The 72,089-nt window shown below is 39.5% G+C and overlaps 1 protein-coding gene across 1 annotated transcript; it reads right to left on the bottom strand.

Annotated features, from left to right (window-relative positions):
* Window positions 1-10,796: 10,796 nt before the first annotated feature.
* On the bottom strand, window positions 10,797-47,750 carry METRNL (meteorin like, glial cell differentiation regulator). The gene is made up of 4 exons (XM_083354420.1): window positions 47,443-47,750; window positions 39,415-39,803; window positions 15,313-15,372; window positions 10,797-12,128 (listed from the first exon to the last, which is right to left on the bottom strand). The coding sequence occupies exons 1-4, from the start codon at window positions 47,571-47,573 to the stop codon at window positions 11,812-11,814; spliced, it is 897 nt and encodes a 298-aa protein (XP_083210546.1). The 5' UTR covers window positions 47,574-47,750; the 3' UTR covers window positions 10,797-11,811.
* Between the last annotated feature and the right edge of the window lie 24,339 nt (window positions 47,751-72,089).

Below are 72,089 nucleotides of genomic sequence, written 5' to 3' on the forward strand. Positions count from 1 at the left end.
TTTGGGTTTTTTGTTTTTTTTATTTTTACAGGGAGGTGCTTTTCTGTTTTTAAATGTTTTTAACCATTTGTAGACCACTCGGAGTCACTTGGAGTCAAGCAGCATATATACATTTAATAACTTATTGTTGTCATTAATATTATTATTACTACCTGGCATTTTTATGCTTCATTCATTATATACTTTGCATATTTTGCTTTGTATATATTCATTTGCACAGAGTAACTTTGTAAACCAGATTAAAGTTATTTTCTAAAATATGACAGTAGGAACTGCCCACTGTAAATGAACTTTTAGAGGGAAATTAAGTTTTATTTTCTTAATGAAAACCATAACATCTTTTCCAGACCAGAAACTTGATTTTATTATACTTGGAACCTCATCTGAGGCTGCAGTCCTATACTTCAGCCTACAATCATATGACCGTAGCAGTTCAGAATGGTGACAGTAAAGCAACACATTTAGAAGAGAACAGATTGGAGAAGGCTACTAGATATATTATTTCCATACATTGTCCAATTAAATTCTGAGAAGATATACTATACTCAACACTGTGATGTTATTCATTTCTGCTTCATTTACTTTGCTCATGTATTATACAAGGAAGAAAAGATGAAGAAGAGTTGGCTATATCTAACTGAATAGCAAATACTTAATTTATTTATCAAATTTATATAGTTACCCAATTCACAAAAAGTGACTCTGGGAAGTCAACAACCATCCAAGAAAACATTATTTATATAAAACAATCATTACTTAAAACTATTACATAATACTTATTTAAAAAGCATTAACTAAAACTAAAACAGGAAAAAATAATAGGATAAATGTTTAGCATTTTGATGGAAGATTAATATTTGTATTTAACTTATGTGAGAATAAAATTTACATACAAGCATTCCTTTACCACTATCCTTTTCTGCATATGTTCTTACCATGGCAAAGTTAACTTGACTTTTTAAAAAAGCTTTTCTAAATAGATGCAAATATTAGCTCAGCCCAAACTGGTTTGACTTTGAGTCAGCATTCTTTTCATTAACTGGAGAGACCTGTTCCAGAATTGGCTGCCAGCTGCTGGCAGATCCACCTACCCATACACCTCCTCTTGTTTCCACTTTAACTATTGCTGTCAACAGACATGACTGCACAGGAAAGCTGGTTCTTCTGACTTGCCAAAGCATATGAGCATCTCAAATTACTAGCTCTGTTCCACTAGTATAATATCAACTTAATATTCCTCTTTTATATATACCACAAAGAGTTCTGTGGTTGGACAGCTCTTTATTCATTCCTAAATATGATATATTCTGATAAAGTCTTCCTTCTATGAATTTATTAAAGGAACAGAAGCTTCTGTGCCAACTGGAAAAGGACATTATGTACTGTGGTGTCTCTTATAAAACAAAGAGAATCTCAACCACCCCATATGGAAAGTGGTGGGGATGCTCATAATGTCTGACCTTCTCAAGATGTGAATTGATGATGTGGCTGCAGGAAGAATAGATGCCATATTGCAATGAATGACATTCATTTTTTTATATATAATAAGCTTTTTATTGTTTTTCCCCCTCTACATACATATGTTAGTTTTTCAAACAGCGTGTGATCTGGGTTCATAAAACGCTAATACATAATCAAGTCCTACTCTTTGGTTCTCTCTTCTAGCCATTTGTAGAATAGATTCCAGCTTTGGTAGTATTCTGTTTCTTCTTTATCTTTCAGCCTCATAGTTAATCTCTCCATCTCCGTGCATAATGAATGACATTCATGTTGTGGAATTCCACACTTAATAGCAATAGTACTTAGTCTTATACTGCTTCATAGTGGTTTACAGCACTCTCTAAGTGGTTTACAGAGTCAGCATATTGCCCCCAACAATTTGGGTCCTCATTTTACCAACCTTGGAAGGATGGAATTCTGAGTCAACCTTGACCCAGCCATGACTAAACTCCTGACAGTGGACAGAGTTAGCCTAAAATACTGCATTCTAACCACTGTGCTCCCAGGGCTCCTTAAGAATATATTTCAGATGAAGCATTGCAAAAGACCAGTGAATGTCTTATACCTTTCCAGTCACGTAGAAAGAAAAAGGTTCTGTGGAATAACTGTTAAACTATTCTTTTCTTGTAAGGTGATATTTAAGACCACCATCAACCATGTGACTTGTAATCCTGAAATATGTCTAGGTAAAACTTGTGCAGTTTATAGGATAGCACATTGCAATATTCAAATCACAAAAATAATATTCTTAAAATTGTAATAAAACACAGGTAACCTTTAAAAAATCTCGACTCATAATGAATGGTTTGCTACTATTTCGTTCTTACAGAATCAACAACTTTATTACTGGATCATGATTTGGGGAGGGAAGAAATAGTAATTCTTTTTGTCTCTCTCAATCTACCCACCCACCCACCCATCCATCCATCTATATCTATCTACAGTGGATTCAAAAAGTATTCAGACCCCCTTCACTTTTGTCAATTTTTTTATGCTGCAGCCTGATTCTACATTTCTAAACTTCTGTTTTCACATTGTCATTATAGGGTACTGAGTGTAGATTAATGAGAAAAAATGAATTTCAACAACCATGAATCAGGCTGCAGCATAACAAAATTGACAAAAGTGAAGGGGTCTGAATACTTTCTGATTGCACTGTCCCTCCATCCCTCCCTCTGTCTGTCTGTCTGTCTGTCTGTCTGTCTGTCTGTCTATCTATCTATCTATCTATCTATCTATCTATCTATCTATCTATCTATCTATCTATCTATCTATCTATCTATCCTTCTATCCATCTATCTATCATCTAGCCATATCTGTAGATCTGTCTATCTGTCTATCTAAATTATCAACTTTAGAAAATGCCCACAAGTGACACTTGTGATCTCATGTGACATCTGTGCCCCCCGTGTGTGTGTGTGTGTGTGTGTGTTTCTACATTGGATAGATAAATGGGAATAAATCTTACTGTAAATGCCAAAAGAAAGAAAGAGAGAAGTATACCAACTTCAGTTCTAACATTTATGTCTTCACTGAAGAATCTGGAACGGTGTTTGATAAAGTGCAATTTTGTCTTTCCTGTGCTAATTCCTGTGTCATATGCTGGAGTGGGGAACTTATGGCCCTCCAAGTGTAGAGCATCTATAACTTCCAGAGATCTCAGCTAGCATGACTAATGGTCAATAATGTTGGGAAGTATAATTCAGTAACATGCAAGGACCACAAATTTCACACAAATGCCTACATACTGTACACATAAGTCGATTAACTCCTTCTTTTCTATGGTCCTGTCCTGCTCTCCCAGTGGAAGAGTTTGCCGGTAAAATTTCTTTTATGATCTCAACACCATTTATTCACATGGAAAGGGCTTGTTGATTGTTTTCTAACTGCCCAGAGAGCTACATAACTCTGAAGAAAACCAAAACCAAAACTCTCTACCTGAAACAACTCATGCCCCTATTGGGATCCATGTGCTATCCACAGTGTTACACCCAGCTATTCTGTTTCGTCTTTCCTAGCCTTAGAGATCCTTGTCTTTTCAAGTGTACATCACTAGCCAGGTCAGCCATAGGTGTCCTCCTCACCTTCATTCTACTGTGATTCATGCATAACATTTCTCATTTTCCAAAGTGAAATAGGGTGGCTCCTTTAAGTCTTGAAAATCAAAGAGAGAATTTAGTACTCTGATTCACCTATTTGTTCTAGGGCATATTACCTCATTCAATATACTGCCCAATCATTAAAGTTACACTAAGATAGGTGACTGTACTATAATACTTGTTCTATTTGCAGTTCAGAACATTACCAACCAGATTTTTGCAACATGTAAGGCACTCTGACCTTAAGCTAAAACAGTAGAGAGTCTTGCAGCATCTTAAAAGGGCAACCTGTTTCTTATAGGAAAACTTTGAGGAATCATGTCTCATTTTATCAGATCTTCCTATGGTTGTTTTCTGTTTTGAGTTTTAGATCCTTACATCATTTTTCTATTGCAGTCCTTTAAAACAGAGGACAAACAGTGGCTTGAAAAGTGCAGTAATGATGTAGAGAACATACTAGGATCATTCCTGCCCCCTGACAGCAATAAAACATTTTTAAAAATCTGATATATAGGGCAGCCCCATTCATTTAGTTGACATTTATTTCCTCTATAGAATATGATACTCTTACACAAGCATGTGAAGGTTCTATCCTATCTCTATGGATGCTTTTATGTCCTACTTTTTCTGTTGATAAGAAGAAACTCTACTCAACAGAAAATATGTGATTTGAGATGAAAGAGAATGGATGAGCTTTGTAATCAGATGAGGATTCCACCATGGGTTAATATTGCCGTCCTAAGCAGCCCCTTTGTATTCTTCCTGTAAGCTCATCCACACAGGCATATCCACATATACATATATTTACCCATATAGTCATATGAGAATTCATACAGTTTTGCCTTGGATAATTCTGTTGCTAGCTCCTTATAAAATCTTGCTTAAGATTTTATGTCAAGAAGCCATTTTCATTATAATGTCCCTCTGTTGTATATTCTTGAGTTCCAAATTTAATCACTGCACCCACTCTGTGGATCAGCATACCCTAAGATAGTTGGTTGACCCTTACTTTGGTGGTCTTTCGTACAACATTAAAAAAAATGGTCTTAAAGGTGCTTTTTTTCTTCAAAAGGCAACTGGACTGTTTATTCCTTGAGGAAGAAGAAGAAGAAAACATTCTGATTCTCATCCAAAAGCTTCCTCAGTTCCGATGGTGGGGCTTCTTGATGAAGCTTCTTGGATGAGACGTTAAATGTTTTCTTCCTCCTCCTCAAGGAAAAAATAATCCAGTGAAGACAAAAAAACACCTTTGAGACAACTATGAGCTGGATGATTGAGAATCTCTAAAGACATTAAAAACTTGGCTTTCCTCTGGGCCCTGTGGCAGGAAGCCTACTTGGGGGGTGGAGGGTGGGGTGTTAATGCAGATATGTGTGCTGTCCAATGTGCTCAGTTTCTCTTGTCCCCATTGGTATTTTTAACTTGTTATTTTCCATCCAAAGGAAAATATCACGAGGGTCGTCATACAAATTGAATGAATGAATGAATGAATGAATGAATGAATGAACGAACTTAGATGCTGAAGCAATCTGCCACCATCAAATAAATTGGTGTGTGTTAATACCCATGAGAGTCTGAATTTCACACACCAAGAACCGAATGAATATTATTACTTCCTTTCTATGAATTAAAATAGCGTTTCTGAACAAGAAAATTCCCTTATATTGATTTTTGTTAAAAGAAAAAAAAGAACCCACATACGAATCTCATTATAACCAACTCATAATAGTCAGAATGATCAAAAAGAAAAAAAATGATTATATTGTTAGATACTCAACATTGAAAAAAACATTATATATGTTTCCTTGTAAGACTTTAATCCATCTTCTGACCAAGGAAAAACTTTTGCAGCTTCAAAGATGAAATCACATCAAAGTTCCATGAAGGAATTTCTATAGAAACTCTAAAAATGTATCAAGAGAATGTGAGGTGTCATGAGTTAAGAGAAAATTTTATCTCCTACCAATTCAGCTTATAGACTTAGATATCTGGAAGACACCAGGTTCAGAAAGTCTAAGCTAAATGCTTCTATTAAAATAGCATGAATAGTTTTATTTCTAAAATTTATTTGCCTAATTGTAGATATTGGTTTTCATTCAAACAACAACAACTTGGATGGATTGCTTATAACAACACTGCATGTATATGTTTTAAAAATAAAAAATAAATAAAACAGATATGCCTAGCCTCTATCATTCAGCAGTGTCTTATTTCCAACCAATTACCAAAGTGATACGTCATTCCATTAGTTGCTGGAAGAGAAAAGTTTGCCCACCAACTATCAAAAGGAACAGGGATTCTTCTCTCAAACTGATGCTCTTGAGTGGATTGGAAATCTGATTGCCTCATGCTTTTCTAGGACATTGTATTGAACATTTTGTTACAATGAATAGATGAGCTGTTTTTGGATAGAGGCTCATTTGCACAAGTTGTTTACATGAAAACTGATCCTATTACGAAGAGAAAAAATCCTACACTAACAAGCAGGTACAATACCAAAATAATAATAATACAATGGTATGCTCCAAAGTTACCACAGGAAGATGTTATTTGCCACACCCTTATTATTCTAGTTCAGGGTGTACACACCTTTGCCAATCCAGACAACCTACTCTTGAAACTTCTAATCAAAGAGATTAGAAATTAGGCAGTTTCTTCCTTTGAAACATGATTTATGTGGAAGCCATATTTAATATGTTATTATTTGCAAGGATAATTCTTTCAGCCTAGGATTCACCCAGTGAAGTTGTTACCTTGTCTTCCATGGAAATTAAAATAGTCCTACATTTAATATGAAGGATGTTCTTCTAGGATTGATGGGTAACAAAGGCTTCTCTCCAGCTGTATAAAAGTCTCCAACCACCCCAGGAAATGTAAGCACAAATAAAGCTCATCTTGCCTTGTGTCAGAAATGCAGGAACTAGAAAGGGGAAAATTATTAATTTAAATATTAAAAGATTAAACACTTTTAATAAAAACAGATTTATATGGTTTTAGCACAGTGGTGGGCCACATTAATGACAGGGATATTTCCTACCAGCAAGTCATTCTATGTGCATGTCAGTCCCAGGAGGCACTGTAAAAGATGGATAGTTGTTTGAATAGTGCCACATTTGCAGTACATACCCTTGTCCTCTGGGAGAAACCCTTGGTGTGTTTTTTTTCCATGTGGTCTTTAGTTCTAGTCAAACCAGTATGTGTAGTCTGTTTAAACATCTCCAAATTGTCCATTTCTCCTCTGAAACTTCAGGCAACTCCTCAATCAGTTCTATCCAATTATGAAGATGTTTAACTTGAAGTTTCCACCTTTTTAATTGTTCTTTTTGAGGTGTAGTAACAATCTCCTTGGCACAATCTAAAAAGCTCTTTCGTGATTTCAATCTTTTTGTAGGGGGTACTTGGCCAATAATCACTGTAATACCGATCATGTAACACCTTTCCACACCCCATGTTTTGTGCCACACAAAGTATCTGGCTTGTACAGGAAGCCAGCTTGTTGAGGAATAATGCCTGGCTGGGCTATTTTGCCAAGATATAGTTTGTCAAGTGATGAGGGGTGTAGGCATCCATTAACAATCCAGCATGTACCACTAAGCTCCCTATCCACCAGGGTAGGGTGTACAGACCAGCCCCAAACAGGCAGGTGTACTTTCCCACCAAGTAACACAATGCAAGGGTAGCCATCCAAAGACTAATGGTGTGGGAATCGCAAATAGTTCCAGCCCAGTTTCTGAGGAGATTATTACAAGTAGAGATCTTTTACTTTAAGTTGTAACAATGTCTTTTAAAGATTAATCTTCGGTCCATTGTAAGACCAAGGTAATGTGGCTTCTGACAATGTGCCACTCCATCCCAGATAATATTAAGCCTATGACTGGCCTAACTGTTTGGGGGATGAAATGCACAGACATTATTTTTTTTGATGGGTTAGATTTTAGTCCATTCTCATTTAAGAGCCAGAGTAAGCTCGACTTCCACCTGCTGGAAGTTAGTACCCTGAGCAGTAAGTGCCAAATCATTAATGCAGATGAAAGACAATGTATCACAGGGCTTTTCAACTAGTGGTACGTGTACCACCTGTGGTACATTGGCACCTGGCAGGTGGTACAGGACCATCCTAGAAAAGTGGTAGCAGGGAAGGGGAATGAGCTGAACTGGTGGCAGCACTGCAGAAGCCTGAGCGAAGGATAGATGGGGGGGAATAAAAACCAAACACCCCCACCCAATCCCCACTGCCAATCCTCAACAGAATTGCCCACAATGAAAACCTCAGACAGGAGGAAGAGCGCCACCGGGCAGGCAGGCAGGTGTCTTGCTCAGCAGTGGCTTGGAGGGCACTTTTTTCAGTGCCATTGTAAATTCGAATAGTCACTAAACGAACTGTTGTTAAGTCGAGGACTACCTGTACTTCATCACTTTTTTCCCTTTTTTTGTCATCAAGTTTTTGACACCTTGGTGGTACTCGGATGTTGCCATACCCTAAAAGTGGTACAATGGATGAAAAGGTTGAAAAGCCCTGATGTATCAGGACCAATAGGTTCATTATTGGAATATATATTGAATGGTCCCCTGTGGAAGACCAAGTCGCTGGCCTCTCCACCGGTTCTTTCTTCCCTGGAAGGTGATGATTAATAAGGTTAATACATTTAATCAGAACAAGATTGTGTGTGATATTATATAATTTAAAGAGAAGCTCCCTGTGATCAACTGTGTCACAGACCGCAGATAAATCCATGAAAGCAGCTCCTATGATTAGGACTAATTGAAAGCCATTCTCTATGTGTTGGATGCATATAAATATCTGGCCTGTGCAGGAAACCTGCTTGTTGAGGAATAAGAGTTGGTTCGATGATAGGAAACATTCTATTGAAATAGAACTCTCTCATAGATTTTGAAAGGATGGCAAAGGTGGGAATGGACAAAAATTCTTTGGGTCCTTCAGTTCTTTTCCGGGTTTCAGAAATGCAATAACATGGGCTTTCCTCCAAATCTTCAAAATACAGTTTGAGGCCACACATACATTAAAAAGTGGTAACAACCATTGCTTGGCAAAATCTCCCCAAACTTTTATTTGATCAATATGAATATCCTTTAATCCTGCAGCTTTATCTATCATTCATATCATGAATTGCTGTTTCCAGTTCTTTTCTATCAAAAACTGAGGTCGATACACTGGCCTCCTCCTCTTCCATTGCCCTTGGGAGCCTGTCAGGTTAAGCAGACAAGTCAAGCTGCTAAAGGCTGTAAATGAACATTTGTAATTTTTATTTTCCCAACATTTTCCATTGTCAACAGATGTTCAAGCTTACAAAGCTCAGTCATATTAACACTGCTTTAAATTAATTCATTGTAATTGTACCATTCAAATGTAAATTGCTTTTTGAAATCATCAGCTTCAACTTTCTAAGAAGAGGTCTTCAAAATATTTTTAAGAAAAAAACAAAAACCTCTTGGGTCTTAAAATGCTGCCAAATCTTAAAAAGCCATGTCATCTTCAATATTAGCTTTAGTGTGAAAGGAAATACCGACTCATAATGTTTCCTTTCATAGCAAGCAGGTTGGCTTTCCACTTCAATTTACAACTCACCATCCCTTCTTTTCAACTGATCTGACAGCCCTTCCCGAGAAACAGCCTTAGCCACAGGTTAAGTTTGACAACACAACATAAAGACAGGGAGTAGCATCACTGGCCATCCGGTGTGGCCCATCATCAAGATCATGACCATGATATTCCACTTAAAGACTTTTTGTTGTTAAAAAATGGGCTGTGTATTAAATTACTGTTGTCAACTCCTCCCTTATAGAGTCTTTTAATTTTTATGAGTGCACCTGCCAGTATTGTGATAATAAGCATGTAGCAATGCATGTCAGCAATTTTGAAAACTTCCCACACAAAAGAGAACTTGCCATATGGCAAAGCCTAAGATGTAGGGAGGACGAAGAACTTAGAATATAGCTGGAAAGGGAGTGATCAGTGTTAGTTGGTAACTTCAAGAGAAAAGCCAGGCTCCAGCCAATATTTATAGGACAAACATAAGATGCTTCGTGGACATGCTGCGAAGGCATAAATTAACTTCAGAATATGGGGATATAATCAAAAGAATGTTTACTTCAGAAGAAACCTGAAAGGCCTGAAGACTTATTCAGGAAACTGACTTAAATAAGGGTCCAAGAGGGAAATTGTGAGTGCTTGGATGTCAGTCATAAAAGTTTTTATTCCCCTTGGCAGGTCATAGAAGAATAGCATCAATCATTGTGCTATTATTGAGCATTTATTGTTAATTTTATTGCCATTTTCCATTTGCAACTATTGCAGTAGACAAATTTTAATCTGTTGTAAGTGATTTGGAGAGATATAGTTTGGTGTAGGGATCAAGGCAGCAGGTTGGACACTGGGAGAATGAGTTCTAGTTCACTTTAGCACAAAGCAGCTGGGTGACCTTGGACCAGTCACACTCAGCCCTCCAAAGGAGACAAAGGCAAACCACTTCTGACATCTTGCCAAGAAAACTGCGAGGGACTTGTCCAGGCAGTTGCCAGGAGTTAACGCTGAACTTGAAGGCACACAAAGTGAATCTGGAGATCCATTTAGTCAAAAGTGGAGTATACAGTATACATTTATAAAAGGGTCAAATGGAAGTAGCTGGATATTTGGGCCCAATATATATTATTGTATAAGTAAAAATGAAAAAAGTATACAGAAAAACCTTTTGAGTTGTTCTTCTGTAGCAACACCAATTCACATCAATTATTAGATAGGGAAATTGGGTGTATAATGTACAGAGGCTATCCCATGTCTTCAAAGTTCTTGTGGAATACTAAATAATCCACTTCTTTACCATTGTTTTATATGACTGCTGCAATTTTTTAGTCCTTACAATAAGCATCGAAAACCGCAAATATGACAGACTGGGGTGGAGGAATAATAATGAAGATAATAGAACTGGGAATAAATGGAAAATCAATTCCCAATGAAGAACTAGTGTTAACTATACATCAGGCACGAGTGGATTGTACTAAGACATCTCCACTGTATTAAATTTGTATTTCATTCTGCTGTGGATGCTCACATATTTAAATTGTCATTAATTTCTGCACTATACTTTTTATATAAAAGTGAACCTTATTTATAAATAAGAATGTAAATTTTGTAAATGAAGAACAATGACAGAAGAGCACTCTTTAATTGCCCAGATTTGAGCAAAGCTGGTATGGTATAGCGACTATTACATTTCAAAATGCTATCAAACTTTTCAAATGCCTTTTGAGAGAAGGCAAGTCTCCAGTCCCTGGAAGATGGTGCAAGTATTGTACATAAACAAAATCTGCACCTAAAATAGATTTTTTGCCACCCTGGTGCAGATACCAATCAGTTAAATTTAAAAGTGCAGAAGGCAGAAGCAGCATGGGAATCACAACAACATTGGCTCAAATCCAGGAACATTTTATTTCTCTGGAATGGAAACAACTCATTCACTCTGAACATAAACTGCAGGTGGTAATTGTACATTCTCTCTCTTAAAAAAAGAAAAAGAAAAGAAAAGCAAGTGTTTAATTCCATAAATTTCTGTCATAAGAAACCATTTTTTAAAAAATTGTACAACAAGCCTTTTTTTCTGGTTTTTTTTCCTTTTTAAACAAAGCGTCAGTGTTAAAATGGGTTCACCGGCTTCTACCATATTGTCGTCTGTGTATACCATGCAAAATGCTACATCTGCTTAACACATTTTACACATTAGCATTACAAAGATTCAAAGGTTCATTGGTTGATGGATATTTTTAAGACATGGATTGTGACGCATTTCGTTCCTCCCCACCCCAGGGAACTTATAAAAATAATTTAGTTCAAATGGACTAAATATGGGGTGGCATTCTAGCTTTGTACTTCAGTCAATTCCATAAGCAAGCCGTTGGCCGTGAGGAGCAGCTTGTGTGGTTCTTATAGTCGTACGGTCATAAGGTTAGAAAGTACCTCGGGATTTGTAAAGTCCAGCCTCCAAGCAGCAATAAGGAGTCTCTAGACTTCAGTGATCCTCCATACTCAATGCTCATCCAGCCTCCTCTTACAGACCTCTTTAAAGGAGAATATTCTGTTCCTGACATCAGATGGTTCCTCTCTGTTATTAGTTCCATTTAAATCAACACATCTGCAGCAACTAAGAATTAGTTCTGGCTGAGCTCTAAGAGTAACCTACAGCTGAAGAACATCATTTCAGTCTGGGCCAATTTCGCATGGATTTAGTCCTTTGTCCTTGGCTTCTTTATACATCCTTTGGAAGTCTTTGTAACGTGGGGCACAGCCTAACCTGGCCTCCCCAAAGTGCATGCTGCCTGTGAAGAGGAAGTCTCCGTCTCCTGGTTTTACCCCACACTGAAGCAGAGTCTTGATCTGTCCTTGCCACCGACCACTCTCCTCAGCAGAGAGGAAGACCCTTGTTTTCTGCCTGTAGATTCTATTGATGTTTATACTGATAATGGAATCCTGCTGATCCTCCTCATTGATTACACTTTGGATGGTACCTCTGACAACTAGGAAGAAGCACAGGCAAAAAAAAACACAATTAGATATAAAGCTACCTTGATATCCACTTTTATATGAGCATTTATCATTCTCCTTAATATGCATGGGATTTTGGTTAACAAATTATTTTACTCAGTGGCTGTCCTGGAAGAAAAAGAGTGGCGGGACCAGATGTTAACATCCTTCCTGCAAGTGAGACAAATTCTGTTATGTTCTTAAGACTAAATTCTTACACCGTTTGTTGGTTTAATTATACACTGCTGCATTTGAAACCTTGAATTGTATATCTGAGTTTATGCACATATAGCAATATTTTTGAAAGGGCTTTTCCCCGTTTCGGGTACTTAAAACACATCCAAGAAAAGCATTTTTTTAGTTTTATATGAGTACCTCTCCAGTTTCACCTCACTGTTATTAGTGACTCTCCAAACTACAACTTTTTAAAATTAAAAACAAATATGACACATAATCTAGATTAAGAATGCTCTGTTTTAAACCCATTTCTCAAAACTAAACAAAAACTAGTAATGCTGCATTCTGGATATATTTAGTTCTTACCTCTCATAATCTCCAGCCTGGGAAAGATCTATTTTACAGTACTGCACCGAACCACAGTTTAATTGGCTTTATGCATAAATATCAATAGATACTTCAAAGGAAGTTAAAAAGAAAATAATCAGTACTGATTTGTAACCTAATGTCCAAATCACAATTTTTCAGACAACTGCTTCAATACTTTTTGAAATGTAATATTCCTCTAGCAGCCTTCCTCAATATATTTAACTCCAGATGTCCTGGATTACTATTGCCCCAAATCAACCAGATTGAGGACAAATGTGAGACATCGGTTTGGGCAGCAAGGAGCATAATGGCTCAGCAGTTAAAGATGGTGAGCCTGTCATCTGGAAAGCTGAGAGCCCAAGTTTGAGAGGTAAATAGGTAGACCACTTTGGTGGGAAGGTAATAGCATTCTGCGCACCTTGGCATATAGCCATGCTTGCCACATCCACACAGAAATGTGTCGACAACGCTGGCTCCCTCAGCTACGAAATGGAGATGAGCACCAACCCCTAGAGTCGAAAATGACTGGATGGGGGAAATATTTACCTTTAACACTTTGGGAAATGCTCTGCTATGGCTATCCAATAAGACTTAATACTGATATATGGTATACATCAATCCTTCAATGTAAATGCAACTCTGTGCAATGTAAATGATCTCTGTGCAAATCAAGCAGAAAAATATTGGGAAAATCAACTATTTTAGGTATTGTCAATTATTAAATAATCAGAAAATAAATATATCATAAACTCCCCTTCTCCAATCTTTTGCTCACCAGGTGTGTTGGACGAAAGCTGGAAATTGAAGTGTTAGTCCAACAGATTTGAAGGGCGCACAATTGAGAAATGCTATGATCCATGCTTAATCTACTAAAGCTTACTGTAATAATCTTGGGGTTTAGAGCCAAGGCACTTCTTGATTTCAGCTGTGTCTAAAACAATGTCCAATCTATCCATTACAAAAGTTCACAACATAGGGAAAAGAGTACTTTGTTCATTAAACGTTCAATCTATCCACTGAAAAAGTTGACAGAATAGGGAAACAAATATTTTCTTCATTTGCATGAAGTTAAGAGTTCATCTATAAAGCTAGCATGAAGAAAGGAGCACTGTTTAGCTTTTGGGAAATTTCAGAATACAGAAAGAACCATGTGTCAAGGAACCTAAAAACCAAAACAAAGCAAAATACCTGGAGGTATCAAAACACCTGGAAAAGACCAGTTTGCCTATTAGTTAAACAGGATAAGCCTCACTATTAAAATAAAGGCCTGCACCAAAACTCACCCTAGAAATTTAAATCAAATTCTATTAATGGCCAGTAACATTTACATTGAATTCTTTGGCATTCTGCCCTGAAGAAATACATACAGCAAGCCACCACCTGTCTGGGCAACATTTTCCATCAAGACGGAGCAAGAGCAATCCCCACCACAATGTCTGGGAGTTGCATCCTCCTCCCTGTTCAGAATATGCCCCTATTATATCCACAATACTAATAGGCTGTATTTATATCTGTAGCACATATCCAAGACCAGACATGCCCAGCTGTTTCATTACAACATTTACTTTGGATTCCAAGCGTGGGAAAATTGCTTTAATGCTACTTCACTACCATAAAGAGGAAAACAGTTACCCCACTAGTCATACTAAGGAAAACCACTTGTCTCTTTGGGGGAGACATAACAGAAAAAAGCTATACCTTTTGCTGGCACAGATCACTGTGTTTATCTCTATTTATGATCTAAGCATTTCAGGCAGGCAATCTTTGCAAGCAAAATATACTTGGAGAAGAATAAGACATAATTCTGCTGGATCTCTGCTAAGCATACTGATTAAGTCCAACCATACTGTAGCACTTTCTACCCAGAGAGCCTACAGAAGAATTCTATTGGATGTCTATGCATCAAAAGATTTTTTTTTTAATGATTGAATTGAATCAGTTTTGCTTTCAGGTTTTATAAACCCCCCTTTCCCCCCCCCCCAATGGTATTATTAAAAAGTAACCCTTGATGAAGAATTAGTCATATTTTTGGACCAGTGTAAAAGCAAATATTTTCTATTCCTGAAAAAGTCTCATTCACCACAATTTTATTTCATTCTGTACATTTTGAGAAACTCCTTCTTTTCTTATAGGTAAGCAGTCAGCAAGATGAAAGACCCTATTCTAGTATACCCCTGCAGGACTAAGTATAAACTTCATCTTTAAAAGCAACAAGAAACAAGGATTTAGTTTTTATCAAGGGTCTATTTAGAAACATCAAGAGGATAATTCCTATTACTCGCTCCTAAAAACCTTTGAACTTCCATCACTATTACCACAGCCCATCTCTTTCTTTGTCCATGGCAGAAAAGAACTAGCCAAACACAATGATTTAATTGAAGCCCTTCAGAGCTAAAACCCCATAAAGGCTTTTTTCCTCCCTTGTTCCCTTTGTACTTCTTGGATACACTTTGTTTACTCCAAAATGAGCAGAAAAGGGCTCCCTTGTTGGTTACAATCTAGGGCTTTCAGTTTGTTCACTGTTTGGTGAAGTTTCTGTAGGCCAAATCCAGCAGATTATCCCAAGGGAAGAATGGCATTTTACAGAGCAATGGTGAACTCAGCAGCCATCCAGAAATCAAGGAAACTTACCAAAGTCACTGGAGCAGACAGCCAAAAGAACTTCCGTGTCACTGCAAGGTCGGCAGGGAGCTGAGAATGAAACAAAGAAGGGCATTTCAGTATCTCAAGAAAGTAAATGTTGTACCCAGGAACATCTTAAAGGCCAACTTTAATGTACCACTCAATTCAGCCAGCAAATGTGTAGTCTACTTCTTCAGATCAATATTTTCTATGAAAATGTCCATCTCTTAAAAACTAAATAGTCCATATTCTGGATATGACATTAAATATAATGTCATATCCAGAATACGACGTTTTCTCTTACAATAATCTTTTGATATCTGTCTATTTTTCTACACTGAATTGTATCCCCTTGTAGAATAGTTCCCTTAAGTTGACAGAGGTTAACTTTCCAGGATAAACTTTTAAAAGGTAAGCAAAAAATCCTGCAGATTACATGCATTCAGAATTCAAGATCTTTGATTCTAGGATTGCATTCCAGGTATCAGAACTTGAAATAGGAAGGAAAAAAAACTATTCCTGATTATACCAACAAAACTGGTTAGTCCATTTAAAATAAGAACATAAATAAAGATGCAGCTGGTAGCCATGCCTTAAACATAAGATGTAGTTGAGCCTTGAGGAAACTACAGAGAGGAAGTTAAAAAAAAGAGAGAGTCATCTGGAAAGAGACAGCAGCTGGCTTGTGCCCTTACACAGTAGCCTTTATTCATCAGCAGTTGCACCACAAGGCTGTGGGACAAAGCCAGAGGCAGTCTACACCTGCATCCCTGGTTTGTGAAGCCAGGCAGAGGTCTGAAGGTCACACTACATATTAAAGATACCATGTGTAGCTCCATGTTTTTCCCTTGGATTTCCCCCCCTAAAGCTACAAAGTAAAGACTGTAGACCTGATACAGTTCAGCACCGCAGTATATTGGGACAGGGGGGGGGGTTAACCTCTCTTGCTTGGGCCAGTTTCCCTGTGAAAGCTACCCCTTCCCTCAGCACAGTAATTAGTGATTGTAAAGAACCCATTCATCCTTATTTTCTGGCTTAAAAAGACCAGTCAGCATACATTTTATGCATTTCAACACTATGAGCTCTCTTAATTCTTCTCTTGTTGTACTGCTTAAAAACTGCTGGCTTAGAAACCAGGAGACTGTGAGTTCTAGTACTGTTTTAGGCATGGAAGTTGTCCGGGAGACTTTAAGCTAGTCTTTCTTTCTCAACCCAACTTACTGCATAGGGTTGTTACTCTGGGGGAAAATAGGAGGAAGGAATATGAGGTATGTTTGCTGCCTACACACACACACACTGGTGGGATATTATTTATTTATTTAGCATATGATGGGATAAAAATAAATAAATAAACTTTTTCTTCTTTGGGAAATAAACTCTGGCTCTTAATTTATTCTATTCTATTAAATGACCTTGTCGTCATTTTCTTTTGAGAGATTTGGGATGGGGGTAAAAGTACAGTATATTTTGTGAGAGTTTGACATTTTTTTCCTTCTGTCTATCCTATTTGTAATGTGAACATCAGACTTGAATAACCAGACCTACATGTGCACGCTTCAAACTACCTGCTTTATTGTTCTCTGCCTATACTACAGGAATCTCTCCAGACTGGCAGCTTTCATATGACTAGATACGGCTCTAAGAAATTTAAAGGGAGGGGAGAGTCAGACCTAGCCTTCTTGGGTTTCCTTGCTTGAGCCTCCCTCCCATCTGGGATGGTTGCTCTCCAACAGTGAACTGGTTCTATCAGGTCCTTTCCAAAGGGGTTCATTGCTATTAATAACTACTGAGTTTCTCACCTGAAGATGCGTGGACCAACTCCCAGAATTTGGGAGGGCTGTGGAATTCAGGGAGTTGAAGTCCACTTATCTTAAAGTGGAAAAAACTGAATTACAGAAATATTGGAAGTGATCAAAGACTTTACAGGAATGTAATGAAACCACAACGGTAAAGTGAGATTTTTTTATCACAGGCTAGAAACCACAGAAATACACTGGGAAGACCATCCCACTTTTATCATTTAGCTCCTAAATTGATCCACATTATATTTTATGGCATGCAGCAGCCACCATTCTGGGAATATCGTATCATAGTCTGTATTACCAGGCTGCATGAGTTGAGTTGCATAAATATTGGTAAAAATGTCCTTCATCAGAAAGGTTTTAACTGTCTTTGGTGGGAATTCACAGCAAAAACCTCAAATGAAGGATCATGGAAGCACTTGTATCATGTAGAACAGGGCTGTTTAACCAGTGATACGGGTACCACCTGTGGTACATTGGCATCTGGCAGGTAGTACATGACCATCCTAGAAAAATGGTACCGGGGGAGGGGGATGAGCTGAACCGGCACCACACAAGCCTGAGAGAGAGATGTCTGGAGTTGCAGGGCTGTCAGGGCTCAGCGAAAGCGCCAGGATCAGCACTTCTTCGGAGCTGTCTGGGCTCAGCAGAAGCACCAGGATCAGTGCCAGGCTCCAGCTGGAGCTCGGCACTGATCCTGGCACTTCTGAGCCCAGAAGAAGCAGCTGGAATGTTGCAGCATCTCCAGGGTCTTGTGATTTACATTCAGATGCTTGGCAACTGATTCATATTTATGACGGTCACAATGTCCCAGGGTCATGTGAAGTGACCAAATCCTGCTGCAACCACCCACCAGACGGGGGGAATAAAAACCAAACAACCCCCCACCCCTGCTGCAAATCCTCAACAGAAATGCTCACAACAATAAAAACCTCGAACAGGAGGAAGAGCGCCGTCAGGTGGGCAGGCAGAGGTCTTGCTTGGCTGTGGCTTGTGGGACACTTTTTTCAGTGCCATTGTAACTTCGAACAGTCACTAAGTGAACTGTTGTAAGTCAAGGACTACCTGTAATTCATCACTTTTTTTCCTTTTTTTTGGTCATCAAGTTTTTGACACCTTGCTAGGCGACTGGTGGTACTCGGATGCTGCCATATCCTAAAAGTGGTACAATGGGTGAAAAGGTTGAAAAGCCTTGATGTAGAAGACAGCTGGTCTGGTGGGGCCTATTCAAATGTTTAATGGAAATCAGAGTTGAGAACTGATTCATAAATTTATCAGATTTGTTGCCTAACACTAATCTCAGATTGTTAGAAATAAAGATGAGCTTGAAGTCTTTATTTCAGAAAAACAAATGTGATTTAATAGACATGGTAAAGACCTGATGATATAACTTCAATCACTGTAATATAACAAACAAAGATACATTTTACTCAGAAGGAGTAGTTTCAAGGATTTCAGCATGTTTTATATTCAGAATGTCTGCAACTTGAATCACATTGTTTCAACTGTTCCAGGTTCTACAAGTAGTCCTTGAATTAGGATCATTTGTTTAGCAACTATTCGAAATTACAAGGCACTGAAAAAAGTGACTTATGACCAGTCCTTCCATTTATGATCATTGCAGCATCCCATGGTCATGTGATCATGATCTGGGGATAGTTGTGGTATCCCAGGATCATGTGATCATCATCTCAGCTGGCTTCTGACGAGCAAACTCAATGGGGAAGCCACCAGGAAGATTACAAGTTGCGGTCCCATAATGTTTTACTAAATGACCAAAATAATTTATCAATGAATTTTGTATCCCAATTGCCATGGTAAGTTGAGGACCACCTGTAAATAGCCCTGTTTTAAACTCAAAAAACTTTTTGGCCTTGAAAAACAATGGACGGGCTTAATAGCTGTTGTAAGTTTCCAATCTGAGGTGAGATATTTTCAAGCTTGAAACATTTCAGACTCAAATAACTGAACATTTCTAAATAGCAGTAATAGTTAGGGATGAGAAGTTGCACTGTGTATTAAAAGTATCATATCTGCTAAGGAATTCAAATGAATTAACGTGGTGATACTGTCGGAGATATCTGGGTTTAAATAAGCAGAGGAATGAATGTGGGCAATACTATTAGCCTTTAATGTGGCTGATCCAACCAAAGATATATGGATGATGCTTTCCAGAAGCAAAGTGCAATTCTTTTTAAGAGGCATGAGGTAGCAGTGATAGGGATTTAAATTACCATGACATCATTTGGGAGACAAATTCTGCCAAGTGTTCTGGGTATCTGATTGTCTTGCTGACAAATTTTCTCTTTCAGAGGGTCAAGGAAAGCACAGGAGGATTCTGTTATCCTTGATTTGATAGCCAATAGTTATGGCATAGATAATTGAAATAGAGCAGTTAGCTAAATCTAACCATGCTTCTAAGCAAACAGGATCAGACCTGTTTAACATTTGGATGGAGGTCTATAAGGAAATGCCAAGACTATAGATTAGAATGTTGTTATTGGCAGGAGGAAAAAAATAAATTCACAGCCATAAAATTACCAGATTTCACCTAGTCAAAGAGATGGAAGGGGGCGTTGTCTTACCTGAACGCCTTTTCTCAGCATGATGATGGAGAATCCACGAATGGGTTAACTCTGTCTTCCTGCCCAATTAGACTAAGTCAGTCAAACTTGCCACGCCTCTCCTAGGCCGAGAGGGATCTCAAACAGAAGAGCAGAGTACTGATCTGAGGCTGTGTACCACTCCCAGGGATCAATAAGTACTCTATGGCAATGGTGGCTGCTGGCCCAATGTAATGGACAACTGGCACACCTGCAAAGCTCCTGATGGCCTTAAGACTAGTTGAAGCACCTTTGGAGCACAGGCCGAGTCTACTGTGGCGATGGATCACCTCGGTGAAAACAGCCAGCTCACATGTAGAAACCTAGTGACAACAGATCACCTCAGTGATAAACAGCCAGCTCACTGGTCCTAGTCGGTGGCGGCAAGGCCAAGAATGGCACGGTCAGCACACATCTTCTGTTTGAATGGACAATGAGACAGCTAGGTTGAGGTCTAGAGCTACAATTGAAGCCTCCTGTACTTGATCATCCACTTTGAAAGGTTTCGGGCAAGGCAAACAATGATTGTGCTACAGTCAGAAGGGATCTGAACTCAGAAACTTCTGCAATGATTGTGAGAGGAGGAGCTTGAAAAAGACTGTGAACTGACCAGGTCTGCAACACACGGCTCCGGAGCCGCAAGCGGCTCTTTCAGACGTCTCCTGTGGCTCCCAGTTCTCTGCCATGTGCAGTCCAAAAAAAAAGTGGGACTAAAAAAGTTCAACCAATCAATTCAAATATGCAGGGTAGGTGCATATCTTGCCTTGGCTCCACTCTTCAGTCAAACCCTGTTCTGCACATGCGCGCATGTACGTGCATGCGCACACATTTTTTTGCGGCTCCCAGTTTTTCCTTTTCTGAGGGAACCGGTTTCAAGTGGCTCTTTCACTGTTTCAGGTTGCTGACCCCCGGACCAGAGGCTCAGGGACCAACTTCCCTGAGCTGGAAGGCAAGGTAAGCACCTTTGAAGCCTGTCGTGTTTTTTTTTCTCAGAAGCTAGCAAAGAAGGCTGCACAAGTTTTTTCAGAGTAAAAGCAATGTGATTGTGGCACCCAAAATGGCGGCCGCTACTGCTGGTAGTGAAAAAAGAGAAACAAACTGTCCTTCCCCCTTCATTCAGGAGAGAAGGTAGGCAGTTCTGAGAGTCTTCGCATGCCTCTGATGCTATCAGCACACTGAAAAAGGCTGCGGCGGCTTTCTGACGAAGAGCCTCCTCTCGGCCAGCTGCTAGTAAGCCGGAATTCAAAATGGCGGCTGCAACTAGCCTGCCGCAAAAGAACAGCCTGGGGCTTCTGAGAGAAAGATAAGATCCTGAAAGAACTACAGTGAAAGCTATCTAATTGAGAAAACCTTCCCCACGGACATACAACAGTGAAAACAGTTGAGACCTCTGGAAGGCTGGAGCTCAATTAGAGCTACAAGCCAATTAGAGTTACAGCTGGAAGGAGAAAAGCAAAACTCCAATCCTGAAAAGAATGCTAATTGATGAACACACACACACACACACACACACACACACACACACACACACACACACACACACGCTGCTCAATTACTCAGAAGAGATGATTCAGCAAGATTTCTGGGAGCCAAAATCACCACGTCTATTCTGGGCACAGACTAAGTCATGACTGGGAGGTATCCTGGCCCAGGAGAGGCATGGCAAGTTTGACTCACTTACGTCTAAATGGGCAGGAAGACAGAGTTAACCCATTCGTGGATTCTCCATCTATCATGCTGGAGAATAGCAAGAACACAAGGGAAAATGGCTATGTGATGTCAGAGTTCTGGTTTTCAATTAAAATTAAAGCTGAATTTAATCAAATACTATCTTGGACTCGAGTGGAGGAACACCCATCAATTATAAATTCTTAATTTGTATTTCTACACGAAGCATGGTATTAGATTCACTGTCTTAATTAAATAGCATTTTTGTAGTGTGGACAGCATTTTTCCCTATACACATTTTGACATACTTGGGTAATGATTCCCATGACAGAAAACTAGTTGAAAACTTGTATATAGAACATGTTAGTTATTGTACCGATAATTGTTATGGAAGACAAATGCATTATAGGATTATGTGAAAATTAAGATATAAACATGCATAAACATTCACAAGATGAAATCTTGGATGGCTAACTTGTTTTTTTATGCAAGAAAAACAATTATAAAGTACAGTAGAAAAGAAATAGCTGACACATACAACTCAAGACCAGATCTGTTACAACTCTAAGAACTATGTAGCCTGGAAATAGTAGAAACACCCCACGCTAATCTAATCAAGGAAAGAATGAAGCTGCTTTTTATACTCAGTCACTTCTACAGAGAAGGTGGTGCAGATGTTTTTATAATGCCCTATTCAGTTATGGAATTCATTTTCACTCAGAACTCTGCCCTATCTAGCAGCAGGCTAATTAAATCTACTCACTGGAGACCCAAAAATGGAATGGGTGGAGAACTACAACTTCCTTTGTTATCCCAGTAGGGAGGGCATTTACATTCATTATAAAAATGAGAAATTATCAATTTAATTATGCATCTGTGGTCAGTCTCACCAGTGATCATGACAAGATGGCACTTAGGGAAAAAGAAAACTGGAAGACTCTTGCTTTAATGAAATCTTCATAGTTGCATTCAGATTTATGTAGTAATTATTTAAAACTTGAATATATATATATATATATATATATATATATATATATATATATATATATATATTTGTTTTCTGAGGTTTTTGCGGGTGTCTGTATGTGGACCTTTGGTCATTCGGGTTTTATCCCGCGTAGAAATGAAGGTGTAGGCGTGACGTTTCAATGGAATCCCATCCGTCATTATCAGGCTTGTGGCTTCAGCTTCCCTCTGAAGCCACAAGCCTGATGATGACGGATGGGATTCTGTTGAAACGTCGCGCCTACACCTTCATTTCTACGCGGGATAAAACCCGAATGACCAAAGGTCCCCATATATATATATATATATATATATATATATATATATATATATATATATATATAGAGAGAGAGAGAGAGAGAGAGAGAGAGAGAGAGACTTTCAAGTCATAGAGTACAGCAATAATGGTCCATGTGATGTCATTTTAACAGGCATATTGCTAGCTAAAAGACCCTTTTATTTTATGTAGCAGGTCGTTCATATAATTGGAAGAGATTTGTCTGAAATGGTATAGGGTTTCCTGCCTGAGCAGGGGGCTGGACTAAATGACCTCCAAGGTCCCTTCCATCATCATCATCATCATTATTATTATTATTATGAATGCTGTGTCAATTAAACTTATTCTCAGTGTACTTCAGTGCCAATGCTGAATAAAAAAATAAGTCATGCTAAAAACCTTTACTACTTTTTGTGAAAACCTGAGCATGCAGGTGCTGCTGCATGAGAAATTAGAAGAAATATCAACTAGAGATACTCTAAAACAGGAGTGTCAAACTCGCCACATTACGTGGCATGTCGCGATGAATTATGACTTTTTTCCCCTTGCCGGAGCCGGGGTGGGCACGGCTTCCACATGATGCATCCCGCCCGTGGGCTGGCAGTTTGACACACCTGCTCTAAAAGAAACTAAAGTCCAAAGGCATTTGTACTGTCCAAGATCTAGTTGGTTGTTAAGGTTTATACAGTAGTGTCCCTTCTATCAAGGCATTTACATGAGGGAAGAAAACCTTATCAACAGAATGTTCCTACGCCTCCATATTGATTTTCTAGTTAGTGTATCATCTCTTACTACTACAATTTATGAGCAAAAGCTGTCTAATTTCCTCAACATGGGACCATGTGTTAAGAACAACAATAATATTATAGTTCCTGACTCAGGTGATTCAGATGGTTTAGTCAATCTCAGTGCACAGGACTCCAAGCCAAAACAAACCAACCTCACAGATGGTTCAACAATAGCCGAAAGTGCAAGCGAAGAAGAGCAGTTTCGGTGCACTTTCAAATGCCTGGATGTTGAGGAGGTTATGGCATATTGCTGTCATCATACTGACTCACTGTTAAGTCAAGTAGGAGTTTCCCTAATGGGGTATCATGACCTGAATTAAGTGATGACATGCCTTTCCACCTCTTCATCTTTACTACCTAGTATGGAGTATGGAGTGGCAGAAAGGGAGGGGAGAAAGGTGATTTTTATATATATATATTATCACATAAAACTGCATTAGAGGTCCAGTTGCCTCAGTTCCTGCCTTATCGCTTTATACTCTTACTAAGAAAGTCATGGAAATAATCTCCCCTGAAATGGTTAATTGACCAATTTTCCTTCGATTTATTCTCTGCAATTTCCAGGGGACATTAAAAAAAAATGCTTTGTCCTCAGAGTTGTTTTTGTTTGTTTTTAATCAGGAGATTATGATTGTTCAGTTACCTTCCAGCAATGTTACAGCTGCCAATGACAATTCACTCCTCATTACTACTTGTGAAGTATTTTTTGAGCCTTGAAAAACAAGCAAGGAAAAAAAGCAGAATGTGTTTCATAACCTCCAGGAACAAAGCAATTTTTGTTAGAAAATATTTTTGTTACAAATATTTCTTATTTGTAAAAGAAGTGCCTGTCAAACCATAGCAAGGGTTCATTTGACATAACCTATCAATATTGATTTGCCTTGCATCATCATCAGGTTGCACTGAAAATAGCAGGAGCACTTAGACTTATATACCACTTCATAGTGCTTTACAGCTCTAAGTGGTTTACAGAGTCAGCCTATTGCCCCCAGCAATCTGGGTCCTCATTTTACCAACCTCCAAAGGATGGAAGAATGGGTTAACCTTGAGACTGTCAGGATCAAACTCCTGGCAGTAGGCAGAATTAGCCTGCAATATTGTATTCTAATCACTGTGCCAGCTGTACCTCCAGCATTCTGGAAGATCCATCAAGTATGAGACATATTTAGTCCATTCTTGTATTTTAACATTTTCCAAATGCCCTAAGTTACCAAAGTAGCATGTTTTCAAGAGAGCATCACAGTCCCCTAAACTTGACAACACCTATCATCTTCTCTCCATCCTTAGCCACTTAATTTTACCAATGAGGCTGGAGGGTGGAGCAGGGAGAAGTCCCAAAGTTCTTGAGACTGGACTGCTTTTCTCCTAGAACATTCTCATTTTGGTTTTACTATATAAAGCTGTGTCATAGGCACAGAATTAAAGCATCCCCATCCATGCAAGGGAGCGTCCTCAATATGCTTAAGTGGAAAAGTAACATAAATTATATATAATGTCAACATTGAAATTTTGAAATGAGATGCGGTTCTGTCATTCTAACATTCATTTTTAGAATGATTCTGAAGCAGAAATATGGAGTAGATTCTTGTTTACAAGTTTCATTAAAATCAAATTACTTGATATTTCTGTTACGGCATGGGATAATCTGTAGAGTTTTGCAGCAACATTTTGATTCACAATTTAGACAAAAATAATCTACTTGCTGAACTACTGGCAGCTATTTTTGATAGTAGTGGTGAGGCCTTGATTATATTCATTGTAGAAAGAAATCTGTTCCAACACTAGTAGTACTTCCATAATTATATATGGGCTCTGAAAGTCAAATTTTCCACAAGGCTGACAACAATTATGATGAAATCTGACTGGACTGAAAACTTTAGATGGAACTAGGAACAGCTGGGAATTGTTTTCAACTAAGGGGTCTTTTCAAGGGCCAAACAACCACAACAGCAGGAGGAGAAAGAAAAGTTGCTGCAACTCTAATAAGTATCATAGTAATCCTTTTATATTTGCCTTAAAAAAGAAGAGACAGAACTGCTTTTAATATATAAAAAAGAGTGCATAGTTTATTACTATTTATCAACCACTGAAAACAATGCAATTATTGTATTAATATATTGTTTGTAATTCAAGTATTTCCTAAACAGGTTCCATTAAATACCTGTTTTTCAAGCCAATTAAACACAATAAACAAAGAAATAAAGCTGCCCACTAATTAGATGCTACAACTTTTGCAGCTGGTGCTTCCCTGTAAATAAGCACCACTGAACTGCTCGGACTAGTATAATGTATAAGATACCAGTAAACTAGACTTAGTGACAATAGCAGCAAAAGGTTACTATTCCCCTCCTTATATCAGCCTCTGAAACAGTTACTTTACAAAAAAGTAAGCAGTAGGTACCCTGATGTTTTCCATTAGGTTTTAGATTACAGTTCCTATCAATCCAAGCAAGCATGGCTACTGTGAGGTCTCATGAAAGTTATAATTGCTGAAGATCAACAGGTTGCCTACTACTTTTTTGATGGAGGGAGCACTCACGTTTGCATGATTTTTTTTTACTACAGCTGTCTATGTAAACAGGTTCTGCTTAATTACTGGATTCACATTCAAGCATCAGACAAATCCACAAAAGCAGATTCTGTAGTCTAGGTATAAGCTGGGGGGGGGGATGCACTCTTTTGTTTATACTGAATCTCCTACTCATCTGCTTCACTGAATTAATACAAGCAACACGTCTCTATTCATCACATGAGGAATTAGATGTAGCCTTCTTAACTTGTGGTGTTCTGATGCTTGTTTAGATTTTCTCCAAAAAAAACCCAGAAAAATACATTCAAATTTCAAATACTTCAAATTTATCCTAAAGTTCCAGAATGTTCAAATTCAGAAGAAGATATCCCCTCAGAGAAGGGGGCCCCTGAAGAATTCAGTAGCATATAATAATATCAATTTTTCTGGAGAAGTGCATCATATGCCTCAAAGATGATTAGGGGACTAGATAGAGGCTAAAACATATAAGGAACGGTTGCTGGAATTGGGTATGTGTAGTTTAACAAAGAGAAGGGTGAGGGGTAACATGATAGCAGTGTTCCAATATCTCAGGGGCTGCCACAAAGAAGAGGGAGTGTCAAGCTATTCTCCAAAGCACCTGAAAGCAGGACAAGAAGCAATGGATGGAAACTAATCCAGGCAAGAAGCAACCTAGAACTAAGGAGAAACTTCCTGACAGTTAGAACAATTAATCAGTGGAACAACCTGCCTCCAGAAACTGTGAATGTTCCAACATTGGAAGTTTTTAAGAAGAAACTGGACAGCCATTTGTCTGAAATGGTATAGTGTTTCCTGCCTGAGCAGGGGGTTGGACTAGATGACCTCCAAGGTCCCTTCCATCATCATTATTATTATTATCATTATTATTATATGGGATGGAGGGTTTGTTGTCACTGTGTGTTGGGGGGAGAGAGCAGGGGGGGAGGCTCAACTAATCTCAATGTACACATGTTGTACTTTGACAATAAAGGTTTATTATTTATTATCAGTTATTTATTATATCAATTTTCCCTCATTTCTGATGTGACTCATAAATCAACTCTTTAATACTCTTCATCCTCAGCAAAGATTCTTCATCAACATATTCATATTTAATCAGTCCAAACCTGGGTCAGATAGAAATTCTGCGGGAGAACATAAAACAAAAAGTTAAAGGAATGACAATGACCACCACAAGTAACTGAAAATCCAAGCCCTGCACACCTGGAGAAGTTTTCACTATAGTATCCTAACAATTTGGACCTACAGCTGAAAGGAAAGAAGAATATACTGTTGGAAGGATTCTCATGGTCCTTTCCAACTAACAAATATACAAGCTTTCAAAATCTTATGTTTTTGATCAAATTAAGTAAAGGAGCTGTCAGATTCCTTCTGATTAGCCTAGCATGGCTTTCCTCCTACAGAATATATTAACAAAACTTAAAATGTTCTCGGTGGTGGAATCTTTTTTTTTTAAATAGTAATTTATACAATTTATTAACCTCAAATTCACTTTCATTTTTGATAGGTTCAATGATAGGTTCATTGTAATAAAAAGAAAACATTAATGGAAAAATCCTCTTTCTGAATACTCAAATGTATAAAACTGTTCCAAAGGCACACTATGCCTACTGGGATTACAGTGTTTCATTAAAAGCATTTATGGGTTAAACTGTATTTCAGGAAACTCAATTCGGGAATTCCTATGGGTAGTAGCTTGGTGTCTGACAAGAAGAAAAAAACAACAATAAGTGTTACATGAGCCAGCTTCTCCCACTTCCAATTTTATAGAAAAATAATCTAGCTTCTTCAGAAATACAAGCTAACTCCTATTTGCCTTGATATTAGAAACCCAGAAATAAGCACACGCAGGGAAAACAACACAGGAGAATACAGAAACCTAATCCTGATTCATAGTGTGCTACTTAGGCTTGTCTCTTAAAAATGTTGTTCTAGTTTGGGGTTTGTAACCTGACCCCCCTCCATTTTCATGTGCTCCTCTAAATAGCACTAGTAATAGCTCTTAGACTTATATACCACTCCATAGTGCTCTAAAGCCCTCTCTAAGCAGTTTACAGGGTCAGCATATTGCCCCCAACAATCTGGGTCCTTATTTTACCAACCTTGGATGGAAGGCTGAGTCAACCTTGAGCCGATGAGACTTGAACTGCCAAACTGCTGTCAGCCGGCAGTCAGCAGAATTGTCCTGCAGTATTGCATTCTAACCACTGCGCCACCAGGCTCTTAAAGCCCCTTCAACCACAGTTGTGAAACGCTGGTAGTATAAAGGCTGAAGCTGGCAAGTGGAATCCAACCCTTCTCAAGCTAGAAGATGGAACCGTTAAATTTACACTTACTTGAAAAGGGTCGAATTTTAATTCCTAGAGTTTTATGTATAAGTGTACGGGCTTTGATTTCTGTATTGTACAGCAGGTGCTTTTTTTAATTTTTTTTTCACAGAAATAGCTTCTTAGCATTTAACTCACTGAGTTCTATGAGCTTCTCCTGGAAGCAAGTTCCTGAAAAATTTGGAAAACTAAGATGTATTGCCATGCCAAGCATAAGTCTGTCAAGTGGCTTGGCTCATTGCTGTTCTCTGGTAAGAGAACTCTAGATTAAGCTCCAAAATAGGCTTAAAATGGGGGGGAAATGGGGGGGAGAAACATCTCAGAATCACTCCCCTCCGAAACATTAAGTGAGGAACCTTAAAATTCTCTTCCTGTCTATGTCTATAATATGGCATCACCAACTATACATCACTGCCATGCTTATTAAAACCCAAGACCTCCCAAAATCTTTTCCCGTCAACTGTAACATCTGGCCACAAAGAAGGAACATACCCTCCTGCTCCAGCTTGAACGTTAACTGGGATAAACCATGCACATACAGCTCCTTAGAAGACCATAAATGAATATACATTCTTAATAGTGTGGAAAGATTGAAAGATCCTATTGACTTCTGACTTGGTTCATGTAGTTTCTATTAAACTCTTTCTACAAAATCAGTAAATTAGACCCACAGTTCCAGTTACATACAAGCAATATCCAGGGAAGGGATTCCAGTTCTGGGCACAGTTTTAAAAGCAAAATCTTTCACTAAAACCTGGCAAATAAGTGCCAGCTATTTAAATGGTTTTTTCTTATTGTTCTCTGTCATCTACCACGATTCATGTGCTTATTTTTGCGGCATCAAAAGATACTCCAGGCATGAATATAACTGTGAGCCAAACACAACTGCTCTCGTTTGCCCGCTATGACTTGATAAGCTTCCTGCTTCTGCTTCCTATCTGACACTAAAAATACAGGGGGGCTGGGTTACACATTAAAAGACTGCAGTGCAGAGTTGGTGAATCACATACATGCTGCAAACCTGAAGAACTTACTGCCAGATTCTCCTAACTTCAGTCCTTCTTCTAATTGTAGTTGGACACACCATGAGGAGATTACTACAATCTTCTTGGCTCACGAATTATTTTTAATTGGCATATCCTTGATTTCCGAACAGTTTAAAGAAATAGGCTTTTATGAAGCAAGCCTGAATATGTGATTCAAGTGTTTTGCTTTTCCCCACAAGGATTGCAGCAACATTTTTTCCTTGTAAACTGCTTTGTGCTGATTGCTCCAAAAGATAGGGTAGAAATCATCATCTGACTATCATCTGACTATCCAATGGCCCACTGCTAAGGTTATATATCAAAGCAGACATACCGTAATATTTTTCATCTTGTTCAAATATTTCTCTGGCTAAAAGAAGAAAAAGAACAATAATCACACTGGCAAGAGAAAAAGAAAGTGCTAAGGCATTGGTAGTGCCTGGGGCTTTAACCCTCTGTCACTGTGATCAGAACTGTGTCCATGACAAGAATGTTTCACAGGGACCTCCCCAATGGTTAAATAGCTCATATGCAACCAGTGCAATGCTGGTTTGGAACCAATTTATTTGTGAAGTTCAAAGCTAATAATCTTAATTCACTAACCTCTCTCCATCTCCTTAGGGTACTGTGAACCCTTCAAAGCTTGGAAGCCATATCTTATTACTTTCTGATTCAAGCAACCTTCATTTCAGAAACTAGGAATTCCATCTATACTAAATATTCTTTTTGATAGAGCAGAGAGGGAAAGTCTTAAAATGCAAGGAGGAGGAGGAGGAGGGGGGGAAAGGTACAAGAAAGTAGCTCACCACAAGTTTCCTGTCCTTTAGTACATAAAAGTTCTTATCTGGTATTCTGCTCCAGCACAAAAATAACTTTCCATTGCCCTCTGGTATCAGGACAATAACAGCAAGCACTGTATATATTAACCCAGGTTGGAAGCCTGCCAGTAAAATGTCTCGATCTCATATGGAATCCAGATTGGGGTGGAATTGAATTAAATGACTAGAAGCTGGTTAAACTTAAACTTGGGAGAACAAGTTGGTGAAAAAAAGATCAAAGTTTAAGTAAGCCTTAAAGGAAGACTTTTAAAAGAACCAAAGCAATATTTTATGTGTTGTTTTTAAAAGAAGGAATAAATGTGAGTAGGCATGGATTTGGATTCATTTCAGATTTCTGTCACTCAATTGTGCAATTTACTGTAACATTTAAAGCCAAATATTCCAGGGCCACCACTGACTAAAACAGCACAATCAGAGAGAAGAAACTCCTGGAGTTATTTCTTCCAAAATGGAACGAAAACTGATGAGAAAGCAATCTGGTAATTTAAATTCTAGAACTAAGATCAATTAAGTTTACACTGATATCAGTAGAAGCTTACAGAAAGAGCTCCAGTAAGCACTCTAAGTAAGTGTCTGCCTCTGGCAATTCTGCTCAGTACTTTCCTAATAACAGAAACTGTTGTTTGTTTAATCACCATCTTATCTGGATTCCTGGATAAGCTTGCAAAGAGCTTTTCGATGGCTTATATTCCTTTCAGACAACTGAATTAAGTGCACAGAGATCTCTATTAGCATCCAGTACATACAGATTCTGAGGGCAAGACTTGTATATGCCCTTTTCCTCCCCATTCAACTCTATTCTGCAGATAAATGTCTTCAGACTATCATCTTAATTGTAATATAATCCTAGGCCTGTTTACTCGGTTTTAAGCCCCACTGAGATAAGAACTAAGATATTAAATGTAATAAGCTTATAAGTAAAGTTTATACATCAAGCTAATAAATGGGACTTGAGGCTCAACTTGAAGACTATATGCCCATCCCATGTCATGACAGATACATAGCTCCATCATCTTCAGATAACACAATGTGACAGTTTCCTTTCTCAAGTCATAATGTTCCATGACTTTTAGTGACCACAGATATAAGCCTTCAGCAGGGTGATCTGTTCCCAGATCGATTCTTCAGTTGTACCAGGGGTGGAACCCACTGCAACTGTAACTGAATCCATCTGCCTTACCTCTAGTTGAGTGTCTCTGTGATGCTCTTTTACCATAATGATTTTTAAAGGTAGAAGGTATCGATTTGCATATATCAATATCAGTGGTATTTATATATGCATAGACCTCTTTCAATCTATTTATCTCTGTGTCATGCTTCAAATTTGTTGGCATTCCTCAGTTAGAACCTTTACCTCTTGTTTATCTGTTGCTTGTCATATTTTTGTTGATAGTCCACTGATTTCTCTAGCCTTCTAACTTGATAATGACCAGAAGTTGATCTAACTTCTGGTCGGTTGTTTAAAGAAGGAATAAGCTCTTTTCTCAGGTAAAGTAGACATTCAATTATTCTAGGGGGCTTAAATTTGGGGGCTGAAGAAAAATGGTGAAAGAATATGAAAAGATAAAGTCACTTGCTCTAGCTTATTTTAAAGCAAACTAGGCCTCTAGAACCAGCTTTAACAGAGTTTTGTGAGCCAAACATAATGATCTTTTCACAAAAAGCTACATTTTTAGCTTCAAAGTATGTTATACCCAAAAGCAGTAGCAGGAGGGAAGCTCTCCCTTCCCAGTGATGGATCCTTCTATAAAATCAAATATAATCCATAAAAGAAGCCTTTCTTTCTTGTGCTAATCTTCCACATATACTAGCTGGTTCTGCCAGTATTTGGAAAAACGTGATACAGATTATTGGAAACATAACCCCACAGCCTTATTTAAGAAAAAAAAGCCCAGTTAGTTCTAAGCTAGCACTAGCTTTTTGTATAATTCTTGTTCTTTTTTGGATAAAATGGTTTTGTCTCAATACAACCATCCAGTAGAGAAATTTTTAAGAAGATGTAATCCTACGGAATTATGCAGCCAAGTGGTTGATGCTGGGCCTCTGGCACTTGGAATAATAAGACATAGCATTTCTACATTAGTATTTGAGAAAGAAATTGGATACCTTCATTCAGAAAATTACACAAAAAGAAAGAACACTACTTTCATAATCAGGAAGGATACAGATAGCAAAGACAGTACAGGTAGTCCTTGGCTTATGACCACAATTCAGCCCAGCATTTTTGTTGCTAAGCAAGACAGTTGTTAAATGAGCTGTGTCCCATTTCATGACCTTTTTCCCCCCACAGTTTTCAAGTGAATCACTGCAGTTGTTAAGTGAATCATGAGATTATTAAGCGAATCTGGCTTCCCCCAATGACTTTGCCTGTTGGAAGCCAGCTGGGAAGGCTCCCAAGGGTGATCACATGACCCTGGGACATGCAACTGTCATTAATACATGCCAGTTGCCAAGTGCCTGGATTCTGATCACATGACCATGGGGACGCTGCAGCGGTCATAAAAGTGAAAACTACAAGTCATCTATTTCAGTGCTGTTGTAACAGTGACTGAATACCGTAATATCAATTAGACTTCACGGGACAATTCACTAATATAACAGTTACTCAAGTTTATGACGATGCAAAGAGAGAGAGGCGATTAATGAGTTTTATGGTAAAGTTCAATCTGAAATTGACGAAACAGGCAAATAAGCTGTGCTGCTTGTAATTGGACTAGAAAAGGTTGGAAAGGGAAAAAGGGAAATGTGGTTGGATTATATGGCCTGAATCAATTATTGGTTTCTGCCAATCCAATGATTTTTTTCATTGTTAATACAGTTGTCAATCAATCAAAACAATACTTTTATTAGTGAACATCATCAGAGGGAGTACACAAAACTCAAATTGACTAATTATTGGTTTAAGAAAGTGGAAGTTATATTATAATAGCAAAAATGTGTCCTGGAGGTGACTGTGGAACTGCTCACGTGCAAGTTCCAAATCAAGCTAAAGTGGAAGATCAAAGCCAACAAGTTTCCACAGTATGATCTTTAGCGTATGTACGTCATTGTCAAGAAGAACAATCCCATTCATACAGAACCAAATGTGAAAAAGATCAAGAAATAGAAGAAAACAAACTGGATGTCAAAAGAATGGGAGTTCGCCAAGAAGAGAAGTCCAAGCCAAATGCAAACCCAAGAAAGGTACGGATCTCAGGAACTTAGCAAAGAATTTCAGAGAGCTGTTAGAAAAGACAATAAACAGTATTACAACAACTGTAACGATAGAAACAAGCATGGAAAAACTAGGAGGAAAAAATCAGTCTTATTTCAAGACTAAGGCAAATCAAGACACTTTAAGGTCACCTAAGAACTGTTCAAATGGCATTTCTTTGCTTCAAAAATCCTGCCCTCCTGGATTTTTGCTATTGGAAAGAGGATTACATTTAGAATAAAATGTGAAAAGCAAGAGAATCTGGCCCAGGCATATCAGCTACCCTTTTAAGCCTAATTAAAATGTTGGCATTAGGCCAAATAGTTCTTTCTCATCATGAAAATATTGTAATCTCTGTTATGGACATTACCAGGATTGAGGCATTCACTGTAACCAGCACTAAGTACTGGCAGTTCAGTCCTGAAAGGATTAAATACCTTGATTCATATCCAAAAAGGCTCTTAACATTTTCCTGTGCACCTGAATCCACAATATTTTTAATGGGAGACCCGTGAAAAGCTAAAAAGAATTTCTGATTGTTTTTATTATAGCATGCAATCGGAGACATCTCCACTTCCTTGCTAAATAATTACAGTGAAATTATCAGGGATTTCAAAGATTAACTACAGTGAAATTATCAGGGATTTCAAAGATTATTGGTTGACAGGAAGTCAATACAAGAGGCTGGATGTTGATTGGAAAAATGATTTTGCTTGGTAGCTCAGAGGATAATCCCATCCGCTGATAATTTGAATTAAAGAGTCAAGATGATATATTTTAGCTGGAGACCCCATAACGATGCTGTTAATTTAATGCAAATTTGGTGAGGTGGAGTGTTCCCATGCAACTGATATAAAAAAATGGTACAGAAGGTCTTAATTTAAAAAAAAATCAAAGCAAAGCAAATCCAGACGTCAGCACTTCAGAGGAATTTCAAAGAACAGTGCAAGAGCATGGATAAACAATGAGTCAGGCATGAAGCCTTCTTTCATATAAATCTTCTGAGTAAACATTAAATATGCCATGCTAACTATAAAATTTGATCACCTGTAGTCAAAACTACTGGCTAATAAAACTACCAGGTCGCTCTTATGCAGTGCATTTTTTTTACTAAATAAGGAAGATAAGGCATTCTGGTTAGATTTCATAATGATATTTATAACCTTGTTTGAATGAGCTTGTTGACATAGCAGGGTGTGCCAAACCCAAAGAGGTCCCAGATTCTGTAACTGATAAACTACTACCCTTCTGGCATGTCTTAGAACAGTGATGGAAAACCTTTTGGACTTGGCCTGTCAAAAATTCAGAAAGTGCCTAACTTGACCCCCTCTGAACAAAAGAGAAGCAATTCTCTACTTCCCCACCCATCTAAGCAATGATGGGATTCAAATATGTGAACAACTGGTTCTCTTGTGGATGCCACTTCTGGAAGTCCATTCTGGGCAAGAAAAAATTAGCTACCTGTTCTGCTGAAGTGGTGCAAACTGGCTGAATCCCACCACTGCATCTAAGCTACCCTGAACAGCAGTATGCAACGGTATTTTGCAAAAGCAGATCCCATTCTCATGTAATTTTCCAAGGGTCTGGAGACTACGTGAGCACAGGTCCATTCTTGTGCGCACGCTCCATTCTTTGCACAGTCTCCATAATCTCTGAAAACCACACGAAAGCAAGCCCTGTTCTCACATGATTTTCAGACACTCTGGAGGCCACACAAGAGCCCACCCCATGCTTTCAAGAATAGTTGTTGTGTGTTGGTAAATGATGACATGTGATACATGTATCATAGGTTTGCCATCAATGACTTAGGAGAAGGAAAGTATGACATTTAGGGTTAGACTACAATGATTTTTCAACAATATACAGCTGGAAAAAATAGTTCTACTTTTCTGTTAGGAAGTAGAACTGAATCATAGGATCAAAAGAGATCCTATACAGCTGGTAGGGGGATGCTGTTACTCAGAACCTGTTTATAATTTATTACATGCAGATGTTTGGAGAGAGACCATCTCATCACCACCCCCATAAATCTTTACACTACACCTGAAGAAGTGCTATACCCAAGGGGCATATTCCTTCAATTCAGCAAAAATCATATGGGAAATACTTGGTTATTATCCCTTAACTTGATTATGGTTGAATGTAGGCATTTATAAATTCCTACAACTACATTCTGGACTTTAAAATATAGGAAGCCCATTAACCAGCAGAACCAGCTGCCTTATAAGAAACAGATCTCATCAAGATAGAAGAAATGTTTGTTAAAGTTTAACTTGCCTGGTAAAAAATATGTTAAAAAACCCTGAAGGTAACAGGGCTTTATATTTCTGAATTCCAGTAAATTAAGTTTGCAGACCTTGGCTCTGGAACAGGAATAGGTTTTCAGGGAAAACCAAGAACTTGAACATTTTTAAGCACTTAAAATACATGGGAAAAAATTGTCACAAACTAAAATGCTTTTTTTAATGAATAAAAGGATTGGAATCCTTGATGAACAGCTGCAAAGACAGAGTATTCAAACTCAGTAAGGGACCCCAACTTTTCTTCCTTTCATTAAAAACAAACTCAGGCAGAACACTCTTAAGAGCGTGTATGTGCACAGTTGTTACCTTTAACAAATTCTTCACCAAAAGTCCTCTTTGTTAATTCTAAAGTGACTGATGAAACTACACAGTAGGATTGGGGGGCAGAAAGGAAATTATACATTTTCCTAATTTTCTTCACAGTGATCAGGAATGCATCTAGTAAGTACTTGTCTTTATTTGAAGTGGGTAAATTGGAAATACAATCTGTTCTTGCTGGATTAGAGTGGGAAAGACTTCACTAAAAGGAACAACTTTTGCATTTCATTTGTTCAACTTCCTGATGCAAACCTTTCTTCCCCACTGTATTATATACGTTGATAATTTAAGAGTCCTGATCACCTGCTTTTCCAGCCCAACTGCTTACAGGACTATTACTACAATAGTAGTAGGAAGCTATTGATAAAATGCAGAAAAGCACCTTAGCATGGCATTTTTCCTAATGTCATGCTCATAGGAAAGACTGACAGAAGCAGCAAAAGGTGACGTGCTATTCTAGGTTGCAGAATTTCTGAGAAACTCTTGCATTAGTTCTTTCTAATGATGTAATTTTAACCATAAGATAGCAAATTTCAGCAAACTAGCAGTTCATTTCCCCAGCTCTTGAACTGACAAGAGCTGTATCTACCATAGAGGAATTCAAGGCATCACCATAACAATATTGCCTCAAACTCATCCTTCCATAGTGTGGTGAATTGAACAAAGGTACAGTTGCTTCTGTCAATCACAAGCATAAGGATTTGTCATCAAACCCAGCCTACAAAAAGTGTAGGAGTAAGTCCATCATGGCTTCTTTATTCAGAATAGTGTCTTCCTCCAAATTCTGTTGTCAGCACTTTCCAAAAACTGAACAATTTGGATAAATAATGCTATATAGTACAGCAGCTCAGGATCCAAGAGACATTCATTTACAACGCAATGTCCATGTGCTGCACAGTGTTATTTGCAAAGTTCAGACTGAGTCAAAAGGAGTGTCAACTAATAAAATGTATCTGTTAAAACCCTGGTCCTCCACCAAACACAGTTTGCTTATGTGTTGATTTTCATGGCAGTGTTATGACTAGGGGCACAGCAGGTCCTTAAAGTAAGATAAGATGATGCATGAACTTTGATCACAGCTGGATTAGGATAAGAGGAGAGCAAAAATAAAGGCAGGTTTTAATAATATTATCTGAAAGTTTTTGTTTTTGTTTAAAAGGCAGTCAGTCTGTTAGAAAAAATAAAAACATTTTGGAAAAGAGTAGATTAACAATTTTAAGACTTTTTAAAGCTTTCTGTTCTATAAAAAAAAACCCAGCAGGCAATAGTGGCGAATATCTGTAGCTTGCGTATATAGAATGAGGGAGAAGATTGGTTCTCTGAGCTTGTGGGTTGATTTCCAAACGTACATCTTCAGTGGAGTTTAAGGGATGTCAGTGTCAGTGTTCTTCTGTTTATAAGGGCTTCGTGTAGTCAGTAGTTCTTGTGATGATGAGGTCCAGCATGCTCTACTTGAGTATATCCATAAAAAGGGACAAAGTGACTGTTTTTCTCATGTCAAACTAGGACCTATGCAAGCCTGACTTGGGCAAAAACAACAACAACAACCCCACAATCTACTTCCAGTTCCGCAAAAGTACAGGTCAAGGCCACAATCCTATCTGCATTTCCATGGGAAGAAATTCTCATTTAATGGATGTTAATATGACTGCACTACATAGAGAAAATACCAGGGGAAATACTATGGGTACCAAGTTACACATCTGCATTCCAGAAGATGCATGCATAGCTGGAAAACTAAACTAGAATTTGGATTGAAAACAAAACTTTGCGTCTAAAGAGCAATATCCTAAGGGATAAAATATTTCCTATTTTGTCATTAAATGTTCACAATAAAATAAACCGCTGAGCTAATGTTTGGTTCAGATGTCCCAAATAATATCCAACAATCAGAAGGACTGCCAACTAAAGAAATAGAAACATGTTCTAAGAGATTTAGCCAGCTAAGGCAAATAACAATGAGAAATAATATGAAAGACAGCATTTATATTGCATGTGACATGGAAAGCATGAAAAAAGGAGTTTGATTTTCAAAACAAAGATAAATCTTTGGGGAAAATTCTGAGAACACATTTAAAAATTGTGAAATTTAAGGGATTTTACAGCAGTGGCAGACCTATTTAAAATATTCAACTTTAAAAGCATAAGACAATGCTGCTGAATTACAAATATTTTTGAAAGCAAGATGTCTTAAGTTAGTTATAATGGCAAATGCGCCACCTATCAGCTACTAAGGGACATTACAGTTCTATAGCAGCCAGAGGTCAAGACATTACATACACTTCAAGGTCAATACAAAGCAGACATACTTTGAGTTGACACAAGTCAACCTTATCAGGAAAAAAATCTAGGGAAAAAATTATATACAAGAAGACATTTTTGCTGCACGGATGAAAAATGGAGCCTGCTTAAAAATAAAGAAAAGCATGCCAAAAACTAAAAATAAAGTAGTGTTGCAATCATCATTAATATCTGTAGTACATTCTACCAGAAGCAAGAGATAACTGTTGAAAATAAAAATTGTTAGCTCTGAAAGACTGTTGAGGTCAACGGTTCTTTCATCTATCTACACATCAGTGATGGTCTCTAGGAAGGAAGTAGCACTTACAAGTGCCCTGCTTTCAGAGACATCAACAGTGGATGAATTGACTCAAAATGATTCTCAACTGCAAGGCAGTTATAACGTGTTAAAGAAACAGTTTTGCCCTCTCTGTATATAGGAGCTGAATAAGCAAAACTACAACTTACCACACCACACAACAAGGTATATATATCACTGTACTGTGGCCCTTGTAGGGTGATAGAGAAATGGAAAGAACCATCACTCTTCCATAACAAAGATTAAATAGTCCAATACAAGAACAAAAACAAGCAAATGGAGAGGGGAAAGGATTAGCAACAACAGCCTGGTTGAATTGCTGGACAGGATGCATGGAACATGCATTATATTTGTATATCAACTTCTGTTTTGGAAGTAAGATCTATATAGAGAACCAACCAAGTATAAAAAAGCCTTAAGCCTATAAATAGATATACCTCTTTTTTAAGTTATTAAACTGGGATGAAACCTATCTCACCATCTAAATACATTCATAAGGAAAGCAGGAAAGGGATAGACAGGTATGTGACTTGAATATCAAGGTAACAATTGCAAAGCAAACATTTGGAGTTGAGCAAGCAAAAGATTGCATAGATAGACTCAGGGGGAGGACCATTAATAAGTTATTTATATATGTTGTTTGTGTTTAAAGTTTTCAACACTTTTCCTCTGTAAAAAAAGAGTAAGTTTAGAAGAGTGTCTGAACAGCCCTGGGATTGAACCACATTGCTCCTTTTCAAGTACAAACAGAAAAGTCAATAACACTGTAAATCAGATGCAAGGCCAAACAGAAGTAACTGTATCACAACTCACCGGAAATCATGTGCAAATCAGATGCCATCCCCTTGCTTATCAGTTCATACTGGAAGCCTGTAATCTTCCGACTAATGTCCTGCTGAGGGGTAGCCTCTACAAAAAGCCCACCTTGGTCAAAGTTGAAGCAATGCACTCTAGTCGGATTGTGATCTCCCTCTTGGGCCAGTAGTTTTAGTTCTCCAGTTTTTTCCAAATAAATATTTGCTCCTGCAGAGTTCTTATAAGGTTTTATGCAAACAGTCCAATGTTTGTAAGAGGAAGAGATAACATTGGGCCGCAGATTGATGATCAATGCTCCAGTGGGATACATCCATTCTATGGTTCCTTCAGAACAACGGAGGTAGACTTGTTCAACATCTTTTCTGTGGGACTCGTGAGTTAATCCACTAGGGAAAAGAAAGAAAGAAAGAGACATTATAATAAAAGTGCCTTGATTTATTCTACAAGAATATTATATGCATTCAGACAAAACCCATTGCGCAACACTTGAAAGACGATTGTGGAAAATGAAATAATGAAATAATGGCTTCAGGCAGACTTTTAAGAGTTTGGAAAAGCTTCCAATCCTATTAAGTTGTATTGGCACTTGTCTCCACTAGCCAAATTAATCAAGTCTGCTAACATCATGTCCATTCCAAACCATAGAGTAAGGTTCAAATTAAGACCTTCCATAAAATAAATTAAGCAACAAGACCAAACTGTTTATGAGAAAAATGGATTAAACACAATTTTCAACCACAAGTCCAAACCATATGTGGCAATCCTACCAACCAACATGAAGAATGCACTTATGTACCATAACCAGACATTAGATTTCCAATAGATTATTTAAAAAATGGTCAAAAGCAATTTTAATAATATAAGTGTTAATGTTAATCTTCTGCAGAAATTTGCTGTGGGAGATATGATTTGGAGTGTGGGGAGACAAGGGACAAGACACAATTCTTATTTAAAATAAAATGCTTGCCATACTGGTAATGCAACAAAGTATACAGTTCAGTGGTTTCATGAGAACACTCCAAGAAACTTAAAATTTTAATCATTAGCATCATCGTAACATCACTTTACTGGCTGTAAACTAAGGTTGTCAGTCACATCAAGAGTTGACTGCTTGTGAGAGAAGGAGCTAGTTCTTGACCTTCATGCTTCTGGCTAATTTCAGAAATGCAACTCTCAATGGAACATTTGAGTTATTGCCAGTTTTAAGTGTTAAAAAAGTGGCAATCTGTTGGTTACAAGAGTACAAGAATATTCTTCTCAAAATGTCACTGCACTGTTGTGGCGGCGAGTTAAACTCAGAACTGAATCAAAACCACTTCTCAAGGCCCCAACTGCTGATCCTACCAATTCTGGGTTCCTGATCACCTTCATTTATCAAATGAGAATTATAATTCAACCAAGCTTACAGGACTGTTGCATGGCTGAATGCAGCCAGAATAAAACAGCCATAGTACAAGAACTACAGTATTTAAATAAAGTCCTACTTGATGAAAGTGCGAATTTGCTATTTCTTCACAATAAAGTCAATGCAATTGGCTCAGAAGCACAGTTTGTTCCAAAATACAAAAAGCTGTCCAGTGCAAAAAACTGAGTCCTGAATTAATCCACACATACAACCTATATTTTATCAATGGCCTTAATGTAATTTGTTGAGTGGAAGAAGTTCCCACTTCAAAATACCATGGATTATTTGAAACGTCTCCAATGCCAAAATATAACCTTTCAGTTTGAAAGAAAAGCAAGAGTATTCATGCTTTGAAGTTTTTAGCAATAAGTGACTCTGGAACTAAGCACAAACACAGGTCTGCAAGCTTTTCTTATGACTAAAAGGAAAGAGGGTGCATTGTTTTCATTGAAGCTAATGATATAAAAAAAAAACCATAAAGGAATGAAGCAGAATTGGAAAGACAAGCAAGTCAGGATACAAGTCTACCAAATTCCTACTGAATAGATGATTCACAATATTGAATGCATTTCAAAACAACTTGGGTTGACTTGGCTAAAAGCTCATGACCTAGTTAAAGCTGTCACAGTTGGTGGAGATGGAGAGCTCTCTATGGCTTGGAAGATTTGGTGGAGACAGAAAACATCTGCACAGAGAGGTTAGATGATTCATTACTAGAAGGTGTTAAGAGGTCTGATGGACCAACAAATCTTTCCTTTCCGGATAAATATGGTGATATCAAGTGTCTGAGCTAAGAACAAAGCTAATCTAATCCACATTTATATATAGCCAGTTCCAGGACCAATTGCCAAATTACCTGATGTTCCTGTTATCTACTGTATGTGAAGGATTATTCAACATATTATACCAAGCAAGTTAACTGCTCATATGTTGAAGCAAACCTGCATTCACTTTCAGGGTGTGGAAAAGGCTATTGACACTTACCATGTGTTTTACATATATAAAATGATGTTGATTTGATTTCAAGCCAAGGATAAATGGCCAAAGTTCTTACAAAAATAAGACAACCAAAATTCATAACTTACTTCAGCCCCATTTGCGGATACAAGACTATTACATCTATGCAGTATTTAAGTTTTACCTATGCATGACCGTAAGGCCATATAATACAATTAGGCAATTAGACTTAATGGAAAAACTTCAGAATTACCTAATCCCACCCACAGATAAGAAATTGCCTTGTTTACTTCCAAACCGAGATATCCCAACAGTATTCATTCTTACAAAGTGAATCATGCACTGACAGCTACAGTAGTTAAGAATATATATAAAACTGTGGCTCCCCTTTTTGTTCAGAACAATGTTATTTATAACTACTAATGGGAACATCAGGCATTTCTAAGACTGACCTGCTATGGGAACAGTGTGACAACTTAGAAAAAACAGGGTTGTTTTTTGTTTTTTTTAAAGAGGAACTTACTTTAAATGGGAGGCCTAGCATTTACACCTTTGTTATCATTGAAATCTTTTAACTTTGAAGGCCGGATACCACAGATTAGTGGCAACTTGTACTTTAGACCTCATCTGCTGCCACAGTAACAAATATAACTTCTAAGGTTACACAGCCAGAAAGAAGAATAGGCTATATTCCTGCATACAACAACGAGATAATCACTGTATAAAAAAACCTTTAGAGAAAAAGTCCCAGAATTTTAAAGAAGGGCAATTAGGCTGGACAAAAAAGCCTTCAGAATTCAGAATTGCTTACGATGGCCAAAGGATACTGAAAATTGTAGTCCAATGTATCTGCAGAGCATACAGCTATCCTAGAATATGAAAAGCTCTGCTGCTCCAAACTTTTTTTAAAAGTCCAATTTTAAAAGCTAACAGTTCTTAAGAATTCTCACGTACACATTAATGTCTATTTATTCATCACCAATGTTAACAGATTCAAGCAGAGACCACCAGCTCATGTTAGACAGAAGAAAGGAAAGATATTTTGCAGCATCAGTATCAGTGCCAGAAGCCTCTGCTCATCCTGAAGTAAAATGGCGAGTCCCTCTCAGCACTGGCCCTCCTGAACTTGCCTTTCCAGAAGGCCAAGCTGAATTTGTGACTTATATCCCTTCATATTCATTAGTTCATTCTATTTTTTTATTTATAACAGCAGCCTACTGGATTTAATGAAGGCAATCTTGACAAGCTGAAGTTGTGTGGATTTGAAGTCCACACATCTTTAAGACACCAAGATTTTAGAAACCCTGGATTAAGGACATATCAGTAGTACTTGGGAGGGGGGGAAGTGTTTTTGAGAAAGGGGAGAGCACACACACAGCACTTGTTGGAACTAAACCAAACTTTTTTTCCTCAGAATCACAGAGTGGCTGTTAAAAGGCAGCTGTGTAATATTAGGAAAAACACAACTAGTTTAAGGAAGTGCTGATAGGAGCTGGATGAACCCTGGAGACCTTTTGGCCCTTCAATATTAAAGTACTGCACGGTACTATTATATAGTCCAACTCGCACTGGTGGCCAGCAAAAAGCTTACTCAAAGCCCATGAGTTAAGAAATGAAGGCAACAGTCATCTTCTATTATTGCTGCTTATTGACCAGTACTTAGAATAACTACATGCCTATTGCTGGACATTATGCATCTTAATACATTTAGGAAGATAGAGGTAGCTATGAGAAAACTTTCATATATCCAAAATTGCTGACAGGCAAGAATCCCAAGGAAGGTTCCAGATAGGACTTTCCTAGTCCTACCTGAAGGTGCCCGGGACGGGACTTAAAACTATGAAGCTTTCTGCTCTCTCTTATAACATTCTGCTGGCCAGAACAGTCTGACTTAAACCCCACCCACCTGTTTGGTCAATTCCATCTATTTTTTTCAAACATCTGATGTTTTCTTGTGCAATTGCAAGTGTCAGCAAGCATGCATCATTCCCCAAAACTAAAATATTTAATGACAGATTGTGGGGGAGGGGAGAAGTGTTGGGTAAGCCCATAACAGGGAAGTGAGTCATGCTGCTCACACACACATCCCTTGTGGCTGGCATTCAGGACACTGACAAGCCCAGAAGAGAGACTTCATTCATCAGTAGAGTAATATATTAATGGTTTAGTGTTGCAGCTGAGAGACAGATATAAATTGGGAATACTGCCTCTGTCCTTTATTTTATGAAGTGAGTCAAGCAAGTCAATCTCTTTAGGTTGCCCTTCCCCCCAATAATATTTCCATTTTATGTTATGGAGACATTGTTGCCACTAATTTTAGGAAGAGATAATCCAGACAAGGATACGGCCTTACCCCCACACAATCTCCTTAATAATCACACCCAAATCAAATATTATAGCTGGTCAGATAGTAATTTTAAAGAAATCTTAGGAGAGATCTACAAGCCAATGCCTATTTTCCAAACAGAGGCACATATATGATCAAAGCAATGTGTGCACATTTATGAACTTCAATTAAAAGGAAAATCAGGCATGAAAGACATTGTTAATTCAATACATGAGCAAACAGAAGATGGTTCCAAGAATCTCCTGTCTGGAATATCCTTTGGTCTAATAAGGACACAGATACAATAATGTCTTTAACATACTTTCAACATCTATAATTATAGATATACAAAATAAGTTTATGTAAACTTGTGAATCATATGAAGTGTAGATTTTTTTTTAATTTTGTGGCTACAGAAATTTCTGTGTAGGAGTCCACAACTAATTTTGAGCACTATATAATACTGATGTTGAGAAAAGTTGGTTCTATGATGATTCCAACTCTGCTGCCTAAGAACTGTTTGCTTTGTTACACAAAGTAATTGCAGCAAATCATACCACCAGGAATGTGGTAGCAAATCTGTAGATGATTCCCTGTACTAACTAAACTTTGTTTTAGGTACAGGTCTTATAAACTTATCTGATGACATTCAACACGTGATGCATGCCACTATTTTCAGGGACTTATCTTTCTAGATAATGGAATTATTTTGCTACAGGGCATGTGACAATTCTTAACAGGTGAGATAATCTGTGATAGCTAGAGTTTAACCTTTCCCCAAAGGATTTCCAAAAAAGGATTCTCTCTCCCATAAAATAAAGCAAAACACACACACACACACACACACAAAATTGAGAAATCTGATTCCCACCATTTAATACTGGTGCTACTGCTCTAATATTGCATCCTGTTTCCATCCATTTAAACTTCCCAGTTTGCGTAAATCCAAAGAAATCATTCACTGCCATTCCACTTATTTAAAAGTAAATTGCTTTGAAAACTTTAAATACGGGTTTCAGATGCACATCACTTAGCATCACATTAGATTGACTAAATGAAAGCCTTTTCAAATCTATAGAAGATTTTTGAAACCCACAGGACAGATTTAAAGTATAGGCAGTCCTTTACTTATGGCCACAACTGAGCCCAAAATTTATGTTGCTAAGCAAGACATTTTTAAGTGAGTTTTGCCCCATTTTACTACCTTTCTTGCCACATTAAGTGAATCACAGCAGTTGTTGAGTTAGTTACATGGTTGTTAAGTGAATCTGGCTTCCCCGTTGACTTCTCAGAACGTCGCAGAAGGGGATCATATGACCCAGGATACTGCAACTGTCATAAATACCAGTCAAATTACCAAGCATCTGAATTTTGATCACCTGTCTGTAGGGATACTGGATGGTCATAAGCATGAAAAATGGTCATGTCACTTTTTTTCAGTGCCCTTGTAACTTTGAACATTCACTAAATGAACTGTTCTAAATTGAGGACTACCTGTATTACTGAACAGTATGTGGGGGGGAGGGATTCAGATGCAGCAAAAAGAATAAATTTAGAAGCTGAAGAGTTTGAAATATTTCACAAGCATGACAATTGACATAACTGTGGCAACTAAGGAATTATGGCCAAGAATTTTCTGTTAGCAATCCTGATTAAAATCTAAAGTAGCAGCAGTGACGTTATGCCACAGGTGTAAAGAGAGGACGCTCAGCTCAGAACATTTATGAGTTAGGTGTTATACAATATAGCAGGTGAACTCAAAAGGAACTCGGGAGAATGTTAACCAGGCTCTGGAGAGCTCCTTGCACGCGCGCGCACACACACACACACACACACACACAAAAGTTTCATGGTTTCCAGGGAACAACTTCCCAACCTACACAGCAAAAATCCAGGTCACCAATCTTACCAATCTCCGCACCCCCAGTAAACCAGAAAACAAAACAAACACACACACACACACACACACACCCAAACCATCCGACTTCTGTAATCCAAGTCGTTTTTAAGGAAATAAACAAGTCTGGCGCTAATTCAAGTGTTCATGAAAAGGCAAGTTCTATTGGGGTTGGGGACTGAATTTTTTTTTTTAAAAAAAAAAAAGCTACATGCTGCCAAAAAAAAAAAAAGCCCAGCGTCGCAACTTTGATAAGGGCGAAACAATCTTTTCCAACACACGCAAACACGCTGATTAAACCCTTATCCATTTTTCCCCCTCTCCCTCTCAAGGGCGGCTGAAAAAGCCTCCCGAGTTACGCTGAAGTTAGTACAAAAAGGTAGGAGGAGGTCACCGAGTTACAAGTATGTTATTCTGGTGTTGAGTTGCACTGATGTGGAGGGTGCTGCAGTGGTCAGGAGAGAAACTCTACCTTTGTCTGCTGAGCGCTCTCCGGCTTCCCTCCTCTCCTCTTCTCCCCCCCCCTCACCCCCCCCAATCTCCTTCGCTCGTTGCTTTGGCAATATACTCATCCTGAACACTCCTGGAATGTTAATCAAACTGTCCTTCTCCCCCTTCCTTCCAATAAATCAGAGCAAACAGCCGAGGGGAAAAAAAAAAGATTTCTTTTATCCCTCTTGCAACAATCAAATCCATGTGTCCTGGAGCTTCTGGAGCTAGCAAAAGCCCACGCGGAACTATGCGCCCCCTCCCTTCCCTTTCCGAACGAAACTTCGCTGAAGAGCGGGTTTCGAGAACAGCTAAGGTTTCTCCTCCTTCTCTCCCCCACCCCCCACCCACCCACCCCCCGCACTCTCAAACACGCACACCCGGCAGGCTCTAGGATGAAAGTGGGGGAGCGGGAGTGGGGAGGAAGAGAATGAGCTCTCCTGGAGCCAAGGTTTCCAAAACTCGCGTTTCGTTTGGCTGACGAACCCCACTCAAAACTCTCCAATCTCAACCGAGGGGGAAATAGGCTTTAAGGGAGGGGGGAGGAAAGAAAGGGGAGGGGAAGCAACCCTCTCTGCAAAGTCGGCTTTCATCTCTCCCTTTCTGCCCCCATCTCCCCATAAGAGGAAGGAGAAAGAGAGAGAGAGAGAGAGAGAGATCCCCAAAGAGTCCCGGCTTTCTTTAAAAGCAGCGTGAATCGCCTCCGACTTAGCAACGCCACAACCCAGAGAGAAAGGCAAATCGTTTCGAGCAAGTGGGGTGGGGTGGGGGTGGGGGTGGGGTGGGGGGTGTCCTAAAGTCTAGATTCCTCAGGAGCGCACCTTGGGAAACAGATCCCACGAACGGGGATATGCCCGGACAAAGACCCAACCTTTGGAAACACACCTTTATAGCGGCGCCAAGTCCGCCGATCCCACGCCAAACACCCCTTTTGCCCGGCGAGCTTCTCACCTTCCTTTCCAACTGCACAAGTCGCTCGAGTATTGCGCCGTGCAGCCCCTGTCCAGTACCAAAAAGCCCAGCAGCAACAACAGCGGTGACGGCGGCGGGAGCAGCAGCCCGGGCGCCGGGGCTCTCCGCATGATCCCCGCCGGGCTGCCCTAGAACGGATCCACCGGAGGAGGGAAGAGGAGAGAGCCCGTAGCCTGCGCTACATGGCGAGAGAAAACCCGACCCGGAGCAAGCCGCTAGCACGAGCCCATCCCCGCCGTCCGGCCACTCGCCTCAACGGTGCCTTCGCTATCCTAGCCGGCTCTCGCTCCGCGTCCCAAGCTTAGTGGAGGGCGGGCAGCCGCTGCGCCTCGGAAACCACCCACTCCAGAGACCGCGGCTAAAACCCGCAATGGATTTCCTTTTATTACGGAGCGGATTCCGTGCTCTCCTGGCCTTTTTAACTTTGCTTGCCTAACAAAACCCGAAAAAAAGCGCTCTCTCTCTCTCTCTCTCTCTCTCTCTCTCTCTCTCTCTCTCTCTCTCTCTCTCTCTCTCTCCTTTTGCTCTCTCTCTCTCTCTCTCCTTTTGTCACAGTGACAGCAGCCAGTTGAACACGGGTACCGACGGCTTTCCTTATGGGGAAACCTCGCAGACCTCAGTAGATAAGTTCAAGACTGTCAGTGCTCCAGTTTGGGTGTTTAAGAAAGAGGAAGCTAAGAACACTGGAACTTCTGCCATGAGTATTTCTCGTTTTTTTAAAAACAATCGCACGTTGTTTAATAAAATTCAAGGCAGTCTGTGATGTGAGATGTGTAGTATGGAAAAGCTTTGCCATTTTAAAAAAAACTGAGAAGCAACTGTGAAGAGTTAGCTGAGGGGAAAATGCATGCCAACTCATAGCTTCGTTTGGTACAACTAGGGCAGGGGTCAGCAACCCGAAACAGCAAAAGAGCCACTCGGAACCAGTTCCGTCATACACACAAAAAAGTGAGAGCCGCAAAATGTGCGCGCGTATGTGGGCACGCACGCGCAGAACAAGCAAAAACATACACCACCCCTACGCCCGCACCGCATCCTGAGCTGCACGCACCTGTCCCTGCCCAGTGCCGCCAGCTTACGGAGGGGGGAGGGACGGACTCACAGGCCGAGGAAGGAAATGGCCTTTCAGAGGATCCCGCCGGCCCCCCTCAGAGGCAACGGGCCCTTCCCCGGCCGAAGGAAGCCTCATGAGCGTCTCCTGCAGCGCGGCTCCCTCGAGCCATGAGGTACCTGTGCGACGGCAACGATGGGTCTCCCTGGCGACGGGCACTGAGTTGCGGCGGCACCTTCAGCCCGGGCGCCACCGGAGCCACCCGAGTGCCCTGCCCTTCTCCCAGGACCTCCAAACCTCTGCGTTTGATGAACGCAGCAGCTCTCCAAACGTGGAGGCGGAGGTTTGGAGAGCTGCGCAGCTCTCCAAACCGCCGCCGCCCCGTTTGCAGAGCTGCTGCATTCCTCTGCGTTTGAAAGAAACACGGACGAACGCAGCAGCTGTGCAAAGAGGACAGTGGCAGTTTGGAGAGTGTGCGCGCACCTCTCCAAACCTCCACCATCCCGTTTGGAGATCTGCCGCGTTCGTCAAACACGGATGAACGCACCAGCTGTGCAAACGGGGCAGTGGTAGTTTGGAGAGTGCATGCGCACCTCTCTAAACCTCCACCGTCCCATTTGGAGATCTGCCGCATTCGTCAAACACGGACAAATGCGACAGCTGTGCAAATGGGGCGGTGGTAGTTTGGAGAGTGCATGCGCACCTCTCCAAACCGCCACCACCCGTTTGGAGACCTGCTGCACTCATCAAACATGGACGAGCGCGGCAGCTGTACGAACGGGACGGTGGAGGTTTGGAGAGGTGCGCACGCACTCTCCAAACCGCCACTGCCCATTTGGAGACCTGCTGTGCTCGTCAAACATGGACAAATGCGGCAGCTGTGCAAACGGGACAGCGGCGGTTTGGAGAGTGCGTGCACACCTCTCCAAACCGCTGCCACCCGTTCGCAGACCTGCCGCGTTCGTTCATGTTTGACGAGCGCGGCAGACCTCTGAACGGGATGGCGGCGGTTTGGAGAGGTGTGCGCGCACTCTCCAAACCGCCGCCACCCATTCGGAGACCTGCCGCGCTCGTCAAACATGGACGAACGCGGCAGCTGTGTAAACTGGACGGTGGCGGTTTGGAGACCTGCCGCGCTCGTCAAACATGGACGAATGCGGCAGCTGTACGAACAGGATGGCGGCAGTTTGGAGAGTGCGCACCCACCTCTCCAAACCTCCACTGCAGGCAGCAGTTCTGCAAACTGTTTGTAACCGGAATCAACCGGACACAAGTCGCGAGTCTAGCGACAGTTTGCAAGGAATTCACAGACGTATTTGATTCACACCACTCAAAGCCAACGGGGAAGTCAGAATCTGTGCAGATTATAAATGCACAATTAACCGGGCCCTTAAATAGCACGCATACCCAGTTCCAGTAGAGCAGGGGTGTCAAACTCAATTTCATTGAGGGCCGCATCAGCATTGCGGTTGCCCTCAGGGGGCCGGGTGGGTATGGCCAGGGTGGGCGTGGCCTACTGGGTGGGCGTGGCTATAGTGGGTGTGGCCTGCTGGGTGGGTGTGGCCAGCTCTTCATCGTTTGCATCAAGGGTGCCTATGGGGGACTGGGCAGGAGTGGGACAGATCTGAGGGTCTCTAGCAGAAGGAGGGTCTCTGGGCCAGGGCCAAAGCAGTGGGGGCCGTTCCCTCACTTTTTTCCAGGATGGCTTCGCGGGCCGCATGAAACCACTTTGCGGGCCGCATCCGGCCCCCGGGCCTTGTGTTTGACATGTCTGCAGTAGAGAGCCACATCCTGGCATCCTTGCAGGGTGGCACCACTTTTGCAAAATTAGATTTGGCTCAGGCCTATCATCAACTTCCTGTTGATGAGGCCACGGCCGCAGCACAGACAATTGTAACCCACAGTGGGGCATTCAAAGTTAAGTATCTGCAATTTGGGGTCAGTGTAGCCCCAGGCATTTTTCAGGGAATCATGGAACGCACACTCAAGGGCATTCTGGGGGTTTGCCGCTTTTTTGATGACTTGCTTATTGCCGGAGAATCCACAGAGATGCTAGCAAGGAGGCTCAGAGCTGTCCTGCAGAGGCTGCGTGAAGCAGGCCTCAAACTAAAAAAGAGCAAGTGCAGTATTGGGGTCCCTTCAACCAAATTTTTGGGGTTTCGCATTGATGCTGATGGCATCCACCCCACTGAGTCCAAAGTAAAAGCCATTCAGATGGCACCTAGCTTAAAACAAAAGGAGAGCTGCAAACATTTTTGGGCCTCCTCAACTTCTACCATGCGTTCCTTCCTAACAAGGCTGCAGTGGCAGAGCCACTTCACAGGCTCCTAGATAAAAAAGCTTCCTGGAAGTGGACTAGCATTCACGAAAAAAGTTTTCAGGACCTGAAAGCACTTCTGTCGGTCAGTTCCACTATCACTCATTTCAAGGAGTCTAAACCAGTTTGCTTAGCGTGTGACGCGTCCCCATACAGGGTGGGTGCAGTCTTGAGTCACTTAGAGCAAGATGGAACTCAAGTTCCCATTGCTTTTTATTCGAGGACACTGTCCTCTGCTGAGCGTAATTACGCTCAAATTGACAAAGAGGCATTGGCCATTGTAGCTGGAGTTAAAAAATTCCACAACTACTTATATGGCAGGGACTTCATGGTCTTCACAGACCACAAACTGCTATTGGGGTTATTCACGACCGACAAACAGACACCCCACATATTATCCCCTAGAATGCTGAGATGGTCTATTTTTTTATCAACTTATACGTATAAGCTGATTCACAAACCCGGCAAAGAGATGGGCCATGCAGATGGCCTGAGCAGGCTTCCACTACAGCAAATCGAACCAGATCCGGCCCCAGTGGCCCGTGTTTTGTTCATTCAGGACTTGCCAGAGTTTCCCCTCCATGCAGGGGACATAGCTGCAGAAACGGCAGCTAAGACACTAAGTAGAGTGCTTTCTTGGGTACACACAGGGTGGCTGGATAAAAGCCCAGGACCTGAATTTCAGAGTTTTTTTACAAGAAGTCATGAGCTATCAGCTCACAAGGGTTGTATTCTTTGGGGGAACAGGGTAACAGTTCCTACCTCACTAAGAGACAAGGTTTTACAATCACTGCATGAAGGCCATCTGGGTATTGTCCGTATGAAAGCTTTAGCTAGAAGCTACTTATGGTGGCCAGGATTAGATAAGGCCATTGAGTCCCAGGTGCATGGATGTTATACATGCCAGCAATCAAGGCCGGAAATGCCACACGCTCCAGTTCACGAGTGGGAGGAGACTCCCACTCCCTGGTTTAGAATTCACATAGACTTTACTGGGCCCTTTCAGGGACAGCTCTTCCTTATAGTGATCGACAGCCACTCTAAATGGCTTGAAATAATTCCAGTTGCAAACATGACTACTGCTAGGACCATCCAGGTGCTTAGGAAGCTCTTTGCCATGCACAGGCTGCCAGATGTCGTAGTATCCGACAACAGAGCCCAATTTACTATGGCAGAATTTCAGGCGTTTCTGAGAGTGAGCCTAATTAGGCATGCAACGTCGGCCCCGTTTCACCCTTCTACTAATGGTCAAGCCGAATGCATGGTTTGCACCACAAAAGAGTCACTGAAGCATATAGTGACTGGGGACTGGCACCACAGACTGGCAGATTTTTTGCTTTGCCAACATTCTACACCATGCGCGTCTACAGGAAAAGCCCAGCAGAGCTGTGCTGGAGGAGGCGATTGATCACGAACCTGGATAGGTTGCACCCAGATCTGGTGGCAGCAGAAGCCTCTCGTCCAAAACGCCTGAGGGGGCTGCAAATGGGCGATGGGGTGTGGGCCAGGAACTATGGGCATGGGAATTTGTAGGTGCCAGGAAAAATCACTAAAACGTCAGGCCCTCTCTCCTACGAAGTGGGCCTAGAGGGCGGGCGAGTGTCCAGCGCCACATCGATCAGCTTAGGAAGCGTTTCCCAGAACGGCCACAAAGCAAGGACTTTGTCATAAGTCCTTTCCTAAGGCCGCAAACTGGCAGCCAGACCGATGCAGACATAGACTCTGAAGGCTTAAACAGCCAAAGCAATGGGGAGTTGGCCGTAGAGGGGGGGAACCCAAAAGTGCAACATGGGTCCACTGACGGAGAAAGCCAACCTGAGTTATACAGCCACTGTGCTAACTCTGCTGAACAAACTGACTCTGGGGTGGGCCAACCTGGAAAGGCCAGCCAGAGAGCACCGAGCCATCCTGATTCATGTGAACTAAAAGACACTGGTCTACCAAGCCCGGCGGACAAGCTAGTAGACCAGGAAGTGCCTGGGTCCCCCAGGCGTTCCACAAGATAACCTCCTGCTTATCTGCAAGATTATGTCCTGAAATAATAAAGCTATAATGTTGTATGTACCTTTTGTAATGCCTGTTGACCTACAAGATTGTCCTGAACAATGAAGCTATGATATAAGAGCCTTGGTGGAGCAGTGGGCTAATGCCTCCTTAAGTAACACCAGCTGCCTGCGATTAGTGCAGGTTCGCATCCCACCAGGCTCAAGGTTGACTCAGCCTTCCATCCTTCCGAGGTAGGTAAAATGAGGACCCAGATTGTTGGGGGCAATTAAGCTGACTTTGTAATAATACCGCTTGGGGTGTGTGTGAAAGCCCTAATAAGCAGGCATATACATAGAATGATGGCTACTTCTAAGCTTGTAAGCCACCATGAGTCTTCGGAGAAGGGCGGGATATAAATGGAATTAAAATAAATAAATAAAAATAAAATGTTGTAAAGTGTCTTATTGAGCTGCTAAGTGGAAACCTGTTTTCACACCAATGTTAAACCTTTGTAATTTGTATTGCTGTAATTACTTTCTGTTGTTGCTATAATGTTGTTTGTTCTAGGGGGGAGGGGTGTAATGTATTGGGATTGCTTTGTTAAGAGAACAGCACGTGGTAATTGCTGGAAGGCTGTTTGAGCAGGGAAGCTAACTAACGGCTCCCAGCTCCTCAGACAACCCGTCTCCAGTGCTGCTATTGGTTGCCCCTAGGGCGGCAATAGGTTGCTTCAAACCTATTGGCTGCTGCCTAGGGGCCAGGGTATAAATTGCTGCACCTGCAGCCCTGTTCTCCAGTTCAGATCCTGCAAGCAATAAACCATGATCTTTGCTGAACTCACTTGCCTTGTCTTCATTCCTGCGCAACGAACCCAGTACACAACAATTGTAATGCTAAGGAGATTTCCAGGGGTTCAGATTAAATTACAGGTAGTCCTTGACTAATTACAGTTCATTTACTGACTGTTTGACATTACAATGGCACTGAAAAAAGTGACTTATGCCTGTTTTTTACACTTACAGCCAGGGCTTTTTTTGTCATAGAATGCCCAGAATGGAGTTCTGGCACATTTTTTGGATGGAACCTTGTATGGTAGGCAAAGCGGGTTGCATGACATGTGAGTTCCGGCACCTTTTTCTTTTACAAAAAAAGCACTGCTTACAACCATTGCAAACTGGGGGGCTCAAGGTTGACTCTGCCTTCCATCCTTCTGAGGTTGGTAAAATGAGGACCGAAATTGTTGGGGGCAATAATGGTGACACTACTCAGACAGTGCTATCAAGCACTGTGGAGCAGTATATAAATGTAAATGTAAGCAGTATAACACGATCACTATTGCTACTGCAGCATCCCCATGGTCATGTGATCAAAATTCAGATGTTTGGCAATTGACTCATATTTATGACAGTTGCAGTATCCTGGGTCATGTGAACGCCTTTTGCAACCTTCTGACAAGCAAAATCAATGGGGAAGCCAGATTCACTTAACACTTAACTAACTGCAGTGATTCACTTAACAGTTAGGCCAAGAAAGGTTATAAAATGGGACAAAATGCACTTAACAGCTGTCTTGCTGAGCAACAGAAATTTTGGCTCAATTGTGGTTTTAAGTTGAGGACTACTAGTATTAATTAAACTAACCCCTCTTGCAACCATTGTGATCGAATTCCAGTGAGGGTTGTTTCCATTGTTCTGTGGTGTTGCAAAGTTTATTGTGAGTACCGAATTCCTATTTGCAATGGGAGTCCTTAGGTGTTCACGTGGAGGCGGGGGGAAACAACTGATTTAGCTCATCTCTGAGCATTACATCTGAGCATCAGCATGCAGTTAAGGAGAGGTGGCTTGACATGTTGCCATTCTGAAAAGCACCAGCATTTAAACACAAAACTGAGTGGGAAGAATGAAGCTTTAGTGGAGTAAATAATGACATGTTTGTTGTGACATCATCACGCAAATGATGCCTATAAATGTGATAAATCTATGTACTTGCCTTCAATTTTATAACATGACTGTGCAAATCACTTATTGCATTGCTGAATGAGGTACATTTAGTGGCTGGCAGAGAAGTCTCGGTTTGCTGAACCTTACTCAGATTAAGATCATCATTTTAAGAAACAGTATGCTCATGTATTAGCCAGAAACGTCAGTTCAACAGATAACATGTTCATTGGTATCAAAAGTTGGTGAGAGGTCTGGAAGAATAAGCTGAACAGAATCTTCTGGCCTTTCTTCCAGCAAATATTATACATCTGGGAAGAGATGGCAAGTTTAATACCATGTGGGAACCTGATGCTAGAATAAAATGGATCAAAATAATTGGTTTCCACATGAAAGTATTATATTCCACTATAAGAATCATATCTACTTACAAAGAAAGTACCTGCTAATTGCACCTATTTACAGTGCTTGCTAATCAAATCAACCACAAGTGGCTGTCCTCATTGTACTAAACCAGGGCTTTTCAACCTTTTCACCCATTGTACCACTTTTAGGATATGGCAACATCCAAGTACCACCAGTCACCTAGCAAGGTGTCAAAAACATGATGACCAAAAAAAAAGAAAAAAGTGGTGCAGTACAGGTAGTCCTTGACTTACAACAATTTGCTTAGTGATTGTTCAAAGTTACAATGGCACTGACAAAAGTGCCCCACAAGCCACAGCCAAGCAAGACACCTGCCTGCCCGCCCGGTGGTGCTCTTCCTCCTCTCCGAGGTTTTCATGGTTGTGAGCATTTCTGTTGAGGATTGGCAGCAGGGGAGGTGTGGGGGGGGGTGCTTGGTTTTTATTCCCTCCATCTGCTGGGTGGTTGCAGCAGGTTTTGGTCACTTCACATGACCATGGGACATTGTGACCATCATAAATATGAATCAGTTGCCAAGCATCTGAATGTAAATCACAAGACCCTGGAGATGCTGAAACATTCCAGCTGATCGGTGCTTCTTCTGGGCTCAGAAGGCCCAGGATCAGTGCCGAGCTCCAGCTGGAAACTGGCGCTGATCCTGGTGCTTCCACTGAGCCCTGACAGCCCTGAAGAAGCACTGATTGTGGCGCTTCCACTGAGCCCTGACAGCCCTGCAGCTCCAGCCATCTCTCGCTCAGGCATGTGCGGTGCTGCCACCGGTTCAACTCATTCCCCTCCCCCGCTACCACTTTTCCAGGATGTTTGTGTACCCCTGCCAGGTGCCAATGTACCATAGGTGGTACCCGTACCACTGGTTGAAAAGCCCTGTACTAAACTATATCGCATTTCTGGCTTAATTTTCATTCAGAATATTGTGTCAATCCAACCACTGTAGTTCATAAACTCAGCTAATTGGACAAACCATTATTAAACAAACTGTAGCTTGGCATGTGCTCATCAGTGAACAGATATTAATTTCTGCAGGAATAACTTATTACTGGTAATCTGGGAAAAAATCTGATTCATCAAAGAGGCCCATTCTATTTCAAGCTCAAACAGAGAGCTCAATTTTTAATGAATAACTGATAGGTACAGTTTTCATCAAGGTCCGCTTCTTCTGAATTATTTGTGAAGTGTGTACAGCTTCTTCCTGGATATTTTTTACTTATATTTTACGTATAATACATGTTTGTTCACACACCTATCCATAGATTTCCGATGTAAGTTGAACTATAAGCCCAGTTAAAGACCTGTTTCTGAACCAGAAGCAAGAAGACAATTAAAATAATGTTGATGTGACATCTGAAATTCTGAAGTTGTGACTGTTTAAAGTGTTAATTGTGCAATTAAATAGCATCAACAACATGGCCTTAATTTGTGCCCCACTGCACCACACAAAAAACCTGACTGGCACAGGTATTGTTTAAAAACATCCCACTGGATTCAACATAAATATGTATACTAAATAGCATGGCAAAAAAAGACTGGTAGAGAGGACAAGTATGGCCATTTACTCAATATTATTGTCAGGGCTTTTTTTTTCCTCATAGAACACCCAGAATGGAGTTCCGGCACCTTTTTGGATTGGAACCTTGTACAGTAGGCAAGGCGGGTTGTATGATGTGTGAGTTCCGGCACCTTTTTCTTTTTACAAAAAAAGCACTGACTATTGTAAAGCTTAGCTTCAGAAGGATAATGCTACTCTAACCTTTTAATTGAACAGCGCTCTCAAAATGGACATGTGTTAGAGGTCATTATATACAGAGGTCCTTTATAGGACTTCAGGACAAAAAATCTTATTCCTTCACTTGTGGAGCAATTGCTCACTAGAAAACAAACACCTGTTGCATGTATTTAGAAATATTTACTTAATAATATTACCACAATTAATATGTCTAAATTGTTCCTTGTTGACCTGATTGCATCAAATCTGTAATAAAGTCACTGGAGGAGAAAGGACAAAATGTTTGAACCCTTTTCTTCCATTTTTGGGGGGGAATGTTGAGGAGGAGATTGAGGAGATTATTACATTATTTTTAACCTCTTCATAGTTTAAATTATCTGTGTGTTTTCTTTTGTTTGCTATCACATCTCTAAGAGAGGCTGCATTTAATTCTAAGCATTTGCTGCCAGTTTTCAACACTGTGATAACAATAGCAATAGCACTTAGACTTGTATACTGCTTCACAGTGCTTTACAGCCCTCTCTAAGCAGTTTACATAGTCAGCATATTACCCCCAACAATCTGACTCCTCATTTTACTGACCTCAGAAGTATAGAAGGCTGGGTAAACCTTGAGCTAGTCAGGATTGAACTCCTGGCAGTGGGCAGAGTTTTCTAACCATTCTAACCACTATGCCACCATGAATGCTGGAAGGTGTTGCAGAAATGGCAAATGCTTGTAGGGAATGAAACTATTACTAGCTATGTCACTGTGGGATGAATGCTGAATGAATTTTTGTTTTAAAATCCTACTAGATTGTTGAGAGAAATGAGATTTAAATAACTGTAATAAAAACAATAACAACAATTCAGACTATAAATCCTATTATCCCTACTTGCTGCTTTCAGTGACCTGCCAACTGTGGATAATGAGGATTGTAGTCCAAGAAGTATGTCAGGTACCACCTGAAAGAAGAGCTGAAGGAAAATCAATGATTTATTACCACAGTCAATAAATTCACACTCTGAATTTAAATAAAACAATGCTTAGTATGTTTAAAATTAGAAATGTCACTCCCAAATAATATTTTCCAAGGCTTGTCTTAAATTAGCTACTTCCAGGCAAGTATGGAAGTCAAACAAATCTTGCCATCAGTACCGTATCTTATTCTCATAGCATTGAAGTAGTAGCTAGGAATACAGTTAGTCCTCAACTTACAACCACAATTGCGACTAGGATTTCTGTTGCTAAGCAAAGCAATTGTTAAATGAGTCATGACTGATTTTATCACCTTTTTTACCACTATTGTTAAGGGAATCATTGCAGGCGTTAAGTGAATCTGGTTTTCCCCATTGACTTTGCTCGTTGGACATCAGCTGGGAAGGTCGCAGGTGGTGATCACATGATCCTGGAATACTGCAACCATCATGAATTACTGTGCCTGAATTTTGAACACGTGACCCTGGGGATGCTGTAAGAGTTGTGAGTGCAAGAGAACAGGTTGAAAGTCACTTTTTTCTGTTAACTTCTAATGGTCACTAAACAAATGGTTTTAAATTGAACAAGTCCTCAGTTTACCTATATTACCTTCCCTCTCCCCCTCACCAGCACACCAAGATTGACAGTAGCATCCCAAAGCTCATGAATACAGCGGGGAAAACCAACTGCAAAACTATAGTGTAGTTCATCAGAACTGGTGCAGTTTTGTAAAGAGCCCATTACACTCCTGGTGGTATTGTTGATACTTGTGAATACAGGTTACTCTCTTCTGGTTTGTGGATTATGTTCTCATAGTGCTTAGGATGGAATAGGCTTCAATCTTATAATTGTATGAGCATCTATTTGTGGATTTTTTTTCCATGTCAATTTTGTATTGCAAATTATGGTTTTTGTTTGTTTGAAAAACTAAATCAGTTGATTGCAAAGTTCCAATGTGGCTTACATTTAATTGCATCAAATGATAATGCAGTAGCTGAAACATCTAATTACCAGACAAAAACAGTATCAAACAGCAGCATTCTGAGATGAAATATTACACAATACTTTGTTTTCTTGGGCTTGTCTCATAATGTGAACTTGCCTTCTCAGGACTTTAATTTTCTTTTCAAGAATGCTTTATATCCCACAAGGGTCTGGCTGTAGGAAGGAGGAGGAGGAGGAGGAGGAGGAGGAGGAGGAGGAGGAGGAGGAGGAGGAAAAAAGTAAGCACATTTTGTTACAAATAATATTTGTAATATGTATTTACTTAGGGCAGTGTTTCAGAGTTCACTTCTAAAAGATTGCTTATCACAAACATTAGCCTATGTTATAATTCCAAATATTAAATAAACAGATTTGGTCACTTGAGTAGAATGCAAAGAAACTCTCAGAAGATTACTATGTATGATTGACTTATACGTGTTTCCTTTCTTCAAGGTTTTCTGTGAAATTTTAATGAAACAAAGAGGGCCAGGTCTAGTTTGTCAAAGTTTCACAGAATCTCTTATATGCCTCTTATATTTTAAAGAGTAATGCTCCTTTAAGTAAATCATTTCGCTCAAGAGCACTTGCTATCTGTACTTTTCCTGCATTTTTTTCACAAGTGTACATATAATCACATATAAACAAATGCGCATAAAGGAAAAACAGAGAAGCAACAGTATCTAGGAGGAAGAAGGGTGTCTACAAAGCTATAAGTGTGACTTCATAAGCCAAACTGGCCTTTTCATACCTGCAAATGCCCAGGCAATGATTGGGATGTATTCCAAAGGTGTGGAATGCATGTGCTAGATTACGTGCTGAACTAAGCTAAAGAGGATACCGGTAAATGAGCTGATTGAAAAATATTGAATGGGAACAGTGTAAGTTTTACTTTAACCACAAATATTTACAGAATGAAAAATGGTTGATTAGCATATTGCCATCATCACTTTAACAACAGACTCACATGAACCTATGGTAATCATGATGGAGCAAGGAAAGAGGAATTGTGGTTCACCAATAAGGAACAGGAAGCTGGAAAAACTGTGGGACAGTTTTTCAGAAACCTAAACAAAACAAGAGACTTTGGATTTCAAGGCCCCAAATAATGTAATTAAAGCAGCCTGATATGCTCCAGATTTGTCAAAGTTGCATCTTTAGTCATGTTGATAAGGGACAATGGGCATTATAGTTTAGCACATTAAAAGAGAACCAGATTGGGGAGGTTCAATGTAAAGGATTTAATTTTTGAGATTGCTTATATTAACTTGGAAATTCAAAGTGATCACAGCTGTCCCCTTTACCAACTTGTGGGTGTGTGATTTTTGAAAGGGACTGAGAATTCCAGTGTGTACTGCTGCTGCTTGTTTTGGAAGATGAATATATCCAAGCATGATAGAGAAAGAGGACTTTGTGAATGGGAAGGTGCACATTATTATTATTATTCTATAATTAGTAGTATTGCACAGCTGTAACTCTTCATACATTATATTGTTTCAATGCAATGATATTTGTGTAGTATTAATTATTGACATCGTAATTTTAAAAAATAACAGAGTATTAAAAACATAGAAAAAATATTCCAGTATTAATTACAATTTAGAATATCAATGTTACTGTACAAGCATGAAATTATTTGATTTTTTTTCATATTTTTCATATAAAATTGATTCTGACCGGCTCAAGATTGACTCAGCCTTCCATCTTCTAAGGTGGGTAAAATGAGGACCCAGACTGTTGGGGGCAATATGCTGACTCTGTAAATCACTTAGAGAGGGCTATAAAGCATTATGAAGCTGTATATAAGTCTAAGAGCTATTGCTATTGCTTTAATATTAGGAAAAAAAGAGAAGTCATTGCAGATTATATCATAGAATTTGTTGCGTGATAAAGTTTACGATCTTGAGCTAGTTATTTAGTATTGAAGTTTCCACTGTGTAATTGCGGAAGCTGCATATTATTAAGAACTATGCAAAGAAGGCAATTTTAGTTGTGTGATGTAGGCTCAGCCCCTCTGCTGAGTAGTGGGCAAGACTGGAAGCCAGAGATTGTGATTGGGAATTCTTGGGATGAGCTGGGTCCAGGAAGAAAGGCAACAGGAATCTCCACAGTATGCTTAATCCAGAATTTACAATGAATTATTCCATGAGCTTAAGGTAGGGGTCCCCAACCCCTGGTTCCTGGACCAGTACCCCTTAAGTAGATTGGACTGAGAGTGATCCAAAATCACCCAATGAGATTCCAGGGCTGAGGGTCAATTTGGACCTGGCTTTCCCTGCTCATATTCCATCACCTTAACTACTACACCACAATGGTTCTTTTTACACAAAACCCAAAGACTATGAATGCCATTAAAAAAATACTCTAAATAAAGGGAAGGGGGGGAAGGGAAGGGAAGCAACAAGCAAAGCGAAGCGAAGCGAAGCGAAGCGAAGCGAAGCAAAGCAAAGCAAAGCAAAGCAAAGCAAAGCAAAGCAAAGCAAAGCAGGAAACTTTTCATTTTTTGCTTCATTTAGTGTACTGTTTGAATCTAGTCGATTGTAATTTATAGTTTAGCACAATGTATGAAACAAGCTAAGGTTCTTGGTGTATTCAGGCTCACATAAAGCAAAGGTCTTACTGGCCTTAGTAGTAACTGTGAGAGGGATCTCGGAGTCTTAGTAGACAATCACTTCAATATGAGCCAGCAGTGTGCTGCAGCTGCCAAAAAAGCCAACACAGTGCTAGGCTGCATTAACAGAGGGATAGAATCAAGATCACGTGAAGTACTAATACCACTTTACAATGCTTTGGTAAGGCCACACCTGGAATACTGCATCTAGTTTTTGTCACCACGATGTAAAAAAGATGTCGAGACTCTAGAAAGGGTACAGAAAAGAGCAACAAAGATGATTAGGGGGCTGGAGGCTAAAACATATAGGGAACGGTTGCTGGAATTGGGTATGTGTAGTTTAATGAAGAGAAGGGTGAGGGGTGACATGATAGCAGTGTTCCAATATCTCAGGGGCTGCCACAAAGAAGAGGGAGTCAAGCTATTCTCCAAAGCACCTGAAAGCAGGACAAGAAGCAACGGATGGAAACTAGTCAAGGAGAGAAGCAACCTAGAACTAAGGAGAAACTTCCTGACAGTTAGAACAATTAACCAGTGGAACAACCTGCCTCCAGAGGTGGTGAATGCTCCAACACTGGAGGTTTTTAAGAAGAGACTGGACAGCCATTTGCCTGAAATGGTATAGGGTTTCCTGCCTGAGCAGGGGGTTGGACTAGATGACCAACTTTATTATTATTATTATTATTATTATTATTATTATTATTATTATTATTATTATTATTATTATTTAATACATTAACAGCTCAGTTAAACGGCTCTCCACTCATTCATGAACCAGCAGAAAACTAAACCAGGGTATATTTTGCTGTACCCACTCACAATTTCTATTGCCTCCTTTCTAGTTTGCAGCCAAAGGATTGCATCCACATCTGTCAATCTGTCTGTCTGCCTGCCTGCCCATCTGTCTGCCCGCCTGCCCACCCACCCACCCACCTACCTACCTACCTATTTGATTTAGGCACTGCCCAACTCCAGACTGACTCTGGGCAGTTCACAGTATAAGAATAAGATAAAAAGTGTGGCCTAGATGATAGATGCAGTAAATAAGAAGATGAATCTGGCCCACAACATATTCAAAGAGGGTTCCAGCTTGCCCTAGCCTGGGAGAAGGGCTAGGTCGTTTAACCCTCTAGAACACCGTTATGATGGGATTCACTTTGCTCTCGTGATGGGGAGAGGAGCTTATTCCAGAAGGCAGATGTGCAACAGAGAAGGCATACTTCTTAAGTTCCAATAGATGACTGTTTAATTGGGAAAAAAAACAAACAAACCAGGAGTGCACCAGTGCTGTTTGTTTGAACTGACCAGACAGAAAATGCAGAAGAGAGGCAGTTCCTCAAGTAACCAAGCTCTATGCCATATAAGGCTTTATAGTCATAACTAGCATCTTGAACCATACCTGGAAACAAGATGGCAACCAGTGTGGCTCACAAAGCAGGGATTCACATGAGCATACCAATGCATGCCCTCAGTACCTGCACCACTGCATCCTGGCCCAGTGGGATCTTCTGAATGGTCTTCAAGGCAAGCTCCACGTAGAGTACATTGTAGTAGTCAAGCTATGAGGTGACTAGGGCATGAGTTTTTTTTCTTTCCCTGAATGGCATCCTGATCCAGGAAATGGTGTGACTGTTGTACCGGATGAAGCTGTGCAAAGGTTTTCCTGGCCACAGCTGCCACCTGATAATTGAGAGGAGTTGTGAGTCCAGCAACACACACACACACACACACACACATCCCAGATTGTCCTGCTTATTTGAATGGGGAAATGCAAATGTTTTTGCATAGGGAAAACTGATCTCCACTCTTCTATTTTGCCAGCTCTACTGGCAGTGGTTCTGAATCTTAAGCAAGTACCATTTGTCTAAGACCAACCACTTGGTATGAAATACTACTTTATGGATGTTTGCAGATTGGTATCCTCTGTTTAAAGTTAGGCATTATGATGGAAATACTATTAAATGTAGGTGCTGCGCTAACTGTGATTTATTGGTTAAGCAGCACTTAATGTGGCCTGATGTTTATCTGTACCTAAATAAATAGTTAGCTGATGGTGATGGAAAAATGTTACTGCAGGAATGATACTACAATGGAACTACTTCTTCACTTCTCCACTTTAGTCTTTCATACTTAGAAGTCTACCAAAGTGAGGAGACAAAGGATTAGCCTTTCTCTATCCTATACAGAGCAGATTGATCCTGATCCAGCTGCTGTATAATTTTTATTTTGCTTGTTTCTTTTGCATGCTAAATGAATAATAATAATAATAAAGAATAACTGGCTGACCAACCTAGTAAATCCAGCTAGCATTCAGTTTCCTGTTGTACTAACTAAAAAAAAGATAGGGGTTCGTGGTTCCACAGATGAATGCATGCATAGATGGATGGACGAAAGGACAGACAGTCATCTGGATTTCTTTTTTCCAATAAGAATAAATATGTTTTTATTTTCATTAGGCCAAATAGAAATGGGTTGTTGATAGTTGAGCAGCTCATTTAAGAAAACCCTAGGTAAAAATTAAAAAGTTCTTTCAATGGGTTCCATGCTGTGTTTAGTATGTTGCATGGACTCAGTCAATACCTTGATTTTTAGGAACTAGGATCAAACTGAAAAATCATAGGGTTTTGATTGAATAAAAAAGTAGCTTGTTAACCATTAATCATCATACTGGATAAGCTCAAGCCCCAGCTAATCTAGAAAGTAGTTAACCATTGTTGGAAAAGGAATGCTGGAGTACATTGAGTCTGATCTGTCAGGATTTTACACAAATAGTTGAATATGTAGGTTGGTGCTTTGCTCCAAACATCAAATCAATTTTGTTTGCACTTGGCAAAAATTGTTTGCAAGAAAGATCCATATTAGTCTTTCTAGAAATGTTAATGATTTAGTTAAATGTGTATTTACGTCTGTATATATTTTCTGTGTATAATGTTATTCCTTTCCTTGGAAACTTTCTTTCAGCAGAGATGACCTGTATATTAAAAACAAGATAACCTATGGTTAACCTTGCATCTAATAAACATTAATTTCCTGTTTTACAAACCATTTATGGGGCTGTTAAAGCAGATATTTATCTTGATGCACATCCTCTTGGCAGACTTAATTTTTCATTTGCTGCAAAATTTCCAGCCTGCATAGATATTAGCAATACAACCGGCAGACTTCAGCACAAGAGTTCAGAAGTATGGCAAATAAATAAGGCAGTGCTTTTTTTGTAAAAGAAAAAGGTGCCGGAACTCACACGTCATACAACCCACCTTGCCTACCCTACAAGGTTCCATCCAAAAAAGGTGCCAGAACTCCGTTCTGAACGTTCTATGAGAAAAAAAAGCCCTGAAATAAGGTATTGAAATTCCAGATCTGAGCAGGAAGCTCTTATAACCAAAGACCAAGAGACAAAGCCAGTTCATGAAGTTACATTGAAAGCACAGATTCAAAAATCCTAGGTGGGATTTTGACAAAATAAAAGTAAGGGTAAGCTAAACAAATCTGATACTTAACCAAAATAGACAGGATTAGGAAAAAATAATTCTATATTGTAACAGTTGCTACGTTACGAGATTGAAAAAAAGTATTTTTGCATCTAAGCAGGATTATTAATTTATCCAACGAAGTTGCAATTCTTTACTTCTCTTTTCAAAGCATGGCTGAAAAGTACCAGCCAAATCTAGATATTTGTACTACTGTGTAGATGCTGGGTAGAATCAAGGGACTAAGTATTTTAGCATTGCCACCAGGGATTTGATCTATTTAATCCCTGACCAAAGAGTACTTTTAATTTGGGTCTAAAAGATTGCCCTAAACTTACTGACAAGACTTTTTCTTGAAAATCCTCTGCTAGAATTATTTTGTTGCAGTAGTACTTTCAGATCTTTTTACTCTTCAAAAGCATCATTTGCACATCTGGAGAAATCAAACATGGAAAAAACAGAATGCAAGGACAATCTCTTTACAGCTTCGTTTTTTCTAGTGTGCTTGGCTCCCAATATGTTGATGAAGTTGGCTGGGAAGTTTCGAAGTTAAAACTCCAACATTTCAAGAGAGACCTCAGTTGGGGGATGGCCAAACTACCTGGAACAAAATATGGAAATGAGGGCAGTGTTAGGGATTATTGTCTTTAACCTGGCCTGGACAATTGCTATTAGAATATGGTCTTCCTATAATTGTACTTTGGGGACTGAGATAGGTGGTGCAGCCACTAGATTGCTCAATGCAGTCTCTAAGGGAAGATTATGTCCAGGTTGCTGTTAGGCATGGAACCATTTTCAAGGTATAATTTTTGTAGGATCCAATCTTGGTCGGAATGTGATAGAGAGAGAAGTTCCCTAGTATGTGCTCAAGCACGTATGTGCTCAAGCACGTATGTGCTCAAGCAAAAGCTCAGAAGGCTAAACCTCTGGTCTCAGTGACTGACCTGGATTGGATCCTACAACATTATCCTGGGACATGTATTCATTTCTTATAATTTTTGATTAAACAGCTTTGCATTGGCTTATTAGAAAAAGTGCTTTCTTCCAGTATAAGCCTGTCTGATCCTTATAGTCTCCAGAAAATGCCTTGTGGACTTCCCTGATCTGCTATTGAGTGAAATCTCTTTACTGAACTTAAACAGCTTTGAGTAGCAAGTATCTGCACATAAATTAAAAATAGTTTTGCCTTAGTGTATATCCTGCCATTTTGGAGCACACTTTATAGCTCATTAGCCTGTACTGTTCCAGCCATTGTGGTTTATTTAAATGGCATACAATAAATTATGTTTAAACAATGATTTACTATGTATGACCCCAGTCTGTAGCCTATTCCTTTTTAATAAAATACATTGCTTCTATGAAAATAGAATCCCATTTTCTTTTTCAGACCCTCTTTTACAGAGTTTATAGATGGAAAATAAAGCAAATGTCTCTGGTCCCTGAAGTTTCACCACTGCAAATGTTACATAATCCTTGGCCTAGTACTTCACCAATGACAAACATCACATGAGCCATAATTACTTGTAAAACTGAAACAGAAGTTATAATACAATGATTATCTGTAAGGCAATGTTTAGATAGCATAATGAAGGGTTGTTTTTCACCATGGGAGACATTTCTGACTCAAAGTCAAGTCAAGATTAATTTCTAGAAACCAGAAATATTGCTCATCTTTGTTTGCAAAACATTGTCAGATTTTTTTGGGGGGGAGGGGGGGTTTCCAGCCTTCACTGCTATAAAGGTAATTAAGTTATACTATATTTTTTTTATCAAACTCTGAGGTTTTTTGTCATGGCCATTGCTCTCTGCTGCATTCCTTTCCATTTGACTGTGCTGCTTTTTTGTTTTGTTTTATGCATTCAGATTTCCAAAATCATATCAGATTTTAAGGAGAGATTGGACAGTCACCCCTCATGGTTTAAATGGTTTTTCAGAACATTGCTGAGGGTTGGACCAGATAATACTTGAAATCTTTCCAACTCCACCATTTGATAATTCTTCATTTTTCTACATGTAACTACTGAATTATTGCATGTAGGGTTCATGAAAGCATTTTTGTGCATGACAGAGTGATATCTTCCTATGTTGTAATATGTAAAATTGAAATAAATTAAGTGGGGTTAACCCAGCAGTATGCACGCAGCACTTCAGATTCAAAGGCAAAATATGATGCTCTGAAACATGCTAAGGCATGCCCATGTAACATTTGGCAACTCTTTTAATCAAACGTAACATTTCCTGGAATTATGCTGCTGTTGCTGCTGTGATACACAACAACGTGAGCCTAGTTTAGGGAGTTGCGGAAAGAGTATACATGTTAGATTCCTCAGACCAGGATGAGGCAGTACATTTCAGTTCCCAATTAAGATGACTTAACATGGCTGCTAGGCTTTGATTTGGCTGAATTCTCTCAGACACAGACACTTTTAGGTAAGTATGATTATAACAAACAGGAATGAAGCAACATTGAATGGTTAATTGCCCTGTGTCGGCATGAGAATGCAGTTCTTTTGGATGACAATGGTCTTTCCATCCTTAATACCTTTCAATAGGCTCTTCATTTTGTGCTTCACTGGCTTTGTGATAGATTGATTAGTAGTTGACATAACTGACATCTCTGCTCTGAAAACCTTAAGATATTGGGTTGTGTCTTAGACTACACAATTCCCTCATATATTCCAGAGTGATATTTGCCTTCCTATAAAAAATACTGCACCCAGAGACACCTTCAGCTCCCTCTCTTCCTTCTGAGTCAACCTCCTAGAAATAAAGACAAAGTTAATGGCAATGTCTTCACCTATTGTCTTCCATAAATGGATATTTATTACTGACCAAAACCCGGAGTCAGTAGTTTAGCAAGACATAATTTATGAAGGCCAAAATCTCTTGTTAATGGCAACCATTTTGTGAGTGCTCACATTATGTTTTCAATGTTCTAAATATATCCAACTGCTTTCAAAGATTGCTTATTCTTGATCTGAGAGATTATGGCTTTAACAAAACCTCTTGCCCATCATTACATCTAGATGAATCAGTCTTTGTATATATTACTCTTACTATCCTGTATCTAATATAATGGAGTAAATCTTATTCAGCAAAAAGTGTCCTCATCGTGCAAAACTGGCTGGGAACTGTAATTCAATGCCAATAGAGAAACAAAGTATTTAATATCAAGGCTATCAAAGAAGTAAAATTAATATAAGGTCTACACTTTGCAGAAGGCTGGTTTTGATTACCTACAGACAAATACCCTCTTCCAACTTTATGATAATAAATGGGATTTTAAAGTGAACTTAGTACACTATCAACTGCATTTGTGCTTTAATCTTCAGTTACATGACTCATTCAAAGCTATTTACAAAGGAAGGCAGAGAGAGTGAATGGAGGTTGGTAGCGCCATGGTACATGACCTATTCAATCATGTTTCACTGAGAATCATAGATGAAATGCATTTCAAAGTAGAGGCTACAGTCTGAATCAGCCATCCATATAGGAGGCTCCCCTGTTGATATATGTTGCATGAAATGTACTTAGCTCTTAATTAAATTGAGAAATGGGATGTTGTCTAATAAGCTTGGTGAAACTCTGAAATATTGCCTAATATCAAATATTTGTGTCTAATTCCATATGCCTAAAGTAATTAATTTATCTCATATGCACATAACTTAATAGGCCAGTGCATATAACTTCAATTCATAATTTTATCCTATCATCATTTTTGGAATTAGTCACTTATGCAAGAGAAGTCATTTAAGACAAATAGCGTGTGATCTCAGGATGAGAGACGGGCTGGAGATATTCCTGATGATTATATTTACTAGTCTGACAGATTATTTATGGAATATTTTAAAATATAGGAGCAAGCATCAATTTTATTTAATTAATGTACCTGTACTTTAAGTGACCAATCATGTGCAGCTATAATGGGGAAACAGCTAGCTTTTTTAATATTAACTGACAGAATGACGCTCACAAGCCTTTTTCCCTATTCCTCCCCACAGTTATTATTAATCTTTATTGATTTAATTCAAGAATTTTATTCTACCAGCAAGCCAAAAAGGTATAGTGACTAACCTCAAGTTTACAATTTAGAAGCCTGCTCTGTTTCTAATGGGAAATTTTCTGTCACTGAATTTTCCATCCTCTTCACCTTCGCCAAGCCTTTCCTTTCTCTCCCTCTCCCTCTCCCCATCTCATTCTCTCTCTCTCTTTCCCCCTTTCTCCCTGTTGAAAACCTGTTTCTTTTTATTTCTTTTTCATCCTATATCAAGAAGCCATAGGACAGACATTGTATATTAGTCATTTCCTGAATGATAAAACTAACATAAAGTACTTCAGGTATGTTTTTACAATTGCTGAACTGCTATTTATTTCCACAGCTTATTTGCTCTGAGCTGGGACAAAGGAGATGAGATTTCTCTCTCAGTAAATGAGAGAAAATGTTTGCTTAGTTCCAGCAGCCTCTTACTGAGGTAAGAATGTGTAAATTGAGGATTATACCCAACTAATCAGATAACAACGTGGCCAGGAAAAGTAAATTATATATTTGAGAACAAGTGCATGTGTTAAATAAGAGTCCTAAAAAAATGAGTCACCAATGCTATTGGTTGGCCTAGAATTCTAACAGTGAAATTAAGATGATTGTGTTACTCAGTGGTTTTTCATATACACATGAACAATTTTTTTTAAAAAAAAACTTATGAAAACAATTGTAAAATTTAATGGAATATAATTTCTACCATCATTAGTATTAAGCTTTGTTTTTAACTGCTGTACAATACTGTAAAACATGTTGGCAAAGCATAATCAGAATTTTATTTTATTTAAACTAAAATAAAATAGTTTGCCTCACTATGAATTCTAAGAAAATTGCAAATTGTTGAGGGAATATGATGAGAAAAGAAATGTCAACTACAAATAAATAGTTCATTTCATGGACAGGGATATTCAATTGGAGTTTTTACACCCTGGTTAAAAAAAAGTGAGTAATTGCCTCTCATTAGAACATTAGAGTGTAGTGTGGTTTTATTTTATTTTTTTAAAAAAAGAAGCTTGACTCCTGTACTTTTCTTTCAGATTAGGCAGGTTTCATCCTTATGAATCTGAGCTCACAAATGTCATCCTATTTTGGTAAAAAAAAATCTGCATGTTTTGTTTTTCCACAGTAGTCACTGAAAAATAGCAAACTATAAACTCTAATTTCTGTAAATCTGTGGGATGCCCAGAACTCCAAGATTTTAATCCTATATGGTGAGAGAGAGAGAGAGAGAGAGAGAGAGAGAGAGAGAGAGAGAGAGAGAGAGAGAGAGAGAGAGAGAGAGAGAGATAGAGAGAGGGGCAGGCAGACAGACAGACAGACAGACACAATGGTGCAGTATTGCAGGCTCAAGGTTCTCACCAGCTCAAGGTTGACTCAGCTTCCATCCTTCCTAGGTCAGTAAAATGAGGAGCCAGATTGTTGGGAGCAATATGCTGACTCTGTAAACTGTTTAGAGTGGGCTGTAAAGCACTGTGAAGTGGTATATAATTCTAAGTGCTATTGCTATTGCTACAAACAAACAAACATACAACTCAAGGAGGTGAACTCACCAATACTCCTTCCCCCTTCTATTTTCCCCACAACAAGTCTATGAGGTGAGTGAGGTTGAGAGAGTGTGACTGCTCAAAGTCTCCCAGCCAGCTTTAATGCTTAAACTCAGAGGAATGACTATAATTCAGTTTCCTGGTTTCAATGCCTTAACCACATTAACCTCTACACCAAACTGGCTCTGTCCTTGGAAGAGCTAAATTTTACTCAAATTGAACCCTGAATAATATAGTAACTACTTTGATCACACATATTCTGATTTTAATTGATTAAATTAATTAATTTATAGATGAGATGGAAATAATTTGATCTCTCTGAGGCACATTTTGTGTTCTGTTTGGACAGAGATGAACAGATGCCTCAAACACTGTGTTAGGCTCAAGTATTTCTCCTTTTCCTTGCTCTAATATTTGCTAACAAACATTCATTTTCTTTTGGGATGTCTTTCCTTTTTTTTTAATGTGCCTTACCAGGTCCATGGTATTTTTCACCGCATTCCCATATTTCTCAATGTCCACATTCTTTGAGTCATTCATAGTGATGTCTTGAATTTGCTCTATTGACTATGGTTTGCTCATTCATTGCATGTTGGCTCAGCTGGCCATTAGAAAAATGTGCCTTTGTTGTACTGTCTGACAATCTGAAATCACAATATTTAAACAGTACACAGTTGACTATTTCATCTTCTGTATGATTCTTTCCTTCTCCAATAGATGCTAAATAAATGAAAATGACTACATAGGAAGTATGTTTTTTACTGAATCAGAGAATTTAATAATGATGTCAGATTTACATACTGTACTGCTTTACATTTTTTCAACATATCCATGGAGAATCACAGAATTTCTTTTGGATTCTTTCATTTCATCATTTTAAATTAATCAGAAAAATACACACAATAGGATTAAAGAAGTAAGACAATCTCTGAAATGATACATAAAACGCAACAGCTTTAAGAACTTTGAGCACGTTGCTTGACTGCCCTGTATCAAAAGTAAAGTAATGCAACATAGAGGGCAGATCAACATTCATACAAACTGCGAATAGATTTCACTTTCCAATATTGTACAATCACTCTAATGCTCGTCTATGATCCTAATAAAGATTTGATTTCTACAATCACTCTTTCAGTTTAAACCCCATGTATCCACATTTCTTGATATTGTCTAGCATTATAGTTGAAGGTGTTTAATGTCACACTTGTATTGCCGACACATTTCTCCTTTATTTTTAGGCTGGGAATATATTGTCTGGATCTGTTCGTTGTATTAGATTATCACATGATTTGGTGATTCACCTGTTTACAATGCAGTCTTTCAGCAGTCCCAATAAGGTGCCATGCCCATGTATATTCTGATTCAGGATACAGATAAACCTCAAGTGGCCTCAACTACTCTCAGAGATCTAAGGAACTGACCCTCAGATGACTGCAAAGAATATATTTTTTCCCATTCCTCTCCAGTCAGTTAGAACTGAAGAAGCTTGGATGAGAAGTGAAATGTTTTCAAAGAACATCCCCCCAAAAAAATCCAGTTTTCTTTGGGACATGTTGTGTGATCCCAGACTTAGATTTTAATAAA

Source organism: Vipera ursinii, assembly GCF_947247035.1.
Source record: "Vipera ursinii genome assembly, chromosome: 2".
Classification (NCBI taxonomy): domain Eukaryota; kingdom Metazoa; phylum Chordata; class Lepidosauria; order Squamata; family Viperidae; genus Vipera; species Vipera ursinii.

Excerpts from the sequence above, each read along its gene's own strand:
- METRNL (XM_083354420.1), bottom strand. The coding sequence starts at position 47,573 with ATGCGGAGAGCCCCGGCGCCCGGGCTGCTGCTCCCGCCGCCGTCACCG. Across the intron at positions 15,373-39,414 it reads TGATTTGCACATGATTTCCG|CTCCCTGCCGACCTTGCAGT; the intron begins GTGAGTTGTGAT and ends TTTCATTCTCAG. Across the intron at positions 12,129-15,312 it reads TGTCTGCTCCAGTGACTTTG|TTGTCAGAGGTACCATCCAA; the intron begins GTAAGTTTCCTT and ends GCTTCTTCCTAG.